The sequence below is a fragment of the Pteropus medius genome, unplaced genomic scaffold (genome assembly GCF_902729225.1).
Source record: "Pteropus medius unplaced genomic scaffold, Ma_sr-lr_union100, whole genome shotgun sequence".
NCBI classification, from domain to species: domain Eukaryota; kingdom Metazoa; phylum Chordata; class Mammalia; order Chiroptera; family Pteropodidae; genus Pteropus; species Pteropus medius.
Genome location: NW_024351735.1, coordinates 3,276,727 through 3,341,861, shown reverse-complemented (window position 1 = coordinate 3,341,861; position 65,135 = coordinate 3,276,727). Strand labels below are relative to the sequence as shown.

Here is a 65,135-nt window from a genome sequence, read left to right as displayed (position 1 = left end):
CAGGCAGTTCCTTGGCCAGGATTTAGGAAGGCTCCAAGCCAGCCTTCTCTCCCTCATGGTCTACATATGGACTTTTTGTCCTGACATTCTGGGAGTGCAAGCTGATTTTAATACAGCAACAACTCTCCTTCACTCGGTTAATGATGCTTCTAGTCCATTTTAATACAGCAACAACTCTCCTTCACTCGGTTAATGATGCTTCTAGTCCACCCTTCTCTCTTACTCTCTAGATGCTCTGGGTGCAAGTTAGACAGCTCCAGAATGCCTCCTCATTGCAGGGGACACATACAATGCTCTGGATGGTCCCAGGGAAGCCCTTCTTGACTTGAGATGAAGAAAGAAGCATCTCAACCATACTCCTTTGGCACATATGAGAAAGGATCCAGAGAGCACCTCTCTCCAAACATATTTTCTTTACTTTTTTTTTTCTCAATTTCAACTATTTTATATATTCGACTTGGCTGAAGTAGTCAAGAGCTGTATAAACAAGTCTTTAGTTGTTTATAAAATTTACTTTTCAACTAAATCCTACTTTGTAAGCTCTCTGGAGTGGTCTGTCTTACAATCCACCTTTGTATTGTATCTATTGTCATCATGCCTTAGCCAAAACTGGAAAAGACACTCATATTCATATTTTTTATATGTGAAGAGTTTTTATAACAGTGCTTTAAAAAATGTTAGCTATTATTACTATCCCGGATGTAAAACAAGACATGTGGGTAGTTTAAAATAAGTAATTGGAACCAAAACAAAAGAATCACTCATGTTGTTCTCTAAGAAACAGCCTTGGATAATCAATTAAATGTTTTCAGAGAAGAGCTTTTCCTCTATTTGAAATAAATGAACTACAGTTAAACTTAAGCAGAGCAATGAACTTGTGACCTCTAATTTTCAGTCAGTGATGTTTTGAAACTGAGCCACCCTGAGCAAAGTTTTACATAGCAGCAATTGTGGCCGGTATGTTCATGAGAGAGCTCTAAGCAAAGACATCCCAGTAGAAATGAGGACACTAGCTTCCGAATATGATTCTTCATTAAAAGGAACCAGGACTCCTTAGAGAAATGGCTGATTCCAAAGCAGGATAGGGTAAATATATGGTGAGCTTAAAATATTTTGCTGCACAAGAAAGTGGGGAAATGTTTAAGATATGACAGATACATGTTAAAAGGGCACAGGAACTGGCTTGAAGGGACTCCCTTGAGCAAATCTGGGTCAACTTGAGCATAAAAAAATTGATAGCAACAGATTACAACCCCTTGAATAAAATAAGAAGCCATGAGTCATGAGTCCACACTGTATACACAAACAAATAAATGTAAATTAGTACAGTCATTATGGAAAACAGTCATTAGTACAGTCATTATGGAAAACAGAATGGAGTTTTCTCAAAAAAATTTAAAATAGAATTAGCATATAATCCAGCAATCCAACTCCTGGGTATACATCAAAAAAAAAAAAAATGAAATCACTATCTCAAGGAGATATCCGAGTGTCTTTGTTTGGGGGAGGTACACGTTTATGTAGTGGAAATGATGGAGCACTTTGTTTGAAGCTTGCACTCAGTGGTTCAAAAAATAGACTAAGGCAAAAAATAAAGACTGAAGAAGAGGGATGAGAGAGGGTAAGGGAAAGGGTGGAGGTGAAGGAGTGAGAGAAAAGCCAGAAAGGAGATAAAACTAGGGAATCCGAGTGAAGCTGATGTGGAAATTCTTCAAACTGTTTTTTCAACTTTTCTATATGTATTAATAAATTTCAAAAAAATTTATTAATAAAACTATTTCACCATCAAGTTAACCTCTTAACAGTGTTCTAGATTCACCATGTTCCTCTGATTACAGATTTAAATATTATTTAAATTTTTATCCTTATCTTAATATCAGTTGTTTTGTAACCAAGTCTGAAACTTAGTAGTTTATTCTCATCTTATTTCCACTACAATATACTGTCAGTGTTAATACCTACTCAAAATCTCTATTAGGTAAAAATGAAGATTCTGAGGCTCTCCATATCTATGAAGTCAAATAATTGGAACAAGGACCATGAATCTACATTGTTAGCCAGCTCCTTGGGTGATTTTTTTTTTTTTAAGTTTTACTTGTTTACTTTTATTTTAATTATTTTTTTTATCGGGGTGACAATGATTAACAAAATCTAATAAGTTTCAACTGTACAATTCAACAGTAAGTTATATATACATTTCATTATGTGTTCACTGCCCATAGTTAGATTTCTTTCCATCACCACATATTTGACCCTTTTTACCCCTACCTACCTCTCCCCTCCCCACTTCCCTCTGGTAACCACTAGTCCACTGTCCATGTCCATGAGTCTCTGTTTGTTTGTCCTGTTTGTTGCTTTTAGGTTTATATCCCACATATAAGTGATATCATGTGGTCTTCACCTTTTTCTTTCTGGCTTATATCGCTTAGCATGATTATCTCAAGGTCCATCTATGTTGTCGCAAAGGGCAGTATTTCATCTCTTCTTACAGTTGAGTAATATTCCATGTATATATGTACCACAGCTTCTTTACCCAATCATCTATTGTAAGACACTTCATTTTCTCCATGTTCTGGCCACCGTGAACAATGCTGCTATGAACATCGGTGTGCAAATATCTTTTCAAATATATGTTTTCAAGTTTTTTGAGTAAATATTGGGTAGTTCTTATGCATACTAAAACTTAAAAGCTTTGTCACATAGTTTCCATGGTGTTAAGCTTGGTAATTTTGACAATGACCAAAGAAATGCCTTCAAGACAAACAAAATTATATCATGAAATCCTAATTTTAAATCTAATTATTTTTCAATTGCCTGGAGTACTCATTCAAGTATTTTTGTGTTCCCTTGCATACCTGAGAATTTCTATTTACATTACACAAGACAGAAAGCTTGGTTGAATGTAAAATTCTTGGGGTGTAAAATTTTCTGCTCAAAATGCTGTAAATATTGTCAAATAACTTCCAAAATTTAATATGTCAGAGAAATTTGAGGACAGCTTAATACTTGTTCTATTTTTAGAGCACTAGTATTACTTTTGTGCCTGGATATTTCTATAATCTTTTATCATTTTAATTTTTTAAAGTTGCCAAGATATACCATTAATCTTTCCTGTTATACAACTAAGAATGTAGAATATAAATATACTATAACACTAAAATGTTTTTCAGCATAGGATAATTTCCTTCCATTGTATCTTTGACAATTAGTCTTGAGAGTACCATGCCAGATACTTTCAAGCCTCAACTTTACTCCTACTGTTCTATATGTCCCCTAAAATGTATCCTTGCCTCCTTTGCCTGGTAAATCCCTACCTATTATTATTTTTGTTACAGCTTAATAAAATATACAAATTTATAATATTTATGTTGTTTAAAAGCATGATAAGTGTTTATTTTTTTTTGCAAATGATGTTTTTCTCTTCTGTGCTTCTTTAAATTGTGAAATGTATCACACACAAAGACTTAAAAATAATAATAATACAAATGCTTGTGTACCCATCACCCAATTTTAGAAATAGAACTTAAAAGTACGTTAGAAGTCCCTTCTGTGTCTCCATCTGGGAATACATACCTAGCTATCATATTGTATAATTTTGAAAAATTAAAAGGCAAACACAAATTTAGCTTTACAAGGAAAGGCAGAATTGTCTTCATTTGATGAAGCCTCCCAGATGATGGGAACAGTCTCTGAGTCATGATTTGGCTTCACCTTCCCTGACAGGTGATAGGAAATCTTTGGAAGTCTGTGGGCAAAGTCATAAATGAGTCTGGGAAACTTAGCACCTTCAAGCATCTGACAGAACAATGGAGTGGAATACAGGACATCTAGGAGAAATATGGTTAGAGAGAGTGAGTTGCACTGTGTTTTCTCCTTAGCTTACCGTGTTCTATTTCCAGCTCTCAAGCTGTTTAAAACAATATTTCTGAGGAGTGAAGTGAGTATCATAAACTAACATGGTAGAAGGACTTGGAGGAGATAGCAGTAAGTTCATCAGCTCTCAAGACAAAGCAAGTACAGATAAAAATTTCACCGGGTTCGTTGGACTTTCTATTCACCTCTTAGAGTACACAATAACATCGAGGATCTTGGTGAGAATAGCACTCAACATGCCTATGTCTTGTGTTTCACTGCTCTGATCTTGACTGATGCCCCTTATTGGAGCACAGCTGTCATTCTGGGATCTTCTTTCTCCATCACCCTGGGGATTCCCTTTGCCTCTATCCTGTGTTAGATACGCTGTTTCCTGAATCTTATGTCTTCCTCTTTCCTGGTCCACTCTTTTTGTGGAGTGAATCCTCAGTAGAAACTTGAGAAAGGATGTATAGAAGATAAGATTTTTAGATCTTGTATGTTTGAATATAGTTTTGTCCTACTTTCATGTTCTCATTGATTACATATAGAATTTGAAATTTCAAATGACTTTTTTCCAGATTTTGAAAGATATTGCTCCAATGTTTTCTTGCTTCCAATATTACTATTGAGAATTCAGAAGCCTTTTCTTTCCTAATACTGGGTATGCTACTATTTTTTCCTGTCTGGAAATGTGTGATATCTCCTTTTTACCCTCAGTGTTCTAATATTTCACAAAAATATGCCTTAGAGCGAATCTATTGGGTTAAGCACTTATTGAGTTCTTTCAATCTGGGAACTTACGTCATTCGGTTCCAAAATTTTTCTTACATCTTTTTCTTTATTTTTATGTTCCATTTTTTTCTTTCCTTCTAGAACATCTATTATTGAATTGTTTGATTTCCTGGATGGTCTTGTGATTTTTTTCATCTTTTCTCTTGTTGTTGTCTCCCACTTTATGAGGAAAGTCCTCAAACTTACCTTCTCAAGTGCTATCAATATAACTTTCTGCAATGATGGAAATGTTCTATATCTGAGCTAATACCATGCTACTAGGCACCCATGTGGCTTTTTTGAGCCTTTGAAATGTAGAGAAAATGAAGACTTGAATTTTTAATTTTATTAATTTTAAGTAATTTAAATTTAAATGCAATGGCTAGTGGTTACCACATTGGCCAGCATAAGTATTAGTTTTCTGCTACCATGTTTTTAATTTCCAAGAGCTCTTTTTTTCCCCCTAAATCTTCCATTTTCATAGCCCTGGTTCTTGTTTAATGAATGCAATATTTCCTCTTATTTCTCTGGGGATATGATTATAGCTGCTGCTTTTAAGTCTTAATTACTGCTTCCTCCAAGATGCTGCTTCTATCTGTACTTGTTTGTTTGAGTCTCTATCTTCTGTATAACAGGCTTTCATTAGATGTCTGGGAAGTCTTGATGGTCTGCTCAAAATTAAAAGTGAAAAATTTAAGAACTGATTAGAAACTCTGAGTGTGTGAGTTTTACTTCAGGGTGATATAGGTAGGTAGGCTGTTGGAGAAACCTTGATGTCAGTATCTTTAAGCATTTTCTTTTTTGGATGGCCAGATTCCCCCAGGGAAGAGTCTTCCAATATCCCAATTAAAGAGTAAAGATGTAGCTGCTCCAAGTTGGAGAAGAGGTTTGGAGGTTGGTGAGTTCTTAATTCCCCTCAATGAGACTAAACATCTAGACGTCTGCAAGAATGAAGGAGGGTCCAATTTCTTCTCAAATAGCTTTCATTAGCTATTCTCTCCCTTTTACCTCTAGTTCTAGACTTTCAGCCCTAATTTAAAAAGCCCAGGAATTGTACCCTTTGAAGATTTTGCTGCATAAATATAGTTGGTTCTCAGCTTTCCCACCGATGGCTTGAAATTTTGTTTTCTCAAGGCTGTTAAATCACTTACCACCAATCCATCAGCTTTCAGCTTCCAAAATTTTGTTACTGCTGTCTCCTCTCCTATTCTCCTAATCCTGTGGGTTTAGATCTTGAAACAAAGCACTTCCTATTTTTATGTTTGTTCAGGAGGGAGGAAAATTGAATGCATATGTTCAATCCACCACTTTAATCTGGACTCTCAAAAGTGTCTACTCATTCTGTGAGGTCCAGTTCTGTGAAGCAGTCTTCTGAAACATTTACTGTAGCAGAATTAATCCTGTTCTTCACTGTATTTAAAATTTTTCAGTGTGGCGAACACCAAATTGAATCTTAAGCCATTTGTTTTCATATGCCTCTTTTCCCAGAGGAAATATCAATCTAAAAATGTTAGGACCAAGTTTTATCAACAGCACTTATCACAATTAACAGTAAACAATCAATGCTTGCTATACTCATGAATGTATAATTAGGTTCCTAAAAGAGTAATGACAAACTTTTTCAAAAACTGAACACTAATGCAGATACTTTGTTCACTGACTAAACTTTTTAATTCTTGTTTTGCTGTCTTCCCAAACTAAAACTGAAAACCTGTTAGCACCTACCTACACAGCACAGAAGCCTATTTATACATCAGAGCAATTTTTTGATTTATTGCCCTCTAGTGGCATTTCAAGAAACAAGCCTATGGGCCATCCTTAGATGATAATCTGCTGCTGTTGCTATTACAATCTCTATGGAATGCATCTCTCTATTTTTTTAATCTTCCCTATTGAATAAGCATGACTTCTGTAATCATAGAAAGCTATAATTTTTTAAACAATTTGACGAGTTTCTAATACAATATTAGTACATTAGGAAGCTGAATGAAAGTACAAATATAAATTATGTATTTATAAAACACAATCTATTTCTAAAGTTTACTTTTTTATTTCTCAACTCGATTTAGTTGAATTATGATAATATTCAAATGAATTATTTATAATTTGAATTTTAAATAAATATTTGAAGTTCTTCTAATGAAAAAAATCCGTTGTATTTTACATACCAAAAACCCAAATTGAGTTTCTTCTGCTCAATTTTGAAATAAATATGAAGTCTTTAATATGCATGTTTAAACATGTTTATGGAAACAAACACATATAAAAGTGTTTCTCAGATGATCTATTTAACGAAAGGGTCAACATTTGTACACATCTCCCCTGCCACGGTCATTATGTAGGTCTGTGCTTCTCAGGAAGGCTATACACCTTCATGCTACAGAGTGGAGGACTCTCTTTGTTTTGTGTTAGAGATGAGATATAGGACATGATTTGTACCAGCAGGTTACACAAATATTCCAAGCAATTGCATAATATCTGACAAGAAGAGAACTTATTGGAACAAGGAATTATTTAACTCACAAGTTTTATATATATATATATATATATAAATATATATATATATATTTTTATATATATATAAAATATATATATATTTTTATATATATATATAAAACTTGTGAGTTAAATAATTCATATGAATATGGATATATATTTACATGTAAACTTTCAAATGTTTTACACAGCAAAGGAGTTCATGCTAAGCAAATATAAGAGAAATAGATATTGCCAGATGGAAGACACAGAAGATAAGGGTGAGAAAGACAATCCCCTTCCCTACTCATCCCCCTGAGAGGAGAACAGCGCTTGTCACATGAATTTAGCTAATCTGAGCCAGAGTCTTTTCAGTTCCTGCTCAGCAGCAACTGGACTTTTCTATGGCCCAGTGACTGTCTATGTTTTCCATTCTTCTTCTAATTATTCTTTTTTTTTTCTTCCAAATAAGCATTTTTATTCCAGTTATTCTGCTACTCCTCCTACTATTTTTTATTGGGTATGGTTGGAGCAAATAACTTGTCTTTTGGTTTTTAAGTGGCTGGACCAAGAAGAGCCACACCTGGCCTGATGGAGAGGACTGAACATTACCCAAAGATCATAAACATTGAGCTGGATGCACTAGCTAAATAGGATCTGGGGGTTGTCTCCACTGGGGAAGGGCTGATTGTTCATTAGGTGCAGGAAGGGTGTACATGAATATGTGTGTTCACCAGGATTGTGGCAGACATTGTTAGTTGTCCAAATATTTGATCTTCCCTTTTTCAACAACAATAGACTTTCAACTGTTATAGTTTACTGTTCACAGAACCATGACAACATTTTCCCCAGCCTCTTCTGCAACTAGTGTGTGGTTATGTGACTAAGTTCCAACGGATGGGATATAAGCATAAGTGATGTGCATGACTTCTGGGTGTGACTGTAAAAAGAAATGCACATTCCCCCTTTCAATTTCTCCCTCCCTGCACTGGATGAACTGTACACAGAATGCCAAGCTGTCTGGAACATGGGGATGAGAATAACATACTAGGAATGGGCCCTTGACAGCTTTGCATTATGTACCAAGCTTTAACTTCCAAGAGAAATAAACTTCTACATCATTTAAGGCACTGATATTTAAGGTCGTTTTCTTACACATTTCAATATTTATTCTAAAAAAACATGCCAGGGGAAGAAGTCGATCTCATAAAGGGCAGATTTGGGTGTTACATTATGGAGAAGTAAAGTTTAATCTCTAATCTAAAGAATCACAGAAATTAGCCTGGAAAAGCCCTGAGATGAAAACTAGCATAGGATGTTGAGGTGCTGAAAGGAGATCGGAGGTATTTCATGCTACACTTGGAGAGATAACCATAACCCAGATCATTTTGAGCCTTGCAGCTATATTTACTAAGGAGAGTGAAGAAGATGAAAGTCAAAAGTGAATCCCATGTTTCTACCTTGATCAACTGTGCAGATTGTAGAACCATTTGCTGAGAAAAGAAACAACAGAGAAGTGATAGGTTTTGGTGGGAAGATGAATCCACTTTTGATATGTTCAGGTTGAGGTGGTTGTGAGTAGGCAATTAGATGTGAATCGGTGCTCAGAATTAAGATCTTGGGTGTAAATATATGTTTTGGAGCCACTGACAAATGGATAGTAAATAAAGCTACAAGAATAGGTAAGAACACCTAGTATGAAAGTCTATAACGAGAAAAGAATATAATAGAAAGGAAGAGGGTCTAAGATCAGCCCTGAAAATTTTCCTACATTAAACAATCGAATGTAAGAAGGGGAACTGACCAGGGAGATTAAGAAGGAATGGCCAGAGAGAAAGGAAGCCAGGCAAGTGTGTTGTCATGGAGACAGACCAAAGTAAGACAGTGTTTTAGTAAATAAAGAACAGCCAACAATGTTGGATGCTGTTGGAAGGTCGTGTAGAATGAGCTCTGACAAGAGCCTACTAGGTTTAACCATATGGAAATAATTGATGACTTCAATGGAGAAGTAAAGGCATTGGACTGTGGGGGGCGTGGAATCCACATTAGAGTAGGCTGTAATAGTGAATGGATGTTGTGGGGAAAAAATACTTCTTTCAACAAGTTTAGCTCCAAAGAGAGACAGAGATTGCATCAGCTGTAGGTTCTGAAATTGAGAGGTATTTTGTTTGGCTTGTCTTTTTAAGTTGGAAAATTTTTAGTTGAGTTTTTAAATACAGAAGAGAATGGTTTGTTTGCAAGGAAAAGATTGAAAATATAGGAGAGTGGATAATATAAAATTCAGCTGGGGTTAATAATAGAATAAACAATTCTAAACTCTCTATTTTAGGTTTGTGCCAGGCCTGAAACATTTCTCCTTTAGGTGTCCAACTAGGCATGATTTTCTTAGGCATAAGGCACTAGCTTCATCAGAATTTCTCCTTTGGTAGTATGAAAAGTAACAGCAGAGTCAAGATATAAAAACACTTGGGTCCCCTGCATGCTGATATCACACAGTCAAAGGGAAATACAGACAGTATGTCTTTGGATGGTTCGACTTAAGATTTTTTGACTTTATGATGGTGTGAAAGCAATCCACATTCAGTAGAAACTGTACTTTGAATTTTGAATTTGTTCTTTTCCAGGGCTAGTGATATGTGATAAGATACTCTCTCATGATGCTGGGCAGTCACACAATCACTAAGGTAAACAATCACTAGGGTAAACAACCAAAACTCTATGGTGTGGTATTAAATGAATTTCAACATGCTATTTTCAGCTTAAACAACAGATTTATTAGGATCTAACCCCATCTTAAGTCAAGGAGCATCTTATGGGACACTGGTATTTCTTGGACATTCCAGGTATGTCCTCTGCTCAGGGCCTTTTTCCGTTGTTGTTTGGTCTGCCTGAAATTCTCTTCCCCCCAGATATTCTCAGGGTTTGCTCCCTCAGGTCCTTCAGGTTTTTGCTCAAATAGCACGTCATCAGAGAGACCTCCCATAACCACTCTATTTAAAACTGCAACACCCCCTACCCACACGAGCACCCCCATCCCCCTTACCTGCTTAATTTTTCTATATATTGTAAACATGTTACTTATATCTTTTGTTTATTGTCTGTATTCCACTTCTTGAATGTTAACTCCACTAGAGCAAAGAGTTTTTGTCATTTTGTTTAATGCTCATTCTTGGCACATAGAAGGTGCTTAATAAATATTTGTTGAATGAATGATTGCTTATTGTACCTTAGTATTCCCATAGATACAGACAACAGCACTAAGATATAAATCTATCATTTTCAGTGTAGATAAATGATCAGTTCTTGATAGTGAAGCTTCTTAACAGTTGAGACACATGTATCAAAACAAAAAGTTCAAGTGAAACGGTTTGTGACTAGTACTTATTAATGTCCACGTAATGTAGATCTTGATAGCATTCACACTGGGTCATTTTTGCCTTCTTTGGGGAAAAAGATAACTTATAGAAAAAAGGGGGTTCAGCATTTCTCATAAATTTCTCTGCAGTTGTATAGCAGGACTCAAAAGTTGTTAATGAAGTGAAATTTAATAAATCCTAGCAAAAAGAAATAATTAGTTCAGGAGTTTTGCCTTAGAAATCTTTATAATTTCTGAGCCTATAAACCTTAGTTTATGAACGCAAAGGTAACTTGATTATACGGGAAAAAATTCTGTCCAATTGGGAAGCAACAGGTGATATGAGAGGTAAAACATCTGTGGTAGATTTTCAATTGTGTCCCGTTCTCTACTAGAGACTTACAGCATATGTCCTCACCCATTATCATGTGATTTGAAGTGATTCTGTATTCATTATTTTTATATTAATACTGAATAACAAACCACCCCAGCGGCTTACAATAAACATTTATTTTTCTTCTTCACAGTTGACAAGTCTGCTGGCTCTACTTCAGGATGTGGCGTTCCTGGGTTTGTTTGCCTGAAAAAGTCTGTCTCATGCTGCTGAGTATAGAATCCCAAGTTGATAGTTTTGTTTTTGCACTTTAAAGTTCTCATTTCATTTTCTTTTGGCTTGCATAGTTTCTAATGATAAGTCTATGAACTTTCTTACTATTGGTTCTCTGTATATAATGTACCTTTATTCCTGAGCTGCTTTAAAATTTTTCCTCTTTATCACCTTTTTCACTAGTGTGATTATGATTTGGCCTGGTGTAGTTTCCTTTTTATTTATCCTACTTGGGCTTCTTTGACCTTCTTGGACCTGTGGTTTATAGGTTTCATTAATTTTGGAAGATTTTTGTCCATTATTTCTTCATATATTTTTTCTTCACCCCCATTCCCTTTCAGAGGCTACAATTTTATATTGTCTCATATGTCACTGAGGCTCTCTCGTATTTTCCAGTCTATTTTCTCTCTGTGTTTTAGATTTGGCATTGTTTCTATTGCTGTCTTCAAATTCATTATTTTTTTCCTGAAGTGCCTGATGTACCAATGATCCCATGCAGAGATTTTAAAATTTTAGATATTATATCTTTCATCTCTAGAAATTCTATTTGATTCTTCTTCTTAAAAAAAAAATGTTTATCTACTGTTATCTTCTCCTTTAAATTCTTGAGCATATAGAGTATATTTATAACAGATGTTCAAGGTCTTTATTTGTTAATGCCATCATTTTTGTACTTTCTGGATATGTTCCTATTGACTGTATGATATATTTTCCTATTCCTTGGCATGTCTGTTATTTTTGATTGGATGCCTGACATGTTGAATTTAATGTTGTTGAGGGCTTGCCATTGTCTTCGAGAGAATTAGATATATTCAACAGTGTCTTCACTCTGGCTGAGGGGAACTCAAATGATTTCTCGTCCTATGTGAGCTCCGAGAATTGTTCCGCGTACTGTTCCCCAATAATTGGTCTTTCCTGGCCTTATGGACTTTCACATGACAAAGCCACTGATTTTTATTCAGCCTAAGATTCAAGGGTACTCCTATGCAGTTTTCTGAAGCGCCTTTTCCACGAATTCCACCTCATAAATTCCAACCAACTTGGTCTCCCCAAGTCCCCTAAACTTCAATCCCTGTCTTCTCAACTCAGTAAGAACCTCTGTCTTCTCAGCGAGACTCTAGGTCTCTGTTTGAGTTCCCCTTTACTGCATCACAAACTGTTAATTGCTCTAGAAGGAAAGCCACGGTGACAAATGGTTCATCTTGTTTTTTTCTTTCCTGTCACATACAACAGTTCAGAACTACGGGTTGTCCAATGTCTGAAAACAGTTGTTTCTTACATTACGTTCAGTTTTTTGCTAAGTCCAGGCCCATTTCTTCGTGTTCAGAAGAGGACGTCTTAATTATTACATAAATGTTGTTTGCTATCGTTAAAATTGACCTGTTTATAGTACTTGTGCTTTTTTGTTTTTTTCCTCATGAAACGTTGATGGGATCATTTATTCTGATGGTATCCTTTAGTGACTAGATTCCAGATTTGGGTGTAACTTCAATAGGAACCCGCGCCGCCTCCACACAGCGTCGGCTGATCCCGTTTCTCCTGCGCGCGCTCCTCCCTCTCCCTCTTCCTCCCGCCCGCGACAACAGATGTGCTCGCGTTCCGCGCGCGCTGGCTCACTGCGCCTGCGCGGCGTGTAGACGCCACACGCTCCCGGAAGTGGGAGGTGTCCGCTCGATTTGTGTGGCAGCCGCCGCGGGAACACGAGCCGGTAATCTTTCCACGGAGAAAGGCGAAGCTTTCGGGCTTGGCGGAGTGAGAGTGAGCGAGCGTCGGCCTCCAGCAGCTGTCTTCTTACGTGATACCGGCATGGAGGATGAGTGGAGCAAACTGCCCGGCAGCGAGGCCGTGACTCCCGCGCGACAGGAATCGCCGCGGTCGGAGTCTGGGGAGGAGCCGCAGCATCCGCATCCCGAGGTAAGGAGTCTGTCTGCGCCCGGCTGTCAGCAGACGCCCGCGCGCCCCTTTCTTCTAGGATGTTCCGGCGGAACCGCAGCCTGCGCGCTTTGGACCCCAGTCCTCACCGCTTCCCTTGTCTCCATCTCCTGGGGTCGTCAATGAGGCCCCTGTGGATGAGAGTAAACAGTCTAGAGGAGAAGTATGTGCACTTGTGGTTTTATAAGTTCTGAGTAGAGATTCCGATCTAAACATTCTGTGCACACTCTTGCTTTTGTCATTCTGCCTAGCCCTTTCGGTAATTGGTAAGCTATTAAAAAAAATCGCACTATATGTTCTGTGTATGTCACTTCTTAAAATCTTTAAGCTCACCTCCTCCAGCCTTAACAAAGGTGATTGTGCCTATAAGAGATTTGTCCCTCATTTTTGCCTGTTTACTACTATCTCATAGATAATATGGCTAATTTTCTTAATGATTTTGACGGTTCACTGGTAGCTCTTAGTTACAGTGGGAAAACTGTAAAAAAGTATTTGAGCTTATTCATTTTAGTTAATGAATATTTTAACTAGCGCTAGGGATTGTAAATAATCTAATACTAAAATCGGTTGTTTTCTGTTAACAACAAACATGTTGAGCACCTCATAGAGTGGGTGCTCGCAAGAGACTTCCTAGCTACCGCTCTTTCCATTTATCTACAGCCAATTCTCCATGTAAAAGCCAGAATGATCTTTTAATAACACGAATCTGACTGGATTGCTACCCTCCTTAAGTCTTCAGTTTGCTGCCTCGCAGGACCTGGGTCCTGCCTCCATAGCTCACTGCATCCCACACAGTTCTCCCTTTTGCTTCCAGTGCTGCTGGCTTCCTTGTGTTCTTTTTAAAAAGTGTTAAGCGTTTTCTGTTTCTTTTGCATGCTGCTTTTGCTCGGCATGCTCTTCCTCTGGGTTTTTGCATAGTTGTCTCATCTCCTTAAGATTCTACTTTCGAAGAGGCCTGTTTATGGTTATCCCTCCTTAATCTGTAATTAAAGTTCACATGGAACAGTGTGGTAAATTGTGACTAAGTTAACAAGGTGTACTATGGATTAATAGTAAGTACTCAGTAGTTTTGAAAATTCTGGAACATACCTAATATTTGTAACCTTGGATGTGGAAAATAATTAACTTATAAATGATCATTGAAACTTAACATATTAGTATTTTGGCAGTACTCGTAGAGTGATTTTTCTTTTAACGTACATTTTGATTTAAGAAAAGAGGAAAGGTATATAATATAGTAACTGTAGTTATCCTGAATAACTGTTATATGTGTAACTTTTGAAAATTGTGTGTTTTGAAACTGCATACATTTCCTTCTTTGCCTTAGGTACATTTTGAAATAGATTTCTAGTCCATTTTCTTTTTATGCTGGGCAACTTTCATTAACTTTTTGAAATGAAAACGTTGTCAGAAATTCACTGACTTATGCATGCATAATGTTGTAAAGATCGATTTAAAAAATTAATTCATTTGTAAATTTTAGAATATTGTCTATGAAAGATCTGTTAAATAGTCCGTGATGTTAGTAAGTAAAGTTACCATTTATTAATAACCATAGTGAATATGGTAGCCTGATATACATAATCTCATTTAATTCTTATAATCTTGTCTAAATACTGTTTACCATTATGTTACCAAATGCCATTTGAGACAATTATTATTATGCTTATTTTATAGATAAGGAAACCGAAGATCAGAGGCTAATAAGTAACTACCTAAGGTCATACTGCTAATAAATGGTCAGCTGGAGTTCTGTTCTGAGGTGGCTCTGACTCCCAACATCGGTGCCCTTTTTATTTAGCTTCATGGCCTGTAAGAAACCTCATGACTCAGAAGAGAGCAGAGTCAGTCATATTGGAAACATATCTCTTTCCTATCCTGCCCTCTCTCCAGTAAGCTGCAGTGGGCACTTTTCATTGAATATGTAGCGCAAAGAGACCTTCCTCAGGAGTTTAATTTTTCAGATGGTTGTACTAATTATGAACTATATGGTTTTTTTTGGTAGAAAAAGCAACGATGTAGATTTGATGGCCAAGAAACAAAAGGATCTAAGTTCATTACCTCCAATTCAAGTGACTTCAGTGACCCAGTTTATAAAGAGATTGCTATTACAAATGGTTGCATTAATAGAATGAGTAAGGAAGAACTCAGAGCTAAACTTTCAGAATTCAAGCTTGAAACCAGGTAAATAAAAATAACTCTTTAAAATTATAATAGCAGTGCATGCTTATCCCAGAAAATCTTGAAAACACTGAAAAAGTTTAAAAAAATCTAATCCTACCATAAAGAAACAACCATCATAAACAATTCAGATAACTGTAATTTACATTTTGTACATGAATTTTTGTGTGTACTCTGATTATTTGTCATTATTTTAGATGATAGAACAGGTTTGTTGGGTCAAAGTGTATGAATAGTTTGACAATTTACCAGCAATGTATAAGAGTATCTATCTTATTATACCAAGTATGTTTTAATATTTTTTTAGTCGCTTATTTGGTTGCTGGATAATATTTTATTAATGAGATTGAATATTTTCCTTTATTATTTTCTTTTGTCCATTTGTGTTATTATTTTTGTAAGGTGGATTTCTTTGAAACCAAGTAATTTAGAAAAGTCATTCACCTATCAGGAATTATTCTTTTTTCTGTTTCCATTTCTAAAACTGCAAAATAATAGTATTTATTATGTTTAACAGTATATTAAATGAGAATTCAATACAGTTTGGTCAACTCAGAATGTGTGTCTTCAGTGAGATGTATACACACTTCAGTTTTAAATAATTTTTGCACAACAAATTATTTTGACTTAGGGTCTGGGGTAAGAATGACCTTTGGAATCCAGAAACACATGAAGATTTTTGACAGATGATAGAAATTCTAGGCATCAGGAAAAAAAAATTGACTACATACAATAGATGAAAACTGTTATTGTTTCTGGATATCCCTGAATCCTTCTTCTATAAGAAGTATTCCTCTTCTTTGCTTTAAAATAGAGCTTCACTACTTTTTAAAAGAGTACACACATACATTTTCTTTCTCCTAGATTGTCTACATCTTAATTTGTGAAGAAAATTTGTACCTCATTTCCCTTTGACTCTTTCTATTATAAAGATAGAACCCGTAGCCTACAGAAGGTTTTCTGAGCAAAATAGTGGTCATTCATAGGTGCGAAGACCAGTTGCTTACTCACTTGCATGAGAACTAGCGATCCAGATGTAAGTTTATACATTTATTCAGCAAGCACCTACTGAATTCTAAGCACTACACTAAGCATTAAAGTTATAAAAGTAAAACAGATATATTCCCTACTTTGGAAAACTCGTGGTCTGTTGGGAAAACACAAATAATCACAATACAGAGTAACCAGTGCTACATTAGAGGTCTGGCCAGGTACACCATGAGAATACAGAAGAGAGTCTGTCTTAGGAATTTAATGGTGACATTTGATGTGCCAAACAGAAAAAGAAGGGAGGGAGGGCACTTCAGGCAAAAAACTGAAGACTCCTAATTTCTGCTTGTATGTTTTCTGCTACATGAATTTTCTTTTTCTTCAGCTATCATACAACTGAAGTTATAGATCATGAAAACATACCACATATTCAGGCAATGACTTGTAATATGTTTTATCTGCAGTGTGCGATGTACCATGGGGAGTGGGAGCATCTGAAGATGATGCTGAAATGATAGGTCATAGCCAAGTTGTGAAGGAGCTCTGCTAAAGTCTGCATTTTACTTTGTAAGCAGAAGGGAGCCACTGAAGGTATTGGCAGCAAAAAAAATTGGCATTAGTGCTTAGTTCTCAAGTAAGGTAAAGAGTGGAAGGAGGGTTGTGATAGAGGAGGCATTTGTCATAGTCTAAGAACCTAATGAGAGCCATACCAGAGAGAATTAAGGAGAACCAGCTTCGAATATTTTTCTGAGTTAGTGTTTGCAAAAATAGCTATGATTTGAATGTGGAGGGGCAAGAAAGATGTTAAAGATGCTATTACAGGCAATCCTTTAGTAAAATGTAGTTTCTCCAAAAAAGAAAGAAAGAAAAGAAGTTAAGACAAAATAATTCATTATTCTCGCATGACTCTGAGGTCACTCACAGTACCTTAATACGAAAGGAGATAAGGGGATTCCTTGCCCCATTTTGATAATTCGGAAAATCTCAGGCAAATAAATATATTAAGACATTTTGTCTTAAAACAACTAACTGGTTAATTATTAGTATTTTCATGGATAGGATTCCTTTTAAGTGGTAGTTTAGAAAGGAAAACAAAAACGTAAAAAAAAATTTTTAATAGTCCCTAACAGATATTATGATCAAAATGCCTTGTCACTGCACATTAATTACAACTTAGATCTTATTTTTACTTCTATTACGTATTTGCAAGCCATTATAGTACTGCACCAAGTAAGTCCTGAAGGATGTCTGAGCACGGGTTGTGGCTTTTAATTTTTTTAAAGAAATTCATACTATTTGAAGAAAGTAACCATTACCAGCCATTGTTTCTATTTAGAACAACCAATTCCCCACTCCCCGTTTGTGGAACATGTATTTTAAAAATATCCGTAATACCAAAATCTAAATCATATTCTACCCGTGGTAAATTGAGAAATCTATAATTAAGAGTATTACAGTGTTCTTCTGAATACAGCTTATTCTAAGGTATCTTCTAAATTAGTTTCTCTAATTAAATAGCTAACAGACATTTGACTTTACTAGTCTCATAATATTTTAATCTTCATATGGACTTTTTAGTTGCCTGACCTATAAAAGCCAAAAGAGAGGAAAGAGCACAGTATGTTCAATTTACCTGAATTTTCAGACGCTGAAATTTGTATTTGGCCAGTAGAATAATTCAGTATTAATTTCAGTTTGTATCATGTATGTCATCTTAGTATATAAAGCAAGGTGGTGTATGCTGACAGGCTTGTGGTTTGAAGTACCAGTATGTATTGGAGAAAATGCTCATATACTACAAAGATGAAAAGTTGCTTGTGAAGGAAAATATTTATGAGGCATTAAACATATTTTAATTCTTTGCTAAATTAGCTTTGAGTCTTACTTTCTTTACATTTATTTTAGCTAACATTTGCTAAAAATGCTTTGCCTGTCAATGTTCAACCCGTGCAACCAGGTAAGAGTACAGATTCTTGACTGTGAAATTTACCTAAGAGTTAATTTTATTCTTATTTTCCTTAGAGGAGTAAAGGATGTTCTAAAGAAGAGGCTGAAAAACTATTATAAGAAGCAGAAGCTGATGTTGAAAGAGGGCAATTGTGCTGATAGTTACTATGACTACATTTGTATTATTGACTTTGAAGCCACTTGTGAAGAGGGTAACCCACCTGAGTTCGTACATGAAATAATTGAATTTCCTGTTGTTTTACTGAATACTAATACTTTGGAAATAGTAAGTGAATTGTCATAGTTTAATTTTATTTTTAGCAGCAACTATTCTGGGGTTGGCTAGTAAGGCAAAGGATCTCATTTACTGTTTCAGCTAGAATTAGAATTCTAAGGTAGGCTTTTTGTTCTTGCCGTGTGCTTTATATCAGCTTGATTAATAGGAAAGCTATAATAAAATTATTTCAGCGTCTGCTTTTCTTCTTTTCCAGTAGCTAAAATAATAGTGTTTTTTCTCTGTTTGCTTAGAACACATATCTGGCTGGCCATCAGAATATCCTAGGTTATAAACAAAAAATAGTGATGCCTGGCCCTTGTCCCAGAGATTCTGATTTAGTTGTTCTGTGCTCGGGCCCCTGACGTCCGCATTTTTAAAGAGCTTCTCATTTGATTAGTAGTCAGGGTTGAGAACCACTGCTGTAGACAAATGTATGCTCTGATCTCTGAAAATGATCATTTACAGAAATTACCATCCAACTTAGAACTGGCCATCTTTCTGGTGAAAAGTTATGGGGGAAACAACTCTCATAACCGTGGCTTCTAAGCCATATAATATGTATGCTTTGGATACTAGTTTTCATTGCATTATTAATTCAGAAAGTCAGCAAGAATTCTTTAAAATAGTACTGTTTGCCTTGTAAAATCTGAGCAAGGATGTATCATAACGTCTCATCTAGCCAAAAGTTACTTCTGTAGAATTCCCAATTGCTACCAGCACACTGGGAATAAGCATAAAAAGGCTTTATGCATTAAAATGCATAAGTTTTTCTCAGTATTGTTCAGAGCCTCTTTTAGTTATAATCCTAATCAGCCTATTTATATAATTTCCTTGTCCAAAGCAAATTAAAGGCCAGTAAATAAAGAGGTAAAATGATAGCTCCGAAGGCAAATAATTTTGCATAACTCATTGGATTCCACTTCTTCTCTCTTACTCAAGGACGTTACTCTAGCAATTCTCTCACATTTAGACATTAATGATTTATTGCTTTTATATTGTTCCCATAATATACAAACATTTATTTTTCATACCTTTGCTTGATCCCGTTTTCTTGCTAGGCACCCTATTTCTTTGCTCCTCTATGACAAATTTCTTTGAAAAAGTTATATATACTTGTTTCTGTTTCCTCTCATTCTCTCTTAGACCTGCATCACTGTAGGTTTATTATATATTCAGTCCCATCACTCCACTAAAATCAGTCATCTTTGACCTTTACCTAAATCTGGAAAGAATCGACCATTCTTTCCTTGAAACACTTTCTTCGAGTGACACCTCATTCTCTTGATTTTTCTCCAGCCTCACCAGTTTCCCCTTCACAATTTCCTTTGCTCGTTCCTCCTTTTCGTCCCAACTTCTTAATATCTGATGCCCCAGGTTCAATCCCAAGTCTCATCTCCATTTAGCTCCTCTCCCTTAATGATCTTATCTGTCATCTATTTCCATAACTTTTAGAAACTGTGTGCTGATGACTTTCAAATACATATCTCCAACCTGGACTTCTGTTCCAAATTCATACTGCTTACTTAACATCTCTTCTTGGACATCTAAACAGACACTTCAACACATCCCAAGTTGAATTTACTGTGAATTACCTGTTCTAAGCCTTCCATAGCTTGAGTGATAGCAACTCTTTCTAATTGCTCAGTTCATCCTTGACACTTCTGTTTCACACATCCAAACCAACAGTGACTCTTGTTTACTCTGCCTTCAAAATATATGCAGAACCCAGCCACTTCACTTCACTGCTGTGAGCATTTTTTGTCTGGATTTACTGCATTTACAATCGAGCTGGTTTCTTTGTTTATGTCCTTGTTCCCTACAGCCAATTCTCAACATAGTGGTCAGAGTGATCTTTATAAAATATAAGTCCAATCATTTCACTCCTGCTCAAAAGCCTTCAATGGCTCCTCATTTAACTTAGAGTAAAAGTCATATTCCTTATATGATCTGACCTCTTGTTACCTCGGATTGTGCCATATTGACCTGCTTGCTGTTTGTCATAAATGCCAGACATACTCCACCTCATCACTTCCCAGGGCTTCCTCTAAAGGTCTTATTGCTAATTCCCTCCCTCCCTCCTATCCTCCCTCCCTCCCTCTCTCCTTCCTCCCATCCTCCCTTTCTTCCTTCCAGTCCTTCTTTAACTCTTACCTTCTAAATAAAGCCTAACTGGTTACCTGTTTAATAATGTAGCTTAAACACCCCGATCTCTTTTGCCTATTCTATTTGCTAATAACCTTCATCGCTCTTTAACTTACTACGTAATTTAATTAATTACTAAATATTTGGTCAGTGGAAGCATAGTTCTCTTTAGCACCATCTGTTAAAAGTATTAAATAGTGAATAAAATTTTATCAGTATTAGTATCTCCTGCTCGTAATGGTAAGGGAAGTTGCAGCATATTTTTGAAAGGTTTTCATTTAAAATGATAGAACAAAATATTGGTACTAAGAAGAATAGAGACTTCATTTATGAAATTCAATTAAATAGAATTTTTTTTTTTTTACAATATTTAGTAAGTAAAAAGCATCTAACTTTTAAAGTTCAAATGTTCTTTGCTGTTCTTTTGCTTTTTTACACTTGTTAGTAACTAATTCATCTGCTTAATATACTAGTGTATAAAAAATTATTCTTAAGAAATATAAAGAATTATTTTGTATTTATTTTTATTTCTTAATTTTTAAATCTTTTACCTCGAATAATATTCTTTGTCTTTTCTCCATTTCTACCTAATATTAACAGTTGCTGCCTGTAAATCTTTAGGCTGTGAAATTGTCCCTAATTGTTAATAAATGACTTAGTGTGATCTGGTTTCAGTAGGCAGTATTGGGCTAGAGGAAAAAGCACTTAGAGATCTGATCCTGATGATAACAGTACTGGCCTGAGTTCACAGAGTTATTGTGAGCATAAAATAAGGCAAACCTGAAAGCTTAAAGAGGTTAAAAATTGCTAAAAAAAAAATGTGTGTATATGTATGTGTTTGTGTATGTATATACATAGTATTATTGCTCTTTAAACTATATATCATATAGTCAAGTTTTGACTATTCAGAATTCAGTTTGGTGGAATCTTAATGTAATAAGAACTATTGAGGAGTAAATGAGAGCAGTAATCAAGCTAATTTATTATAACCGAAGACTGGCATTTCTTCAAAAGAATTATTATTTGGAAAGCATTTAGAATCAAAGTAAAGGTTGCATTAATAGGCTTTATGGTTTCAAAATATTATAAACAAAATTATCAACATTTTGCTGCTCAGGAAAATGTTTATTTGAACTTTGGTTCGAAGGCTTGCTTTTAGATACTTGCTTTATCTTAAATTTTTTTAAACTCTGAAATATAATTTTTAATTAAAAAATTAGAGTCCTTTGGGAGTAGGGAATTATATTTAAATTGTTAAAAATCTAGAAAGGTCTATGCCATGAGCATCTATAAAATTACAACTTCATGTGGCTGAATTTGTCATGTATCGTGTGTCATAGATCTCAAGTCACAGAAAATACTTTAACTTATTGTCCTTCTCTTGTAGGAAGATACGTTTCAGCAGTATGTGAGACCAGAGGTGAACACACAACTTTCTGATTTCTGCATCAATCTAACTGGAATTACTCAGGTTATAATTCTATGTTCCTTTTTCGTGAGTTCGAAAGAAGTTTTAAAATTAGGGATTTATTTCATAGTTTTAAAAAATTATTGTGGTAAATGATTTAAATTAATGTGATACTTCCCTTGCTTGATAAAGATCTTTCGTACTGTAATGTTTAAGGAATAGAAAAGCAAATTTTACATCTGGTAAAATTTTTCTCAGTTTTTCCTTCCAGGGAGTCATAATGATGAATCTAAAGGTTCGTTTGTTTGGCACACTAGTAAAATTAACTGTTACCATACTGAACTTGGAGCTAAAGTTTTAAAAATGTATCTGTTTACAACCTTACTTTATATATAATATAGCTTGAACTTTTTAGGTCTCTGATTTTGGGATGTATTCCGATGTGGCAGACCCTTTGTTCCTTTATTTAGTTCCTTTGTTTATTCATTTATTCATTCATTTACTCAACAAATATTTGAGTGCCTACTATAGGATTTGCCAAGGTATTGGGATACAAAGATGGTCAAGTCAGTCTCTTAGCTCAGTTAACAAATCTATACTCAGGAGGACACAGAATAAACCAGTGGTCGCAATGTGATTAGGAAGACTGACAAGTCAGTTAGTGTTTCATCAGGGTACTTTAGATGTCTATAAAAAGGGCTTCCTATGACAGAGGGAATGGCAGGTTGTCCTGGGAAAACATTCCTCAAGTTGGTGAACTTGGGCCAAGTCACGGTAGGTATATAGGTAGAAAAGAATGACTGGGCATTTCAGGTGTGAATGGCAGAACTTAAGTAGTTCGGGGTGGTTCAAATACATATGAGCTAGTAAGAAAATGGTTGCAAATAAAGCTAAAGTGGTAGGCCAAGGCAAGCCAGATCATGAAGAGTCTTGTATATCTTTTTATTCTGAAATCCTTGGGAATATTTGGAGGATTTTAAGTATGAAAGTGGTGTGATGGATTAGATTTTTATTTTAGGAAGATGAGTCTAGCAGTGGTATGTAGTATGTGGTAGAGAGATGTGAACTTTGAGGTAAGGAGAAGGCTGTGGTTTTCAGCGAGAAGAGATTTCCCTTTTCTCTACTCTGCAGATTCTTGAGCCACTGGGTTGAGGCCTAAACAAAGAGAACCACTGGGGTTGATCTTAAATCTTAATTTTAGGAAGACTATGTTTTTCACTTGAAAATACTTGGCTATAATCAGTTTTTAATTGTTTTAAAAAATGAAATGTTTGGTGAATCTCAGCCAAGGAAATCATGAAGACATTAAATCATCATAAATAAGACTTTCTCTTATTGTTCCTTATCCTCTAATGTTTGGATCTGGGTATTTTGTAGGAGAAATACAAGTTACTGCTCTGATTTTTATATATTTTACTTTTACATCCTCAGGATCAGGTAGACAGAGCTGATACCTTCCCTCAGGTACTGAAAAAAGTAATTGACTGGATGAAATTGAAGGAATTAGGAACAAAGTATAAATATTGCATATTAACAGATGGGTAAGTACTTAGGAAAATTGTTACCTTTTTAATCTACTTTTTAATATTAAGTTTGTCCATCTTCATTTAACTTTTAGAATAACTGTAAGAAATTTACTAAAAGAGGCAGTATTTTTCCTTTCTTATTCTTGTTCCTAGTTAAATTTGAATCCTAGGGATCAAAGAGAGGAGGCAAAGCAATGATAACTGTCTAATCCAGGACTGGAAAACTAGAGAAAGATAAATATTGATATGTAAAACTAAAATGCCTCTACTAAAACTCTGTTTTTATCAGGACACTTCCTTGTTCAGAAAAGGTCAAACTCTTCAGTCTGGCTTTTAAGGTTCTCTCATCTAATCTCACCTTACCTGTATAGCCTGATTCACCTGCCATTATTCTTTTTAACTTTGGTCAGGCTGGCCCATGGATCACATGATTTATCCTTTCTCTTTGTGCTTATTCATGTGTTTCTTTCCACTGGAAGGCTCTCTTCCTTGGCCACTTCTTTATGATTATTCAAAGCCCACCTCATGTTTTACTCCAGACACTACAATTCACACTGATCTTTCTTTTCCTTGAAGTCTTATAGCCTCTGTGATATATACCATTCCTGTTGGCATCTGGCTAAATATTCTGATATCTAAACTTTATCTACGTAAGACTTATGTTTGCAAAGAGTTAAAAATTTTTCAGAGCAAGGATTTTTGCTGCTTGGTAGTCTTCTATAATGCTTACTGTAGTGCTGAGTTCAAAATGTATGCTCGAAAAGCATTTGTGAAATGAAAAAAGTAAGTAGGAAAATGAGAAAGATGAAAACAAGGATTGTAGGCATTGTACAAGGCAGCTCCGCTCCCATAACACTATTAAGGTTGAAGAAGAAAGTTCTAATCAACTTCTGTTTCAAACTATGAACAGATTGTACACTAAGGCTATGATATCACCTACGTAGAGGGTTTAGAGACCCTCACATACAACAGGAAAAGAGCATTGAATTTAATTACATCATAATTGTGTTTAAAAATAGAAGTTTGGGAAGATGTTGATGGACCTCTTTAAAAATCTCTTCTTGATTTCAAACACAAATGAGCAGTGTTGTTCCTTTCCTAACACAGTATGTGCGATTCTGCAAAAACCCCACATTCTGGGATAGACCATTCAAAATTTGTGTAATTTTGTAACCAGAGCACTACTAACAAAAACAATAATCGATACCTTCAGAAATAATTAGAACAGCCCAGGCAAGCAACTCAGGGTAGATGGCTGTTGCCTCAGATGATATTACAAATGCACAGAAGCAGTAAGATCCTGGGGACAGGCACTTGTTTTTACTTTTCTTAAAATACACTTGAAAGTACTCCTCTTGTCAGTACAGCAGCTGAGTTGAGAGTTTTTTCTTCTGTGGTGAAGGTTATAAGTTCAACCGCCATTATTCTGGCTCCTTTTGCCTAGGAAACCCCATGTATGAACCAACACGATTTCCGCATTATACAGTCAATATTCTCAACTACATAGGTCCATTAGTGTTGTAGAAACAAATAGTATTCTTACTACTTGATACCAACTCCTTTTGTCTCTTTCAAGTATTTTTTTAATTTGTTTTTGTTTTATTTCAAAATACACACTCAAATTTTAGAATTATGAAAAAATACAAGATAGAGATCTGCCCAGATAATCAGAATCATAAAAACGATCAATATGAGCCTATAAGAATTAGTTTGTAAAAAATATTTTACATACCTGACTTCTTTTTTGTTCGTTTTTTAAAGTTTATTTTTGAATTAGTATTTTGGAGGAAGAGAGGTTAAGTGTTTAAGCTTGATGTTATGTGTAAGTATGAAAAAGAAAGATGACGTGTAAATAAAAAAATTAGAATGGCTTAAAATACTCTTTTGTAAGAATATTATAGCATTTATTTTATCCATTTTATCCATTTTTCTTCCTGTTTTTGTTTTATAAGTTCATGGGATATGAGTAAGTTCCTGAACATTCAGTGTCAGCTAAGCAGGCTCAAATATCCTCCTTTTGCTAAAAAATGGATCAATATTCGAAAGTCGTATGGAAACTTTTACAAGGTAAAATTTCTATATTTTAATGATTATACTTTTATATTCTTGATGATAAATTATTATATTTTGCATGTATAGGTTGTGATTTATAAGGTGCTTTTCACAGAAAAAGATCATATAATTAGTTGTTACTTTTCAGTTTCCAAATTAGTTGTGTTCACATGAGTTTAGAATGATAAGCTGTTTTTCTCATTCATCTGTTTCTTATGTAGATAAACATAATCTTCAATAACAGATTTAAAACTGTAGGGGAATACTTTTGTGGAACTATTATTGGTCCCCTACTTCATTTTAATTTTATCAAAGTTAATACGTTTGTATAGTGTAAATTTTGAAAATAACATTGCAAAGTTTATAACAAATGGCAGTCTTCCACCATGACCCTCGCCCGTACTGGTTCCTGTTCTCCTGAGGTACTTCTAACTTTATAAAGCTATTTCCTCTAATATTAACCTTAATAGTTCTAAATTATGTTTATGCTTGGATTTTAGTTTGAGATATCTATTAAATTCTTGGAACAGAAGATGAAGATTTAGCTCAATTACAAAGCCACCATTCCTGCATGTCCTTCCCCTCCCTGTGTTTTTCTAGTATAGTTACGTTACTTTTATAATCAAATTATATCCATTTTTACATTCCTATGGCAATGGAAAGTATTCACAACTTTTCCCCAGATTTAACGATTGACTTCTTTAGTTGTTTTCTTATTCTCTTCCTTTCCATTCAAACTGTAAAATCACTTCTCTGTATCTGTACTCAAAACATTTAGGTAATCTGACAGTTTTTCTTGTTTCCTTTGTGGACTACCTTCTTGGAGCCTTTAATTTTGTTCTAACCTGAACTAGTTTTTCAGGTTTCTTCTACAATCATCTAGGAGATTTCCTTTGCTTCTCTATCATGTCTTAGATCTTGTGCCATTTTCTTTCTCCCTTTACAACTTCATTTTGGTGAAACACATTCTAAAGAAGATTCATGAGAAAAGCTGTTTTTCTTTAAAAATGTTTGCGTTGTGTGTGTGTATGGTTTTAATAGTTCTTAAAACTGAGAACTACACATACAAAAAAGTAGAGTTTGACAGATTGTTTTAAAGTGAAATCCCTTATAAGTTCCACTCACTCAACCCCCTCCCTTCTTCTCAGAGCTCCCATAATCCATACTTTTCATGAGAATCACTTTCTTGTTTTTTTCTCAAAGCTTTAATATTTATGTTTATATTTATACCATATAGTTAGGTTTTGCCTGGTTTTGAACATGATATAATTAGCATTGTACCAGCTGTTTTATTTTGCTTTTTTTCTCAGCATTATATTTGAGATTTATCCATGTCGTGTATGTAGCTATAGTTCATTTATTTAATTGCTGTGTAGAATTCCATAGTGTGAATGTACCAGTTTGCTTATCTGGTCTACTCTGGCAGGCTATTTGGGTGCTTTTCAGTTTGAGGCTTATGTGAATAGTAGTGCTATAAATATTCTTGTGCATGTCTTCTGGTGCCTTTGTGTACTCATTTCTCCAGGGCGTAAACCTAGGAGTGGAATTGCTGGCTTACAGAATATGTTGTGCAACACTGGCATTAGCAGATAATACAAAAAGAGTTTTCCAAAGGGGTCGTATCAGTTTGCACTCTCTCCAGAAGAATGTATGAATTGACAGTTGCTCCATGTTTTTGCCAACATCTGGTATTACCAAACATTTAAAATGTCTAAATCTGTTGAATGTGTGATAGTATCTTACTGAAGTTCTAGTTTTCATTTCCCTAATTACTCATGAGGTTGAGCTCCTTTTCCTAATTATTAGCTATTTGGATTTCTTTTGCGAAGTCCTTGTTTAAATCTTCTACCCGTTTTTTAAAAATCAGGCAGTCTTTCCTGTTGTAGTTGGTTTTTATCTTTATTTTAAATACTGGTCCTTTGATTATTTTGGTAAATATTTTTTCCTTTTTTATGGATTTACCTTTTTACTCATTTTGTGATTTCTTAAACATGTTATGAGAAATGCTTTAAAAAAAAAAACATGAAAAAAGTTACAAGCATATACAGAGGTAGAGACAGTACAATGAACCATCGTTGCCCGCTTTCCACAGCTAAACTCATGGCCAGCCTTGTTTCAGCGTGTTCTTTTAAAGCACATTTCAAACATTTCATTTGATCTGTAAACATCTCATTATATAACTACAAAAGATAAGGACTCTAAGAAAACATAACTACCATACCATTATCACACTAAAAAAATTAATAATAGTTCCTTAACGTCATCAAATCATAAATATCATAAATATTTTGTTTTACTTTTTGTGTGTTATATTGGGATCAGAATAAGGATCACACATTTGCAATTGGTTGACATGTCTCAAGTTTTTAATCTGTAAGTTCCTTTTCCATCTTTTTTCCTCTAGCAATTGATTATTTTTTTAAAAAAAAACTGGGCAATTTGTTATGTAGTTTTCCATAGTCCAGATTTTGCTTGTTATAGCCTGTACTATAGTTTCAAATGTACCTCTGTTCTCTGTATTTCATGTAAATTTGTAGGGGCTTGATCATCTTCAAGGTTCTGTGATTTTTGCTACAACTCTCAGGTGGTAATGAATTCTTACATTAGGGTGTCATTTTCAGACCTTTAACTTAAGAGAATAATTTATTCTAAGGATAATAATTAATAAAATCATAAAATAATTTTCAAGTCTGCATAAAAATATTTACAGCTCATAGTACATTAGAGTGATCAAAGTTGCAGATGCAGTAACTCAATAAAGTTGCCAGTGCTCTTTTGAGTAGAGAACATTTTTCTATAAATCTGTTTATGTTGACCATTTTCTTAGGCTGTTCTTTTCTGTGTGGTTTTCCCCTCTTTATAATAGATATCAACTATCATGCCAGTTAGTATAGGTTGAGGAAACTTAGGTTTTTCCTTTTAAAACATTTTTTTCCTCCTTTTTTGGGTTGTTTTTTATTTTTTGTCTTATCCAAGTAGGCTTAAAAGTCTTATTAGAAATTTCTGCTGTATATGATGCTAGCAAGGTAAGGTCTTTGGTATTTGGTATGTATAAAGTATTTTCTCCTTTTTAAAACTAAAAATGACTTTTTAACTTACCTTTCTTGGGAATGGAGGGTAGTGATGGGTAATTAAAATGGAAATTAATCATTTTTTCCTTTTCATAAATTTTAAAAACTTATAAGGCAAACATAATACATTTTTGTTAAATAACTAGCTTAAACTTAAAATGGACTTTAATTTTTTATGAGTAGGCTGAAACACTATGAATAAAAATACAGCCTAAAACACAATTTTAAACAAGATTTTAGAAAATAAAGTTTTTCTTTCTGTGTGACCAGTCAGACTTAATGTAGGTTTAGCATACACAAAATTATACAAATGTGCTAATTTCTTGTATAGTTATGCATATATATATATGCATTAAAATGCTTTTGATGTAAAATAATGAAATATACCTCTTCAAGTGAAACCTGTGTTTGTTTTTGTTCTTTTTGTTTTTTCCTATACAAATACTCAATTTGGGGAGGAATTTGAGATAAGTTAACGTGGACTTCATTTTCCACTGAAATTAGACAGCTTCTGCCCTTGCTCTTCATATTGGTAAACAAGGAAAGGCTTGGTTACACGCATAAAAAGTTGAAAACAGTAGTGAAATGTTCATTACTTTCCTGTGAATAGCGTACCCTCTTCTTTTGCGAAATTCACCTTTCTAGAGGCAGATCAGTAAATCTCCTCCAGTTTGTGATTGGACTTTTCTCAAAGTCAAATTCTCACACTGAGCAAAAGGTTCAGAGAAAGGGTCCTACCTAGTCATATTCTGGTTTGTTGAAAAGGAGGAAAAATAGTCTAATTTTCCAGTTTTTCCAGATGGCTTTCAGTAAGTTTTGAGACTTGCTAATAGCTTTCTTTCCTCATTATCAAGCCCAAGAAAGTAAACGAATGTGTAAGATTTCCTTTTGCAATATGATTTTCCCAAAGACTCATTTTCCTTTGATGATCCAGCAGTCTTGTCACTTGAAGTGAGATGTTTTCTCCAGGGTCTTACAAGCAGTGTTCACTTGGTTTATGAGATGAAAATGTCTACTGAGAGGCTAGTGTTTGCACCTTTTTCAAACCACTCAGTAAAATCTGGCCTACTGTTTGCCTGCCATTCACCTTTCATGTCAGACACCTTGCCGAGACCTTTTTCTTGCTAAGTCAGAGGAAGCATGAGGTTTATGTGTTCTTTACTCAGGTTTTCATACAGTTTAAAAATTTTAAACATTGATTGAAATAACTGGCCCCTGTTTAATAAGAGTTAACCATTTTTCTAGCTCTATTTCATTTTATCATTTTATCTCTGCGATTTATCATGGCAAAATATATATAACATGAAATTTATCCTTTTAACTTTTTAAGGTTGCAGTTCAGTGTCATCAAGTACATTGACATTATCATGCAGCTGTCACCCCCATTGGTATCCAGAATCTCTAGAACAACTTCATCTTCCAAAACTGAAACTCCATACCTATTAAACAATAACTCCCTGTTTCTCCTTACTCCATCCTCCGGCCACCACCATTCTACTTTCTGTCTCTGTACCTTGTACTACTCTGGGTACCTCATGTAAGTGGAGTTATACAGTATTTGTCCTTTTGCGAGTGGCTTATTTTACTTCACATAATATCTGCAAGGTTCACACAGGTAGCATATGTCAGAATTTCCTTCATAAGGCTAAGTAATACTCCATTTTATGTATATACCACATTTTGTTTATCCATTCATCTGTTGATGGACACTTGGGTTGCTTCTTCCTTTTGGCTATTGTGAATAATGCTTCAGTGAACATGGGTTTTCTATTTCGAATAGAAGTGGTGAATGTGGGCATCCTTGTCCTGTTCCTGATCTTAGAGGAAAAGTTTTTAGTCTTTTCATTGTTGAATATGATGTTCACTGTCGGTTTTTCCTATATAGCCTTTATTATTTTGAGTTGGTTCCTCTATTCCTAGTTTGTTGAGTGTTTTTTCAAGGGTGTTCAGTTTTGTCCAGTGCTTTCTCTGCCTCAATTGAGATGATCGTGTGTTTTTTCCCTTCCTGATAGTAATGTTGTATGTTACTTTGATTGTTTTTTTATATATTGAACTACTTTTGCTTTCCAGGAATAAAACCCACTTTGTCATGGTGTATAAATCATTTAATATGCTGCTAAATTCGGCTTGCTGGTATTGTTGAGGATTTTCGCATCAGTATTCATAAAAGATATTGGTCTGTAGTTTTCTTGTAGTGTCTTTGTCTGGCTTTGGTATCAGGGTAATGAGGACATTGAATGAGTTAGGAAGTGTGCCCTCCTCTTCAATTTTTGCAAAAGTTAGAAAAGGATTGATGTCAGTTCTTTAACTGTTTTACAGAATTCGCTAGTGAAGACAACTGGTCCTGGGCTTTTCTTTGTTGAGATGTTTTGATTACTGATTCAGCATCCTTACTTAGAATAGATTTGCTTAGATTTTATGTTTTCTTCATGATTCAGTCTCAGTTGCGTGCTTCTAGAGATAGTCTATTTCACCCAAGTTATTCAGTGTGTTGGGAAAGTTATTTTTAGGGCAAATTTTTTAGATGCTATTTAGTGGAAAGTCCGAAATACATTGAGGTATTACAGCTTAGGATAATGATTGATGTTTATCATGGCACTTTTATAACATTTGTTCTGTGATTTCTCCCAGTGATCCAATGAGTTAACAATACAACTCTCATTGTACAGATGAAGAAGCTGAGGCTTTTAAGATGTGTAGGTGACATAGCTATACAAACTATAGAATGTAAAACTTAATAAATCTTCTTCCCAATAAGGACAGAACAGTAGTTCTCAAAAGTAGAGGAGCACATTGAAATCTGGGGAGTACATGAGGTTTTTATGTTTATCAAAATGGAGCAGATATTTAAATCAGTTGAAAAATACCACATGACATATCTTTCATTCTTGATTTTCATTATCTTAGTCATGTAGAAAGGCTAAATTTTTTTTTTTTTTTTTTTGGAGTATCTAAGGAGTCAGCCAAATAAAATGATACATTACAGAAAAATGCCATGCAAAAAAGAATTAGTTTGGATTAAAATGGTAGCACTTCAATTTAAATGCCCGGAACAGCACATTTCATAAATGATTTGTTAAATTACAGAAGTGCAAACTTTTTAGATGTTTTGAGGATTCCATCTGTTGATATATATTTTTATCTAAGATCTAAAGCTCTGAAGGTTTGAGTTATTTATTTGTTTCAGTTGACCAGGAGTATTTGCCCTTTGCCTAACTTTATTCAACTGTTACTGTTAATTTTCAGTTTCTTATTTTTCTACTTCACAGTGATTTCTAGAATACTAAAGAATTATTTACTGTTTATCTTACAGGTTCCTAGAAGCCAAACCAAACTGACAATAATGCTTGAAAAATTAGGAATGGGTTATGATGGGCGGCCTCACAGTGGACTTGATGACTCTAAGAACATTGCCCGAATAGCAGTTCGAATGCTTCAGGATGGATGTGAACTCCGGATTAATGAAAAAATGCATGCAGGACAGCTAATGAGTGTGTCCTCCTCTTTACCAATAGAGGGCGCTCCACCTCCACAAATGCCGCATTCTAGAAAATAACAGCATTTTTGCCCTTTTGCCCAGGGATCATTCACTCTAACTGGAGTTGCTACAGAGAGGGAGCAGATGAATACTTATTAAATTAGTCTTGCAGTGCAAAATTTAAGCACCATAAACATTTAAAATCTTATTACAGGTATAGATACATATGTATGAACAGATTCTGTGGGAAGGGCATATTGAATTATTTGTCACCAGCACTTTTGATATGAGCAGTATTTGTTACACAGTAACAGTTCCTGCCTAGAACTGAATTTTATAATTTAAGGTGTCCAAGATGTATTCCTTTTGGTTTTAAATGCAAAGATTTATTGGCTCTCCTTTTGAATGTCATCTTATTGATGTTACAATATATGATCTATTTCTACATAATTTGATTAGATCAAGTCATTTCTTAAAATGCAGAAAGATTGGAAGGTAGATCTTATCTAGCCTTTGGGTTTTAAGAATATTATAGTCCTTTTGATTTTTGAAGTTTATATGTGAAATTCAACTGTATGTGGTAAATTTCATAAAGTACTTGGTACACATATCTGCCTGTGTTTTTTTTCAATTTATAATTGGAAAACATGATAGAGTATAGGATCTGATTAAAAAATTTAGTTGCTAGTGAGATTAAATCAGAAGAAATTGCCATTTAAAAGAACATAAGGGCTGTAGCTCAAACTTTATAATACATAGATAAATTAGTGGAGTTTTTGACTTGGCTTTTTGGTTCCCCTCCTCCTTGTGACATATCTGCCCTAATTCTTTGAGAGACCATGCTTTGAAGTAGACTTAAAAATAAGGGTCACCACTTAATTACGCATTTGTATTTAACATTATTAGTAAGGTTAATAAAGTCAAATAATACTTTCTACCATATCTTATGTTTTTATTATTAAAAACTGATTTTATATAGTGAGTGGCCTCTACGTGGGTTGAGAAAGTAAAACTTTTTATCTAGAAGCTAAAAATACATATTTTTAGAGTTGAATTTCCCCTTAATGGCTTTCATGGGACAATTTCATTGACATTCTTTTATATTTTAATAATAATTGTGGTGCTACTTTATTTTGATGATTTATATATTATAATAAAATGAATATATAAAGATTTTCCAACCCTGATACATAGGAGAAAAGTAGGTATTTTTCTTGGTATGAGAATACACAATGCTATAGGTTTCTTATTTGAAAAATGAATTTATGCTCTTGGGCAGTAGTTGTGGAATCAGCATAATAAGTGGATAACAGAAGGCACTAGGGTGCGATGCCCTTAGACAAACATATTGATTATATTTAGAAAAAGAAGGAAATAGATATTTTAGGTTTATACAGTAAATTCTTGAGTTGAAATGGATTTATACTGAGATTTTTGTGAATCCCAAATAGTACCATATAATATAAAGTATTACTGAAAGTTTTAAAAGCGTTTCCTTCAGATCCTTAGTCACTGTGCCAGGGCATAGGAGTAGGGAATAGCAAATCACTATTGAAATGTGAATGCCAGGAGGTCCACTAGGCATACTCCTTAGGTGATGTTTTCCATGTAGCCATGTTACCATAAAATTCAAATTTATGCCTTAGCAAAACTAATGATTTCTCACCAGCTTCCAGAGTTTCTCATCAGTAACTAAAATTGCAAATGGGAAATCCGAGAATGGCAAATTGCCCTTCTCTTTTCTCTATCTATCTATCTATCTGTCTATCTATCTATCTATCTATCTATTTATTGTTTTTAAGTCAAGGTGCTAATTTCTTTGCCTGTTTTTCTTTTTGCCAAGTATCCAAGCACCAACAAGCCCATTTTGTATTTCTTATTAAGACCTTCAACATTTTAAGCTCTCGAGAACCTTTGACACAACCAAATACTTTATCTGCTGATACTTTACTGCCCTAACTCATTTTTTTAGACTTTAGAATTAACAAATATAATTGTATATATTTAAAGTGTAAACATGATTTGATGTCCATTGTAAAATGATTACCAAGGTCAAGATAATTAACACACATATCACCTCATAGTTAACTTTTTTTTGTTGCTGAGAATGCTTAAGGTCTACTCAGTAACTTTAAAGTATGTAATACTGCGTAAATAACCATAGTCACCATGTTGCACATTAGATCCTCAGAAGTGATTCTTTTTATAACTGAAAATTTGTACCCTTTTGCCTACATCACCCCGTTTACTCCACTCCCAGCCCTTGGCACCACCATTCTGTTGTCTGTTTCTATGAAATCGTTTTTTTTTTTTTTTCCTATTTCACATATAAGCGACTATACAGTGTTTGTCTCTATCTGGCTTATTTCATTTAGCCCTCCAGTTTCATTGACATTGCAAATGGTAGGATTTTCTCTCTCTCTCCACCGCCCCCCACCTTGTCTTTTATGGCTAATATTCCATTGTGTATGTAGATATATATCTTTGTTTGTTTCAAGATATATTTTGAGTTCCCTTTTGATTCTTCCTTTCATCCACTGGTTGCTCAGAAGTGTGGTGTTTAATTTATACATATTTGCGAACTTTTCAGTTTTCCTCCTGTTATTGATTTCTAGTTTAAGACCATTGTGGTCAGTCTTATGATTTCAGTCTTAAATTTGTAGAGAGTTATTTTGTGACCTAACATGATCTGTCCTGGAGGTTGTTCTGTGTGCGCTTGAGAAGAATATGTATTCTGCTCTTCGCATATGTATTTTAGGTTTATTTGGTTTAAAGTGCCATTCAAGTCTATTATTTATTGATTTTCTGTCTGGATGATGTTTCCTTTGTTGAAAGTGGGGTATTGAAGTCCTCTACTATTATTGCAATGCTGTCTATTTTTTGCCTTCAGATGTGTTAATAATTGTTTAATATAGTTAAGTGCTCTGATATTGGGTACATATATATTTATACTTCCTATATCCAGTTGATGAATTCAACTCTTTATCATTTTATAATGACTGTCTTTGTCTCTTGTTACAGCTTTTGAGTTAAAGTCTATTTTATTTGATATAATTATAGCTACTCTCTTTTATTCTCCATCTGCATAGAATATCTTTTTCCATCCCTTTGCATGGATTATCTTTTTCTATCCCTTTATTTTCAGCCTGTGAGTGTCCTTAAAGCTTAAGTGAGTCTTCTGTAGGCAGCAGAGTTAGGTCTCGTTTTGATATCTATTCAGCCACTCTGTGTCTTTTGATTGGAAAATTAAAACCATTTATATTTAAAGTAATTTTTGATAGTTAAGGACTTATCTCTACTTTGTTAATTGCTTTCTGATTGTATTGTTCCTTTCTTCCTCTTTCTGTCTTTGTGAGTTGATTTTTTGTAGTGGTATTCTTTGATTCTTTTTTATCATTTGTGTATTATAGGTTTTTGCTTTTTGATTACTATGATGTTTTCATAATACATCTTATATTTCTGTTTTAAAGAAGCTTATAACAGAGACGTGGTTCCATAGTGTAGCGGTTAGCACATCTGCTTTACACGCGAAGGTCCTGGGTTTGCGCCTCAGTGGAGCTATGGTCCATGGTCTACGGCCATGCCACCCTGAACAAGCCCAATGTGTGATCTTGGAAACTAAGCAGGGTCGGGCCTGGTTAGTACTTGGATGGGAGACCACCTGGGAAGACCAGGTGCTGTAGTCATAAATAAAAATTAATAATAATAATAAAAAGAAGCTTATAACAATTTAACTTCAGTTGAATAAAGAATTCTACATATTGCCCGCCTCCCACATTTTATGTTGTAGATGTCCCAATTGACATCATTTTATATAGTGTATACATTAACAAAATATGGTAGCTGTAGTTATATTTAACACTTTTGTCTTTTAGCCTTTATGCTAGAGTTCAGAGTGATATACACACCACCATTGTGATATTAGAATATTTTGAATTCGAGTATATATTTACCTTTACCAGTGAATTTTATATTTTAATATGTTTTCATGTTACTAATTAGCATCTTTTTATTTCTGCTTGAAGAACTCCCTTTAGCATTCCTTCTAAGGCAGTTCTAGTGGTGATAAATTCCCTCAGTTTTTGTTTGTCTGGGAAAGTCTATATCTCTCTTTCATTTCTGAAATCCAGCTTTGCTGAGTAAAGTATTCTTGGTTCAGTTTTTTCTTTTAGCACTTTTTATATATCATCCCACTCTATCTTGGCCAGAAAGATGTCTGCTGAGAAATTTGCTCATAGCCATACCACGATTCCCTTGTATGTAATGAATCTTTTTTTTTTCTTGATGCTTTCAAAATTCTTTTTTTCTTTTTTGATATCTTGATTATAATGTGTCTTACTGAAGATCTCTTCGGGTTGAATCTTTGAGCTTCATGCACCCCAGATCTGGGAAGTTTTCAGACATTAAATAAGTCTCTGTCCCCTACTCTCTCTCTTTTTGAGACTCTTAGGATGCAAATACAGTCATCCCTCAGTATTCATGGGGGATTGGCTCCAGGTATCCAAAATCCACAGATGCTTAAGTCCTTTATATAAGTTGTCATTGATTTGTGTATAACTTTTGCTTGTCCTTCCATATACTTTAAATCATCTCTAGATGACTTATAATAGCTAATAAAATGTAAATTCTATGCAAATAGTTGTTACACTATATTGTTTAGGGAATAATGACAAAAGTCTGTATATGTTCAGTACATATATATATATATACATATATATATATATATATATATATGTAATTTCTCTTTGTTGAATGTCTGGTTTTCATGCATTTTTTTAAAATTCTTTTTCAGGTAACTCACAGACCTTCATTTCTGGGGAGACAGTCCCTTGAAAATTACTGTGTTCCTTTTGCAGTGTCATTTTTCTTGCTTTTTCACTTTTCTGATGGCTCTGCATTGATCTCTGTGCATTTGAGGGAGCTCTTACCTCTTCTAGACTTCAGCCTGGCTTCGGTGGGAAAGACTTTTGCCCGAAGGGAGCTGTGAGGGCACCGGCTGGGTGGGATGCAGCGTCTTTGGTTCCTGGGAGAGCACAGTGGACTAGTTTCAGTGCAGCTCCATTAGGTCAACGTTGGTGCAGACTAAGGGGATCTTCTGTGGCCAAGACTGCAGAGGTCCCGTGGGTGGCAGTGGTGGCTTGGACTGTTGGGATCCTCAGAGGCAAAGGCTGCTGGGGTCCTCCTTTTTTCCTCTTTTGCTCATGGAAGACAGTTCTAGCTGAGGGGATCCTTCCTGGTCCTTGGTCCAACATGTTTGGCACTCAGAGCAGTAGTGGAGCAGGGTTCTGGGATCAGGTGCAAGTGGAACTACAACAGTGCCTGGGTGCTTGAGCGCAGGTGCACTTGCAGCTTCAGTGGCACTGATGTCTAAGGTATGGGCGTTTGCACATCTCTTGTGGAACCAGGGTCTGGGTCTCTGGAGCTCATCGCAGTGACTTGGGTGGGATGGGGCAGAGGGAGATGGCACAGCAGCAGCACAGGCCCTGGGATAACAGTGGAATGATGGCTCGGGCCCAGGGGCCAGAGTGCAGTAGCAGCACAGCCTGGGGATGGTGGGTGAGAGTCTCAACTCTGGCCCCAGGAGGCAGTCTCAGAATAGCAGCAACACTTCCCTGGTAGAGGCCCATTAAAGCCACATGTTACGATCCAGGGAGGAGTTTGCAGAGCAGCAACAGCTCTGATCCTACATATGGCAAAGAGCTGTGGCATCCTGATCAGAAAGTGGACATAGCAGCAACTGGGCACAGCAGCAACTCAAACATAGCTTGAGACCTAGGGGCAGGAATTAATGCATTGCCAGCACCAGCCCCGAGGAGGAGATGCAGCAGCAGGGGCTCTGGGCAGTTCTGTCAGCAGGGTTCGGTGTTGGCGAAGGCTGTGGGGTCCTCAATAGTAACAGCTGCAAACATCTACAGCAGTGAGGCTTGCTGGGGCTCTCCCCTCCTTTTCCCCATAGGGTGAAATTTCTCTGAGGGTATCTCCCTTCTGGTAACATGCTGCTGTGGCTTGTGAGACAAAGTGGTGCAGCTAAAATGTTGCCTACGCTTTTCTATGTACCATCCTTGGTTTTTGAGCTCTGCAGGGTTTTTGCTACTCCATTGTAGTCCAGAACTTTCCCTGTTTTAAGAAAGCATAACTCGCCCTATTGTCAGTTTGTAGTTGTTTATTTATTGTTTTTGTTGTTTTATGGGGGAGACGAGCATTGAAACTTCCTAGCCTCCATCTTTCTGACCTTACCCTCTTCCTTTTCATTTTCGTTTTTCATTTTTAATTGCTCTTTTGAATCTCCACCCTCCCTTCCAATTTGGTATACTTCGTATCAAATTGGCGATTTTTGTTGTAATCCTTTGTCTTTAAGGTATTCAGTATTGCTAATTCTTGCAAGGAAAATGCTTAAGAGACAAATGCCATTTAGTATTCCTGAAAATCAACAATATTAGTAATATTTTGTTTATATCAGTTTTTATTTTTTTAATATTTAATATATACCATATAGTATAATATTTATTAATAATTATTATTTACAAACAACCTTTGTTTTTTCCTTAACCATTAGTACTATTAATTTCTTTGCTTTCTACTTTTACTTGTTATGATATATTGTCATACTGGGTTTCTGTTGTATTATTTCAAATCTACATCTTTAGAACCAACTAAGGTATATACTGGGGCACTGTATTTTGTTCATGTTTTGTTTGGTAATCTATTGGATGAAATACTTCAAAACATTCGCTGTGAAAAAATCTTTTTCTGAAGTGTCTTTTTTTGCCTGGATTGGAATGAAAAACAATGAGTCACTAATATATTATCTATTAAAAGAGATGTGATAGCTTAGATGACTAGTTTAAATAGTCATTTTTTTTTAAAGGTGGAACCAGTTGCTTTGTTCTATTTAGTACATCATTATGAATATTATCCCTAAAATGATCGTGCAAAACAGAATAATTTGGAGGAGAGGAAAAGAGCTGGTAGTAAAATTGAGGAGAAGTGGTCAAGTTAACTGCATATTTGGCATAGGCTATAGGTGGAGTCACCACAAAAACTACCTGCCTCTTGTTTGAACTTGCCTGTATGTGTTGTAAAACCTTGATAGGATATATCGTATTTTGAAGGAAGACTTTTCAGCATCTAACTTAATGTGGAGAAATATAAACTCCTTGAGAACAGGGACTGTGACTTCTCCAGCTTCGATTCCAACAGCGGGTGATTCCAAAAATGTCCTGCACTTAGTTGAGCCCAGTGTTAATAAATGGATGATAGCATTAAATATCCTTTTTAAAACTATACTTAAAATTTTCTTCTCTCTTCTGCACCATGAACCTGTATTCCAATTTTTCTGCCCCCACAAAGCTTCCAAAATCCATAAACTTGTTAATCTAGACCAAGGGTCAATGAACTACCACCCATGGGCCAGATTTGGCCCTCTGCCTGTTTTTGTGTGGCCTAAGAACTAAGTATGGTTTGTACATTTTTAAGTAGTTAAACAAAATCAAAAGAATAATGTACCATTATATTTATTGTTTTCGTTTTCTAAAAGTCCAAATTATAACACTTCAGTTAAGACCTATGGTAGTATAGTAATGCCTTTCTCTGTAAAAGGAAAAAATCCTCTTTGGATTTCTTTTGGTTAGCACAAACAGGTACCTATGTAGATCTGTAAAAGCAAAGTCGTATAATGCAAACTTTTGGAAAGCAGGGATACTCCGCTTTATGCCATTTTGGTTTATGACAAGTCATAGGAATGCTATACTTTTGGATAGCAGGGGAAACCTGTACTTCGTAACATGAAAATTATATAAAATTAAATTTCAGTTTTTATAAATAAAGTTTTATTGGAACACAGCTACCATGTTCATTTGTTTTGCATGTTAATCTCTGGCTGCTTTTGTGCTACAATGGCAGAGTTGAGTGGTTGCAACAGAGACCATCTGGCCTGCTAGGTCAAAAACACCCATTTTACCCTTTGCAGAAAAGGTTTGCCTATCCCTGCTTCCTTGATCAATATAAAGCATCTTTCAATAAATGAGAAATCAGCTGTGGTAACTTGATAACCTAGAGCCGAACACTAAGGTACAATAACAGTTGCAGCTAACAGTGAACACCGAACACACTTTAATCCATTGTTTAACACCAATCTGGCAGGATTATCATAGCTATTTTATGAAAAAATTGAGATACCAAGAGGTTAGTTGGCCAAAATTTAATTAAGTAGTGGTTTTTCAAATTAGGCAATCTGCCCTGTGCCTTTGTACTTTTGCCCTTTGCTATGCCATCTCCCCTTATAGACTTCTGCTCATTTGATATTCTATGAATGGATAAGTTGTCCTACATAGTCTAAACATCTTCTTGGTACAATGTAAACTAGACATTTTCAGTGTCTGTACTAAATGTTACGTATCAGGAAGTAATTTGATGTTCATTCTTTGAATGGAACAAACATACAAATACTGTTCACTTCAAAGTTAACAAGATTGCAAGGCTTTGTTGAGGATAGGAGTGAGTAGGGAAAGAAAAGGTTTATGTTTAAAATTTTCCCAGTTTTCTAAAAGTGAGGACCACATTGAATCTAGTGAGACATAAAGGTCAAAGGGCCCAAGCTTGGCTAAGGAGGTGCTGAGAGGTAGAGGTAAATTTTTATGGATCCTGCAGCAAGACATGAGAAAGAGGCTGATGAGTCTGAGGCATTAGCTACATCTACTTTTGTACTTCTAAATGAGTATTCTCAAGGGAATTGTCTTTAGATTTCTTTAGGGTGAATACTGATAAATCATTGTGGATATAGTATGATCAATAACAAGTTTAGAATATCAATCTTCTTTCCCCTATTGAGCAAGAGGACAAAATAAGAGAAAGCGTATGATTTTCTGTTCAGTTGATGACGGTAGATGAATCAGAGATTGAACCTTCTCCTTCACATGTGCATTCTTGCTTGCTGACCCTGCTCCTTCGAACATAAACCTGCTTTCACTTTGGATTTATCGTTATCAATGGGATTGTGATTATCATAGTCACATAGGCTTGAAACTTGGGAATTATTTGTGGTTCTTCCTCCCCTTTTAGCACAATGTCCTTTGATTTTTTTTTTTTTTGTTTTGTCCAGCCACAGTTTCCTTATCTCAGGTTGCTTCCTTCCTAGCTACCCAGACTATTGTTAAAATTTAACTGACTCATTTCTCTTGCTCTCTCTTTGTATATACTACTGTCCTTATAAAAGCTTCCTAAACTTTTGCATAGTGAACTCAGAAACCTTCACATTTCTCATAGGATCAATCACAGCTCTCCATTGGTAAGTAAGACCCTCACCCTCCACAGTCTGGTTTCTAGCTACCTTCCAAGTTTTATAGCAGCCATCTGCTCTGGGCTAATCATTATTCCTGTCACTGTCATACCTGCATCACACCTACACCATCCCACTTCTGTCCCCAGCAAATTAGCCCATCTTGTTTCCCTGATTCTGGTTTTTAAAAGATCTGCTTTGATTCCAGCCTCCTCCTTCCCAGACTACTCTAACCTTTGACAATAACTCCATTTGTTCATTGCATTTTTGTTAGTCATTGGACTCTTGATTTGTGCTACACAGATTTGTATTTATCTCAGTGTTTTTAATTTTTCTCCAACAAGGTTGTAAATACTTCAAGTGCAGGTACATGTATACCTAAAATCTAACACATAAGGGATACTGAGTTACAAATGATTAGTGGTGGTAAAATACATTCCATGAGATCAATACCTTTTCCAAAATTGCAAAAGGTAAAGAGCTTAATTAAGTCTTGACTACTCTGATAAAGAAGGAGTTGCTGCTTGGGCAGAGTTATAGGTATGAGCTGTTCCCATCGCTGATACTGTGCACCATAAATAAATTTTTAGAGACTTAGACTTGATAGCAGAAAAGCTTAATTCTGTCTATGCTTGGTTTTCCCTCTAGGTGCCAGGAAAAGCAAACGAATGTTAAGCTCTCCTTCCTAGTTGTTCAGTCTGTGCACTGCTGATAAAAAATTTGCTCCAAGTATTTTTGGCCTTGAAAAGGATCATTGCTTACCTTTCCTCTGTCTAGAACAGTGATTTTCAAACTTTTTTGTATAAGTACTCCCTTGTGTAGTTTTTAAAGAATAGTTTTAAAAGGAAACTCTATTCCTTTGCATATTTAAAGCTGTTTCTAAGTTTAAATATTGGCAAAGGATATAATTTCCAGCATAAAACATTGACATTTTAAAACAAAACGTTTTAAATGAATCATTTTAAAACATGGTAATTTTCAATTGTGAAAATGCAAGGTCGTATTATTGCAATAATAATGAAAAAAGAGTATATTTTAGTCTGAATTGTCACACAAAGGACAAAAAGTAAAGGTAGTGAAACTTATTGTACACACTGACCATTCACTAAACTGAGAAAGTCCCCACTGATCACGTTAGTCACTTTCTAACCACCACTGGCGCCACCACATGCCTTCCCCAGAGAAACTTAGAATGTTGGGAATAGGGGGCTGGGCTGGAGGATGGGGGCCAATTTCATTAGATCAGAATGTTATACTCTTGAAGTTTGTTGTCATAGGATTTTACTACATATTTTTATGCCTAAAAATTATATTGGTCACACTATTATAAATTTTTGCAAAAATGTAAGTATATACATTCAAATTTTTAAATTTATTGTCAATGTAAGGCTGTGCTAAATTTTTTCCATACTGAGTCATTAAAATTATTTTACGTAATAGATCAAAATATAAATATATTTAAACTTTCTATATTTATTAAATAAAATGTAAAATTTTTGAAAGTCCTCTTTTAATGAGATTAATATTTTCTGATTAGTTTATGTATCCTTGGATAAAGATAGCATTCATTGCTAGAATGAAAGAAGATTCGGCATTAATTCTATTTCTTTCATTTTTGTCTATGTAAATGCTGAAAAACAGCTCCTAAATAAAGAGATGGGAATGAAAGTAGCTTTAGCAAAGCAATTTTACTCAATTCTTTAAATTCAATGTCAAAAATCACATGTTTTAATTATCCTTCAGCTGACAGTATGTTTAGTTTATTCATTTTTTTTTTTTTTGTAGAAAACAGAGAAGGTAGATAGCTGCCTAACTTTTAGAAGAGTTTGTAACTTAGTATTGTTCATTACCAAATTATAGGATGTAAACCCAAAAGGCTTTGCCAAGACTATCAAATGATTATTAATTGTACCTGTTACTCTTCCACTTAGAAAACTTTTATTTAATCCAGTATACTTTATCTAGTTGGAAAATCCAACCTGTTACTTTTGAAACACCTTTTCAGATGTATTTTTGATACAATTAATGCTTTAAGTATATTTTCATCATAATATATCTCATTAAATAAATACTTAATCAAAATCTTGGAGCTGCAGATTTAATTATTCTATTTATGGTTATGTGTCCACTATATAAAGAAATCAAGTCAAATATCTATCATCTCTTCATTAAATCAAATAATCACATCAGACTTTCTTTTTGTCAGAAAAAGTCTGACTTGAAAATTCAAATGTTGTGTTAATGAATTTTGAAGAACGTTATAAAAATCATTACAAACATCACAGAACTCCTCTTATAAGAGATTACTATAAGCAGTCAAAGTTTAAGATCCCATACGTTTAACATAATTTTTTAAAAATCAATATACTTTTTCTCATTATTTAACTTGTAACATCACAATAATCTGTACACTGAGATTCTAAGTCATTTATAAAGCAAATAGATTGATAAGGCAGGATATTCTTTCAATAAAGGTGTGGGCATATATTGAATGAGAGTGTTCGGCTTATGGTAGAATTAGGAATCAAATAAAAAATAACATTAATATTATTTGATAGGATCAGACTTTTCTTGTAGAATGTTATTAAAACCTAACTGGTGTGGCAGCTAACATCTAATTTATTTTCTGTTAATAGGTGATAGGAAATATTAATCATTTTATGACATTATATAAATTAAGATTTGACTGTATCTGGAAATATATTTCATGATAATATGAAAAGTTTTGTACGTAGGTTTTATTCAGTGCACCATGAAAATTCTGGTAGTCCTTAAAAATAGTCCAAGTTACATTTAAAGTAATCAATGTCATTAAACTATTCCTGTTTTGACTGTTCGAAAGTACTTTTCTTTCTAGTGGGTGAGTGTTCTAAAGATGAGTATTTTAAATAGGGGAAAAAATTGCTTATGAGAAGAGCTGTTTGTAGCATTCAATATTTCTTACAGGTACTTGCTGATTTGTTAGTGGGGCTTTCATCAAGAGTGAGATATTGCTTCCCTGGCAGGAATCTGGAGATGGAAGTGGCCAATTTGTTAAGTAAAAATAACTTCCACTGCACCTCACTTTACCACATATCCAAATTTTGAACATTCTAACAATCCCCCAAATACTTCATCTCTAAACTTCCCTTAACAGAAATATAGAACAGGGAAGGTTGGAAGCTACAAGGACTAACACCTGTGTGCCCTGTGGACTTGTGTGCCTTCGGCTTGTAGAATGGGAGAAATATTGGGGATGTGGTGCTTTTCAGATTGCTTAGTTTGAGGGAAGAGTATGCATGAAGGATGAGAATATGGAGAAAGAGTCCTTTAAAATGACCATTGAAAGGTTTTGAAGTTCCCTTCAAAGGGGTAGACATACCCCATATGAAGATGTCTGGTTCAGAGTGTTGAAAATTCTGTCCTTATTCCTGTATGTTTCTAAAATGTTTTCATCAGTGATTTGTGCTTTTTTTTTTTTTTTTGAGTTCACGTTTGACAAAAGCTCTCATTCAGGACTTCCTTAGTGGGTGCTGTGAAAGCTGGGTTAATCTTTTGTAGGAGGAGTATAAAACAAACTAACTTGCCCCTGCCTCATTAATGTCATAAAGCTTATCTGTCAACCAGCCAACACCAAGCCTCTTGAGTTCCCTTTATCTGATAATGTCAAGAACACCTGGGTTAGCATTCTTCCCACCTCCTTCTAGTGCTTATTCAGTCCTGAGCCATGTTGAAACTGCATACATACGAGGTATAGTGTTAGGAAACAGTTTTCAGTGCAGACAGCTGAAACCCAGTCCCTCGTTGTGCTGAGTGTCCCAGCGATTGCACTGCTCTTCTGCGGGCTTGCTCCAAGTGTATGAAATGCGCCGGGGGGAACAATCACCACAACTTTTTGTTTGCTCTGTGTATATAGAGAGAAAAATGTGGGGACTTCAAACAGTAATTTGATGATTCAGGAAATTCAGGAAAGACAGGTAAAACATAACAAATAAGCCTTAAGTCATAAAACACATTAAATCCTTCACTCCTTATACAGGCAACTTCCTTCTGTTCTACCATGAGTGTTTGGGAGGAGAGAAGGAAGGGGAACTTATAAAAATTAGATGTAATAAAGTTCCAACTTAACAATTTAAAGCATTATTTTTTAAAATTAATTAATTATTTTAATTGAAGAAATTACTTAAAGTTCTCCCCGCCCCCGACTACCTCCTCCTCTCCCCTCCCCTCTACCTTCTGGTAACCACTAGTCCATTTAAAGCATTCTTATAAGTGATTTTTATTCAACTGTATGGGGTGCAATAGAATCTTACACCATTTTTGATACCACAGTTCTTTATTCTTGAGAAAGGTTATTGATCCATTCAAAGATTACACTCTATTACATTTTCTATGGCTTTGCTGAGTTAAGTCATTTATTCCAATGCTCTATTTGACTGTCAGGTTTGGGGAAAAAATTTATGACTTCTCTTCAAGGTAGAATGGAATAAAGTATGCATTAGGAAATCTCAAGGCTGAGAGGAATCTGTACAAAGAAGCGGAAGAACTTGAAGACTGTATTCTTGGAATGCCTCATCCAGTGTACATTTCACTAAGCCTGGGTCCTTGGTCCTTACCTTGCTTTATTTTCTCCCTGTGACACATAAGATTTTATCACCTCCTTGCAAATGGTTTCTAAAATCTATTGCCCTGAACTCTCTCTTGAGTTCCAGAAGTTCTTCTCTACATGCTTACTGGATATTTCATGAGTGTCACCAGTATCTTAAAATTAATATGTTAAGAAACGAACATGTGGTTATCCCCTCCTCCAGCCTTTACTTCTGCCAACCTGCTTATCTCTCGCATTCAGAATCTTTGGCAAAGCTGCCAGTCCCTGTTCTTTATGCTTATGGGGATGCTTCATTTGTCCACTGCAGGTATGCTGTGGCTTTCTGCCCTTGGAAGAAGGCTCTATGTATTACCCTTTGCATCTAGAATGAAAAGTTTGCTAATGAAGCTGGAGGAAAATGTTATGCTTTCAGGTGATGATACCCAAGCCTGCTTGAATCAGCCCTTTTCTCTATTGCTCCCAAATGTAAGATCATATATCTGCCTGGTGCATCTGACATCTCTGCAAGGCTCTGGACTAGTTTGCTGTAGTTTTTGGAAAGAAAAGGCTTGGCTTCTGCCTTCTTGCACTCTGCATTTCATGTCTTCTGTTGGAGTGGGTGGGGTTTGACTCTCTTCGTGTCGAAGTGCACCTCTTTAGGTTCCCAGCCTTTGAATCATGTTTAAGTGTGAAAGGCCTGCATAACTATGAGTTATCAAAAATTTTTCTTCTACTTCCCCACTTATAATTGATGCAAACCATTTCTGATATCCCCAGAATTATTGTGTCTTCTGAAAAACCCCTCCTTTAAGATAAGCAATGAATGTTTTCTTGTGTGGGCTATCAGATATATAGATGGAATATTTGGGACATGTATGTATGCAGTACTCCTAACTTCCTAATATCAGGGTCAGCTTGTGTGACTCTTGTGACTCAGTTATGAATATTCTGAGAGCTGTGGCTGGCTGCATCATCCTTTCTTGATACAGTACTTGTACATCCTCAGATTCTACCATGTAGGGGCCACGCCTAAGACAGATAGCACAGTGGACATAGGGCTTTTTTGGAGTTCAGGAATGTCTATGGAAAATGAAGACATCAGTGGAGAAATCTTTTCCTTAGGTATGGTAAGTAGATGAGATACGCTCACATTCTATTGGAAACTTTCAAAAAGATACTTCTAAAAAATCATTCTGTACTTAATAACAGATAAGAGAAGATTCTAGGTACTTTTTTTTTTTTTTAGTTCAGATTGGTGACATACTATCATAATCATATTGTTTAAATTCAACCAACAAATACTTACTATTTCATTCTAAGGGAGAAAATAAGGCATACACAAAGCAAGATAGCTAACTATGTAAATTAATTAACCAAGTCGCTTACTATGTAAATTAAGTTTAACAAGGGGACAAGAGCCTCAGTGCAGCTTGGTGTTTAAGAGCATAAGGGTTTGGGGTCAGATCTGGATTTCAATCTTGGTTCTGGCACTTGCTGGTGGTGTGGCCAATGTGGTTACTCAACCTTTCTGAATCCCAGTTTTCCCTACAAAGCTTTCTTTTTAAGCTCGTTGTAGGAGTTAAATAAGGCACTAGCTGAATTGTGCCTAGTGCATTATGGCTGATTTAGCTAGAATACTATAGAGTAAAACATAAACATCTTCAAAATTCATCATGGTGTTAAAGAGTGTCATTAACCAGCAGGGCATACTAGATGCAAGACTGCTGGTCCAGGGCTCCTTAAATTTTCTGTGATTAAGAGATGAGATCCCAGAACCTGGAATGATATGGAGATTTTGGGCCAAAGCAAAATGGCTTTGACTTTGGGAAAAGGAGAGATGTGAGAGAATGAAGGGAAGCCAGGGGCCAGATTAGCAGACACATCACTCCATCAATTCAGGAGAAGGACAGTTCGCACCAACCCCATACAAGCAGATTCAGTTACCAAAGTGCCAACTACCCTTCATCAAGTGGAGGTGATGGAGAAATAAAATGATTACAATCCTTGATGTGGTCAAGGTACACAGAGGATATTATATGAGCAGAAGCAAGTATCAATGGACTAGGGAGTCAGAGATGGCTCCCTCTCAGTGGAAAAACAACTTAAGTCTTAAAGAATAAGCCGCTAGACGTTAGAAGAGGTAATAGTTTACCAAGCAGCAGAAACAGCATGGGTAAGAAAAAACATGGGAACATAAAACACAACTTGATTTTCTAAGATGGTATTTTTTCAACGGAGTAATATTTTTCCTCAATATGAAGACCTAGTTCTTGACTCTCACACTGACCTGCAACACCTACCTACGTCATCTGCTTGGCTAACACTGAGCCTGATTTCACCTGGTAAGAACTGTTCTTGAATCTCGTCTAAAAGTCTGACCATGAAGCCTAATAGTGATATTAGATCCAAATCTGAGCTGGCTTCTCAGATTTCCACTCAACTGGTTCTACAGCAAGTGCTCGATAGGGTAGGAAGTTCCCCATCTGGCTCACGTATATTTGCAACTGAAATGAATTGCTCACTCCAGCCCTATAGTAATAGCCTCACAAATAGTAGTTTAAAAGGCATTCTCTCGTTAGACCATAGTAGAAAGATTAATGGACACCGAAGACTTGTATTTCAGGGACTCCCAAATCTCATTTATCATCAGAATCGCTTGAGGAATTTTTAATGCAGAGTCCAGTTCCTACTCTTAGATTCTAAGGTAGAGCCTGAGTGTGTGTTTAAAAATAAAAATCTCCCACAAGTGACTCTAATCATCAGCCAGATCTGGGAAACTTGGTCGTGAAGACAGCCACTGGGCTATATCTGTCCTCTGACCATCGCTGATGAATCTGACAAATTAGGTTCTTTTTCCTGTGAATCGATACTAAAAGACACTAGTTATTCTGAGCACAGCTCTTGAGTGGAAGTGATGAGTGCTACCCTCTGGTGACAGCAACATTTCTCCCTGTAGACAGAGGCAGTAAAAACCAGTTAGCGGAGAGAGACAAAAGCAGCACACATGAGAAGCTTCAGAGATGAGACACAGTGGAGGTGTCCTGGCAGCTTTCCAGTTCTCAGTTCCTTCCTGAAGCCTGGCCACACTCCTGTCTTTGCTTCCATGAGATGTTCCTTTATCCTTATAATAAATTCCCCTCTGTGGCTAAAGCTAGCATCAGTTGGTTTCTGTTACCTGCAATTAGAGAGCCCAACTACTACAAGTCTAACTAAAATAGCTTCTCTAAAAGAACAATCAGGGCATATACTTTAAACTCATGATGGTGTGAAATATCAACTTTCTTCTCAAACAAGTCTGGAAATGGGCTCACAGGAGGAAAAAACAAAACACTCTTATTATTGAGTAGTTTATTCAGCTATTAGCTTGGTACAAGGAGTATTCCTTTTTGAAAAAAGAACAGGACATTCTACTGACTGGAAGGAAGAAAGCAATGCAAGCTACACACGAACCAGCAGGGCCCAGGTGGGCCTCCCAAAGAGAAGAGGAACCACAGCTGATTTGGTGGCACCAGCAATTTTGAGGCAGAGCCAACCTGTTACACTGATCCCAGGCTGTAGCTTCTGCCTCACCCTCTGCATCAGCCTGAGGCTGGCCGAGGTCTCCGAACTGGGCCGAGATTTTTGACTAGTTGGGTTGGAACAATCAATACTGCTCAAGAAACAAATAGAGAGCACAGCTATTCTCAGATGGGAACACAGGCGAGCTATTCTTTCTCAAAGGGAGCAGTCCCTGCCAAGCCAGGATGCCCTCAGGGTCTTCCTGCACAGAGCACTTAAATGCTCTTCTACTTTTAAACAGGAAACACAGTCAAGCCTCCTAGCCACCACCACACACCTAAAAACCAAACAGAGACGTTCATCCAGACAGGGGACTGGAAATTTAGAGCAGTGTCTTTCGTCTTTCGAGTCGGTTGGTGAACTCAGTGGCTGCTTACTCCGCTAGTTAACCTGAGGCTGCAGAAACCACTTGGGCCAAGCAGCCCTGCTCTGCTGGGCCCTGTGGCCACAGAGCATCCCTTGAATTCAGCCAGCCGGATGCCTGCCATTAGATGAAAAATTAGAAATGGGCCACAGCAGTTCTGAGGCCGAAAAAGCAACTCCACACAGTGAAATTGGGTTCGTAATGTCATTATGCCCCATACTAGTAGCCTTAAAGTTATTTCCCAGAACCCCTAAGCATTCTGCAGAAAAAGGAGAGTGGGGTCTGAGTCTCTCCGCATTCCTGGCTTTCAACAAATCAGTTCCACCTTTATCTGCCTATGCACTGGGCTTCTCATAATTTTCTTTGCCGAATGGACTCGTAACTAATAACACTAATAGCTCATAGTGTGTGAGTGCATGAATGCATGTAGGCACATGCATACCAAGCACTGTGCTAGGCCTTTTAGATGACTGAGTTTGATTCCTTCAAACAATTCCAAGAGGTTGATTCTGTGATTATCTCCATAGTTTACATGAAGAAACAAAAGTCAAGTATCTTGTACAAGGTCACAATGCTAGTACAAGAAATTGAATCCAGCTCTCTCTGACTCTGGGGCCCTGATTGACATTGTCCTCTGGGAAGGACTGAAGGGAAAACTATCTGAGGGAGGAAAATAAAAAGTTTGCCTTTTACTACAGCAATCATTTTCAACCTTGCCTGCACGCCAGGTTCACCTAGGAAGCTTTCACTTTGGATTTATCGTTATCAGTGGAATTGTGATTATCTCACCGTCAGAGATATGATATAATGGATCTGGGAAGCGGTTCGGGCATAGGAATTCAGTTTTTAAAGACTGAGAACCACTGCATTAGGGAAGCAGTGATAGGAATTCAATAATTAAAATTACATGTCAATACTGATTTGAGGGTGTCCAAGATAGGAATTTCTCTCATGGCAATTACTCAGCTAATGGTATAAAAAGTGTCCTGTAAGAAACACAGCAAAAATTCTGTAGCTTTGGTGCAGGGTAGAGAAGACTTTCTTTCCTTCTTCAACCCCATGACTCAACTATGAACTTGAATGAATGCACATGGCCATCACTTACTCGGTGGGGGTTACATGGAGAACAGCTAACATGAGAGGAGGTAGGGAGGGACACGGGAAAACTGTGAACTGGAATTCAGGGCCCACCGTCTATGATTCTGTGTTTTATGTTTCAGTCTGGGTGAGGTGAGTGAGGCCTCGAGCACAAAATTTAATCAGATCTCATCACTGCCCCACCCCCCCGCCCCCGCAAAACCCAAACTCCGTCATCAAGATATGTAATGTTTTAGTGTCATATTTAAAAAAATAAATAATCAGTGCAAAGAACATTCACAAACTGTCAAGAATCTAAATATAGATAGAATCCAACAGGGCTAGGGCTTGCTGAGGGGAGTAGGGTGGGTGGTATAGGTGTGGGGTTGGATCTCTCGTCTTTATTTAAAATAGATTTTTTTACATTAATTTTGATTTTTAAAAATATTGTATTAAAGCATTATTTTTCTTAAATTTTAGGCCCCACCGTGAGTCCTAGTAAACATTCCCTAAAAGAGAATAAGCTTTGGCTCCTTCTGAATCAAGGGAGGGGAATATCACAAAAGCATCAGAAGAACACTAATCTCCCAGAGCCTGATGGGATTTCCTGCATCAAAGTGAAGACTGAAACAACAAAAAGAAATAACCTTGTTCAGAACTGGCAGGTGAGAAGAGAGGGAGCGTGGAACACCATGTATGGAGGGGGTATGCTGACCGCAGGATGGGCAGTCCATGTCACTAAGGGTGCCTGGAGTTCCTGTCTCTGTGAATTCATTAGGCAGGGCTGAGTTCCGGCTGGAGCACGCAACTCCCAGTCATACAGGATTCTGTTACCTTGGTAAATTAACCGGTTTCACCTTCAGATCTCTTCTTTGAAAAATAGGGCTAATAATATAACCCTCATGGGGATGTTTTATAGGTAGAGGTAATGTACATATAAAGCACTTGGCATACTTCTGGTACATTCTAAGTGCTAAAAATATGACTATTGCATTTTCTAAGTCTGTTTTAGCAGCTCTACCTTCTTATCTCAGTCCACTTTTAGAATACTGCACTGCTCACTGGTAACCCACCAGAGGGTAGGCCAAATCAGCCAGCTTTGTTGCTTATGAGTACATGCGAGAAATTGTCACTATAATGGGTCAAGATTGGAGGACTGGAGAAGCCTAGATTCTAGTGGCAGGTTTAGGACCCGTGAGCCATGTGAACTTAGGTGTTTCCCTTCACATCTCTCGGCCTCTATTTCTTCCTTATAAAATGAGGATAATAATAGTATTTTTCTGTTGTTCTCAGCTGCACGGCTCAAAGAGATAATGGTGCAAAAGGGACTCACGGTTGCACACTCAGATGGAAATAAGCTTTGTCAAGGTGCAATTCTTTACATGGGCTCATTTCTTCGGGCTGGTTCACCTGGTTCTGATACCGAATTTCAACCATCCTTGGCAGTAGGTCCTTTATTCAGGACTTTATAATGATAGCAGAAAGGATTGATTGAGAGTAACAAAACTTGGAGTAATGATTGAACTACATATTATTTGCTAAATTCTTTAAGTAGAGAGCATAGATGTTACTTCTGGTATTAACCAAACTATTTTCCCATAGGGAATGGGGGTTACTTTAAGAAGCATGATTGTCTCCCTCTTTATCCTGTCTGCAACTACTTCTCTTGTTGTCCTGAGTTTGTCTATTTTGATCTTCTTAAGTGTCCCATGTAATTACACATTCTTCACAAGTATGTGTTTGAATAATCACTTCCTTTTCTCAAAGCTCCTGCTCTACTTCATGAGAATTTTCAGTCTGATTGTAATCGCTTATAATTCAAATTTTACATGTAGTCATTTTCTAGCCGTCGTTAGAGAGTGAGCATGTAGTGATTAAGATCAGGGGCTCTGAGGCTATGCTGTGCCACCAAATAAGTGGCCTTCCTCTGTTAAATGGGGCACAAGAACCTTGATCTCATAGGGCTGTAGTGACAAATGAAAGAATTAATGTTTATAAAATGCTTAATATAGTGCCTAGCAAATAGTAGCCACTCAATAAATGTTAGCCACTATTGTATTGCCCACTATTTGTGTTAGCTATTACACTGATGTGTGCAATTCTGAAACTAGAGGCTTGTTCTATGGGGCAACTTTTATGAATTCTAACTACTGCTCCCTGTTACATTTCCTGGCAATGTTTTCTCCTCCTCTTCCCTCCCCCTCCCCCTTTCTCTCTTTGCTTTCTTCCTCTCTTCATTGCGGCAATGGGAAGGATTACGTGGACTAATTCCAGGAAGTCATTCTCTCTTGGTTCCTGATATTAAATAGCTCTTCCCTTTCTTCCCAGTCTACCCACTGGTTACAGCCACTGACAATTCTGTGGTTTTGCAGTCCTGTGTCCATTATGGATAGTCTACAATAGTATTTTGTAAGTTATAAAGAATAAAGGTCTAATAAAATAGCTGATATTTGGTATCATTAACATTCAGTTATCTGGGCTGTTTATTGATGCTAAATAGTTTTTGTAAAAATGAAATCAGTAGTACCCATATCTAAAAACAGTTCTAGGTTATATTCGATAAGTAGAGAAACAGAGGTCTCTGTAAAGCTCTGCTATCAGAACAGGGACATTTGGGGCTAGCTGATGACAAGATGGTCAAGTTAGAAATGTGACATCATGATTGATATGGAAAAAAGATTTATCCACAAACATTGGGTACCTGCTATGTGCTGGCTACTGATGGAGGCTCTTAGAGATACAAACAAACAAGAAATGGTCATAGGCTTTGCCCCTAGATTTTGCATCTGAACAGTTACATGTGCTGTATTCAATGATGTGACTTGTTCTTAAGTACAGCATCACAGCAACATATTTCATGCTGTTTCAGGCATTCCTCAGATTTATAAAATTGGAAAATAATAATCTAGGATCCTTATATCTTATTTTCTGATGTTTCTTGTGTAGTGGTGAGTAAAATTCAATGCATGTCTTGCACAAATACATTTTTGAGGATTGTGATTATTTATTGAAACAAAACGTTAAAATAAAAATCTAATAACGAAGTTATGATATAAAATAAGAGTTGATTAACATTCCTGTGCTTATTTATTTATTTATTTAGGCGAGGCAACCCTTGGTTGACCTCACAGATTGCTGCAAGGACCTTGTCAGCTTACTTTTTTATTTTTTATTTTTTACACTTATAGCACCTGGTATTCCTAGGTGGTCTCCCATCCAAGTACTAATCAGGCCCGACCCTGCTTAGCTACCGAGATCAGATGAGATCGGGCTTATTCAGGGTGGCATGACTGTAGACTCCTGTGCTTATTTTAAAATGACTTTACTTATTTTAAAAGGAATATGTGTTAATGTACAAACTTGAGATAGATAAATACATATATATATATATATTTTTTAAAGAAATCACTTACTATACCATCACCCAAAGGTTGTTAGAATCCAATTTCTGTTTTGAATTGGAAATAAGTGTTTATGAGTATATACTATTTAAGAAACAACAAAGTGTATTTCTCATATGCTCTCTTGTGATCTTCACAGCAGCTTTGAAGTTGGCAGTCTATATTCTAAATGGAGGAAGAACAAGAATTTGTACTGGAATCCTTAACTTTAAACTCAGCAGTCTTACTAGACACAGCAGAGGAGACCTTGTATATTTCTTTTATTTGAAGTTCTAGAAGAATGAAAACTAATCTATGGGACTAGGAATCAGATCAGTGGTTTCTTGGGTGTTGGAGAATGACGAGGAAGGGACATGAGGACTTCTGGAGCAGTGGAAATGTTCTATATCTTCATGTGGGTCTTAGTTACACAGACGTAGGCATTTGTCAAGACTCATCGAACTGTACGCTTAAGGTCTGTACATATCCCTACACATAAATTATACCTCAATTTTAAAAATTATTTTTTACTTTAAATGATGGGATAGTAAATATGGAAAATGTGTAGTGCTATAATGTCCTAATAATGCGAAAAGATGTTTACATTATTTAAAATAGAAGCTATTTTTATTATCTGAGCAGACATCCTCCCTTTCCTTGTATATTAATTTCCTGTTGCTACTGTAAAAATACCACACATTTAGTGGCTTAAAACAACATAAATTTATTATCCCACAGATGTGGAGGTCAGAAGTCTAAAATGGGTCTCACTGAGCTAAACTCAAGGTGTTGACATGGCTTCGTTCCTTCTGGAGGCTCTAGGGGAGAATCCACTTTCTTGGCTCAAAAAAGGGAGTTCAAAAAGATAGTTTAACAAGAGGATTTCCAAATGACGCAGAAAACATATGGGTGCTCAGCCACCTTAGTAATCCAGGAAAAGAAAATTTTAAAAAACACAATGTCTATCAACAGTAAAATAAATAAATTGTGATCTAGGCATATAATGACATACTATACAGATATAAAAAAAATGAACTGCAAATATAAATGGTAATGTGGATTGTACATATACTCAAATGTAACATTGTGTAAAATTAGCCAGTCACAAAAACTACATAGTGCATAATTCTAATTATGTGAAGTTGAAAGAAAAAAAATGCAACACTAAGCTATAGTGTTGAGGGATACACTCTTAGGTAGTAAGAATATAGAGAAGCAAAGCAGTTGGAACAATAAGGGAAGGGGTAGTGGAGAGAGGGGATGCATGATGTTTGGGAGGAGGATGAAAGGGCTTTTGGGGTGCAGGCAGTTCCTCCTGTTCATTGACCCAGGTAGTGGTTATATGGTTATTTATCTTGAGATAATCATTTTATGTTTTTGTTTTGCACACTCCTTGATATGTATGGTCTACTTCATAATTAAAAAGTTAAGAAAAACACCCCCGAGGCGGTTCAAGACAAAAAGGGGTATCAAAACTCATTAGGAGGCATCCAAGAACCTAGGATGATATTGGAACAATTAAATTTAACTTGTGATTTGCAGTGGCCAATGCAAAAAAGAGAAACATGCTATATAGTTCATATAGTCTGACAAAAATAAGCATACATATTTGGCTGGAGAAAAAAATATTCCTCTGTCTCTAAATGGTGGGCAGAATATTGTGCTCATTATATAAGATATAAGAACAATTTATTCAGTTGCAGATTTTCTGAAGACCAAAAAATGTTCTTTAAATGGCCATTTCTTATCTGGATTCTTGATAAAAGCTGAGAGCATGACATTAAACCACAGCTCAGTGAAGGTATTTCTGAGGGCTTCAAGGTTCTGGGAGGGTGGATCATTGGAGGGGCATGGACGCTTTGGGCACTGCCCAGCCGCCAGCTACCCCCATACCTGGCCTTGTGCGTCTCTTTCATTTGTCTGTTTTTGAGTCGTATCCTTTAAAATAAAACTGTAATTACAGAGTAATCCCCCCTTATCCACGAGGGATATGTTCCACAACCCAGAGTGGATGCCTGAAACTGTGAATAGTACCCAAACATATGTATATTTTTTCTTATACATACACACATTTTCACTTAAAGGAAGCACTCTATGGTTTCTCTTTGGCATATCTGAATTGACAGCATCACTACTCCTGTGCTTTGGGGTCATTATTAAGTAAAATAAGGGTGACTTGGACACCAGCACTGCAATACCGTGACGGCCCGTCTGATAACCCAGATGGCTACTATGTGACTAACGGATGGGGAAGGTCTACAATGTGGAAACTCTGGACAAAGGGATGAGCTATGTTCCAGACGTGACAGAGCTGAACGTTACGTGATTGCATCACATTCCTCAGAACAGCTTGCAGTTTAAGACTGAGGAGGTGTTTATTTCTGGAATTTTCCATTTAATATTTTCAGATGGTGGTTGAGTAGGGGTAACTGAAACTGTTGAAAACAAAACTATGGGTAAGGGGAGACTATTGTATAACTTTTCACTGGGTTCTGAGAGTTGTTCTAGCAGATTAGTAAACCTGACAGGTGCCTTGGAAACCCCCAATTTTTTGGACATTTTTTAAATCCAAATACGTATAATTGACATATAACATTATAATTGACATATAACATTATAATTGACATATAACAGACATATAACATTATATTAGTGTCAGGTATACAGCATAATGAGTTGATATTTGTACAGAAACCCCAAACTTGTAGTCAACCAGGCAGAAGTGTGGGTGGCCTGGGGCTCCACTTGCGCTGGTATCTGAAGTGGGGGCCATCTAATGAGGGCGAGTCCTTCACTTGCAAGATCTAATGCTTAATCCTGGTGGTTAGTGTCAGAATTGCATTGAATCGTAAGACACCTAGCTGGCATTAGAAAATTGCAGTGGAAACCAAGTAAGAACTGTGGAAGAACTGGCTATAAGGTCTCTCTTCTGAAAAGTAGCCAAGTATCTAGTCCTTGATTGCCTCCAGAAAGCACTTTAAAGCACTTGAAGACAAAACATAATGTTCAAGAGATCCTTTTGAAATGAAAGAAGATATATCCATGATAGATAAGTAAACAATATCATGTGGCATACAAATTTCTGAGGCCCAATATGCTGCCCATTGTGATAATGAGCTCCCATTTCCACCTTTACATAGGACGTTTATCCGATTCGTTATCTATTCTCTTGAAACTCCTCAGAGTGGATCTATTTATCTTACTGTGTAAAAGCAATGCTGTAGAATTGGATGTATCAAAGATAATACACATTTGTAGTGGTAATGGCATTTTGAAATGTATTTAAAATAACCCATGATCGAATTTATCTGTATGGCAGATTCCCATTACAAAACAGTTCTGAGGGCCAAATTATGTTCGTCGAAATATACCATCATGGGCTCAGTTAGTCCTGACTCTGATCCACCTTTTTGTGGAATTCAGCTTTACTTTTCTACAAATACATTTGTTGTCTATATAACACCTCTATTCTTACATTTTTATTTACATTTGTTTTTTATGTATTCAGAATGAGGTCACTTTGGGGCCTAATTCAGACACGGCCCTTGAAAACAGCGAGTTTCAGGGCAGGTCACTGGATGCCTACATGCTTATGTGAGGAGACAGAATGAATAAGAGCTGGGAAACTGAGGTTTCTGGCCATTGGAACTACTGTCCTCAGATACATGAGAGCAGAACATACTATCAGTGTGAGGATTTGGGATAAGATGGCTGAGTCAAACAACCCAGAATTTTGAGCAAAGTTCTATCCTTGTCCCCACTCTGTTTGTATTCAACCAACCCCCTTCTCATCTTTTTTCCCTACTCTATTGAAGTGGGGGGTTACACAGCATCACATTAAGACTTTTCCATATTGTTAAATTATTTATGAGTCGTTAAAAATGGTGTCGAGTTGCTGAGCCATGTAGTTTGCTTAATCATTTTCTTATAGTAGATCATTTAAGTTGCTTCCAAATTTTGCTTTTATAAATACAGCTGTAATAAAATCTTTGCTCATAAAGTTTTGTCTACATTTAGGCTAAAATTGCACAAATTAATTCCTGAATATTTTAAGAGTTTTGACACATTAGCCAAATAACTTTCCAAAAGGCCTTTTTTTTAAAAAAGGGCAGTACCTAAAAGTACATTTTCTTTGTTTGTTTTGTTTTGCCTTCACTGAGTATTATAATTTTTAAAAAACCTTTGCTAACATAATAATTGAAAAATGGTCTTCTTGCTCTGATATATACTTCTTCAATTATTCTTGAAGTTAAACGCTCCTTCCTCGTGTGCTTCTTAGCCACTTATTTCTTCTTTTTCATATGCTTTGCCGAGCTCCGGACTATCCTTCCCCTCATAGCTTTTAATAGCAGAATGAGACTAATGAACCTTGAATCAAGGATTGGCCAACATTTCAGTAGCCACATAGAAGATCCAGCATACAGCTCAGAAATCTAATAATTTGGAGCTCTAGGCTTAGAAATCATATTTGTTAACTAGCTCCTCATTTGCAAAATAAGGAATAGGTATCTGTATTCACTCACTTATTCAACAAATCATTCTTATGGGCCTTCTATATACCAAACACTGTTTTAGACACTGAAAAATATCAGACAAAAATTCTTCCCTTTATAGAGTGTACATTCTAGTGGGGAGAGGAAGAGAATAAACATAACAAGTCTGTTATTGTGTAGATTAGAAGGTGTAAGCGCCAGGGGAAAAGGAAGAACTGGGTAAGGGGGATGAAAGCACTGGGGAAGGGAGGTGATACTTACAGCAATTTTAAACATGCTTGTCAGGGTAGACCTTATTGAGAAGGTGACATTGGAGCAAAGACTTGAAAGAGATGAGACAATGTGCCAAGGATGGTCTGGTTGTAGATTGCTTTAGGCAAAGGCACCAGCCGAGATGACAGTTCTGAAGCAGGATATGCCTGGTGCATTTTAAGAACAGCACGGAGGCCAAGGAGGCTGAAATGGAGTGGCAGACAGGTAGATTAATAGAAGCTGAGGTCAGACACGTCAAAGGGCTGGATCTTGCAGTGCGTTGGGGCTGTGGTAAGGATTCGGGCCTTCCTCAGAGTGAGATGTGAGGCCCTGGAAAGTTTTGAACCAGAAGAGTGATATGATTTGTCTCGTGCTGCATTGAAAACGGACTGCGGGGGGTCAAGGGCAGAAGCAAGGAGACCAGTTAGGAGACTGCTGCAAATATCCAGAGGCCTCACTTGGCAATGTAGGTGCTGAGAAGGTCTGGTAATCTGGTGGAGCCCAGGGGATTTCCTGATGAAGTGAATGTGAAGTGTGAAAAAGGGTGGAGTCAAGGACTATTTCTTTTTAAGAGCGCTTATGTGACTCTGTGCACAATGGACCCTTAATTAATGTTTAACACTTCTAGAGTTAAAATTAGAAGCATATTTGCCCATGGAGAGAGCTCCAGGTATTAAAGCCATGAGAATTAATTCCTGCCTTCAGAACTCAGAAGGGCAGTGGTTTTATCCATTTTAATGAGATGACAAATAAAAATGAAAACAAGATTGTGGCATTTGGTCCATCCTTTTATGATCTTCAAATATTTCTGTTTGTTTACTCAATTGGATTAAAATAAATATTTACTATCTTGGTAACCAATTGTGATTCTTATAGAGGAGTAGGCCTCTATGTGAACTCTATAATGTCTTATCAACTCACCAATACTTGCAACGATTTGGAGTTCACATTGTATTTGGATTGTTAGGCATACTGAAAGTGGATGATAAACTAAAGGGAGAAAGATTAATTTGTGCAGATGTAGGCTGTTTTGTTATTCAAGATGAGTTCAGTTATGAATAATGAATATATAATGCTAGTCATTATTTTTAAATGAAGGGCTTTAGCATATTTTATGCATTCTATTTTCCTATTTAAAATTAAAAAAAAAAAAAGAATAAAAAAAGGAGTCTTGCAGACCCCCTGCACTGCCCTCCCCCCAACACAGACCAAGAAGAGACTAAAATGTGACCACTGTGTGAGTTCATATGAAGCAGTGGTTGAGTATCTCTGTGAAAACTTCTACGAAAGTTTGGATATCCCCTTGCTTCACTGTTCTGGTGTTAGTGATTTCAGCTGGGCTATGCAAATGGGTAAAACAGAAAGGTAAAGTGAGGGGCAAGGGGAGCACTGAAGCTGAAATAAGGTCCCAGGTGGTCCCTTGCTATGTAAACCCGGGCAAGTCATTTAACACTTTCAAGTTTCAGTCTCTTTATTTGTAAAAAGGAAATAATTCTTATTGCCCTTCCTATTTCTTAAAGTTCTCGAAGGCTCAAAAGTGAAAGCAATATAACATAAAATTGCCTTGTAAACACTAAAGCGTTATACGAATATAAGCCTCTAGTATTGATTTAGCTCCAAGGTACATTATTCATATATATAAAATATGTTATACCCAAAGATTACAGACACATTCTTTCATCATCTTAAAATCTTTATTAAGTTTTCTGGACATAAATGGTCCATTACTTCATGATTATAATTTTTCCTCTTCTTGGACCCATTCATTATAAAGGTCATAGTGGGATTTAATCTTCAACCTATATGTTTGTGTGTGTGTGTGTGTGTGTGTGTGTGTGTGTGTGTGTGTCTTGGCGTTGGCGTGATATTAATAGTAGAAGGAGGGAAAAAGAAGAAATGTAGACAAGGCCTTATGAAAGGTGGATGAGGCCTTCTAGATGGCCTACTCCAATTTACTCATTTTAAGTTGAGGAAGCTGAAATCCATGGTGTTATATGACTGAAGCTGGGATCCATGGTGTTGTATGACCGATTGACAGACAAACTTGCATAGCTTGTTAGAGCAGAACCAGGACTGGAAGCCAGGTCGATGGACGCTCACTCCAGTATTCTCTCTACCCCATTTGCTTCTATCCTGTACCATACAATTTTTCTGTACATATTAGCACAGTGTTATACCACCTATATATTCTTTAACATTCTTTCCCAACAGCCTCTCTCCCTATCAAAACTTGAATAATTTTACTTAAAGCTTTACAGCTAAAAAAGTACAGGAAGCAGAGGACCTATATTTTCAGAGCCATAGCTAAGCCAGGAATTTCTCTTTCCCTCATCATTAATGTACCACTTTTGAAATTCAAGTTTTTGCAAATGGGTAAGATTTCATTTTTTTTATGTTGAGTAATATTTCATTGATTATATGTACCAAGAAAAAAAAGAAATTCAAGGTTTTTTTTTCCAGCTATCCTTGAAATCTTACTGTATGTGATTGACCTGACACTGTCTCACACGCTCTCCTGCTTTTCTGGAAGGCCTGGAAAGGTGGGTTTGGTTTTGTGTTTTCATTTTTTCTTTAGGGCTCTCTTATTAAGAGACTGAATGTTGTGAGGGCATTGTCCACAGGGGTCTTGCCACCAACTGAAGCAAACTCCTCACTCGCCCAAGGCTCCATCGCACCCATAGTTTACTTTTCTTCCTAGGAGGTATCACTGTCTGAATTTATCTTCTCTATTTACCTGTGTACTTTTTCATTGTCTTTCTCTCTCTTTATGGAAATGTAAGCTTCCTGAGAGCAGAGAGATGGCCTGTGTTGTTCTTCAGTGTATCTTGAGTGTTTAACACTTGATAGATGTTCAAATATCATTTAAAAAATAAAAGAATTATAGGGTTGAGGAGTTAAAATATGTATACAACTTTGGATCCACATTATCAAATCGCCTCCCCAAAATGTCAAAATTCACCATCTCCTCAGCAGTGTCTGTGAGGCTTCTTTCCCTCATCTTCTCTGAACCTGGGTGTTTTAACAATAAAAAGTCCTTGTTAATATTATAGGCAACACTTTTTAAACAAATTCTCATTATTCTTATTTTAATTAACATTTCTTTGTTGCAATGTATTTTAGAAAGATTTTTATTCAGATTGGTTAAGTTTTTTTTTTTTTTTTGACAATAGTAACATAAAGGGATAAACTTTAGCAGTCAAGAAAATTCAGTTAATTTTTCCTGAGCATGCCTCTCTCAGTTATGAAGATCAAACATGTATGAAAGCGTTTTAAGAAGTATAAACAAGTTATGCAATCATAATGGTTTGTCATCCTGAAGATGTGAGTGCAGGGGACAATGATGGTTTTACTCAAACAGCATATGTAAAGTAGCGTAAAGAGACTTAGTTATGTTTGGTGAGGCATTGGTTGTGTTCAGACTATCAGAACTACCAGTATAGACAGAGAGGAGGAAATTGTTTGGCTTTTTTCCCATCCACTTATTCACCTACAGAGCATTCATAATGAATACCTACAAGAACTCATTGCTCATAAGGACCAATTAGCCCACTTAACCAATGCATTGCATCCTTGCAACTGCACACAGAAAGAGAACACTTGGTGTCTGAAAGGATCTGGCTCCAGTCTCATGTGTATAGGTCAAATGGGTCAAAGTTATTATTATTTTTTTAAACTATGGCTCTATGAGCTACATTTCTAACTTGGGGCTAACTTCATTTTGAATTTCTCTTTTCCTCAGCATTTTGGCAGATCATGTGTGAAGGGCCCAGGGGTGTTATGGGTGGTCAGAGAGTGGGAGAGAACTTTTCAAGGGCACTGCAGTCGGCTTTGTCACTCTGCAGCTCTTCAGAGACTGCAGGGTGACCAGACTCAATCCTCTCTCTACTCAGTTCTTCTGGGTGTTTTGGTCTGTTGATTTTCCAGTGTCCGTAACCCAAAGCAACATATCTTTCTTGGCACGTTTGGAAAGGGAGCTGTTGCTAAGATTATTGGGCTCACTAAAGAAAGTTCTTGTGTTTACACAGTATAATACAGGGCATTATTCTAAGCTGAAGATTGCATGGTTATAGACATCTGCTGGGTCAGTTTTTCCGAATGATTTTAATAAAACTAATGATAACCACCAGTAAACTGACTCAGTCATTTCTCAGAGGAGCTTTGGTGTTTAATAAATACTTCTCTTTTGCTAGGGTTTATATTCTAGCTATTACAGTTGGAAGTAGAATGCACACCCATCATAAAATGCCTAACCTTTAATCTCTCTCTTTAGAATTCAATGTAATTAAAAGCAGAAAGTATTTGTTACATTTCTAGTAATGCCAGCCCTGTGTGGAGAGCTCTGGGGGACACCCAAGAAGTACAAGTCCTGCAAGTGATGTCTTAATTATGTAAAGGAATAAAAAACCTTTTCCAGTTTTCAGTTTCCAATTCATTTTTCTGAGAAATAGGGCAGGATAATTGACTCCTTTCGCTGGTCCCCCATTCTATAGGGAAACGTGGAAAATGTTCCCATGTGATTCATTCTATGGCTATAACTTCCTTTCAAGTGTTCAACTGTAACACATTCATCGTCACACTCGTGGTCTGTTAGCTCCAACATGGCAAGGTCATTCAATTTTGGAAACAGTGGTATCTAGAGAATGAGAGGCATAATTCCCCTAAGAGGCGTGAAATAAGGAATATAGCAATTTTGAGTTTCCCTGTGGTTCTGTGTTTAGCATTTGCTAAATACCTTTCCTTTTCAGGATCGGTGACATCCAGACTTTGCCCTGTGAAATTTCTGCATTAAGGTTTATTCTCACACCACATTGACTTTTCTCTCTAATTTCTTATAGGCTTAAAAAATGGGGACTTCACTGATACACAATTTACATACCATACAATTCACTCACTTGAAGTGTATATTCACAGATATGTGCAGCCATCACCACAGAAGATTTTAGAACAGAAGAATTCGATACTCTTTAGCTATCACCTTGCTACCTGCTCTCTCTCCTCCAGCCCTAGACAACCACTAAACTATTTTCCTCATCTTTTTAAATCTCTGAAGCCCTCATGAATGAGCACTTGATATAAACCTCTGCTGTTTTTTGACCAGTTCTTCATTAGACCCTGATGTGTGCTCTCCCCTTCAGTTGGAGCCCGTGCACTAGGGACCAGCACAGCAGGCCCACGAAAGCGGCACTGCAGAGAGAAGCTGAGCATCCGGGTTATTACACAGTGTTCTCAGGTGCACTGAACATCTTGCCCCACCATTTAGAGAACCTCCTCAGTCTGAAATCTTTTCATGGAGATCAAACTACAGGATTCATCTTTTTGCTTCTTCTGAAGTACAAAAACATTTTCTTGTCTGGCTTTTCACTGTACCTTCACAGTTTTCTTTAATTTACATCCACCTTCTACCTAGTTCACCTTCAGGATTTTTCCTTCTGTATCCACCACATTCATCGGGTAACAAATATATAATCTTTCTTCTGGCTTTTGCTGTCAGTCAGTTTGAATATTGGTTATCTTCTCAGCCATAAACTGTATCACAGCTTTGTCCTTGGTTTTGGAAGAACAGGGAATCAACATCATTTATCTTTGCTGAAGGCTGTGTCTTAACCACCTTATAGTAGCATTAATCTGTCAAGTCATCCCAAAGATGCAAGATGTTGTATATTATCTAAACAGAGACTTCTTGTCTATTGAAGGGTATTGTTCATTCTCTTATTAAAATTTCTCCACATATGTTTCTGAATGCTTCCAAGAAGTATAAGCATGAAAGAAGGTATGCGTAGCAACGTGTAGGTGGGGAGGAAGGAGCCCTCATCACTGATGGGCACGTTAGAAAACGGAGCACGGCAGAGACCAGTGAAACTAGTCAATAACATGTAGAAGAATTTCATGATTTTCTTTTGGTTTTCCAGTTATATTTTTATTTAAAAAATTACAAAGTTTTTAACCATTCTATATTCAGTTTTTATTTTGAAGACACATGATGTCAGACTTTTAAAAAATGTCACTGAATAATATATTCTTCTGATGTAAAAACTATGTGTTATCAGAAAGCCTCTTATTTCTTAAATGAACTCAAACATACTTCAGCTGTTTTCCCTCT

At 36.2% G+C, this 65,135-nt stretch overlaps 1 protein-coding gene and 2 pseudogenes across 2 annotated transcripts; 2 read left to right on the top strand and 1 right to left on the bottom strand.

Annotated features, from left to right (window-relative positions):
- The first annotated feature begins 12,707 nt into the window (after window positions 1-12,707).
- Window positions 12,708-33,009, top strand: ERI1 (exoribonuclease 1). 2 transcript variants are annotated; one of them, XM_039846466.1, is made up of 7 exons: window positions 12,708-12,977; window positions 15,001-15,179; window positions 18,189-18,399; window positions 21,920-22,003; window positions 23,372-23,481; window positions 25,419-25,533; window positions 31,903-33,009. In XM_039846466.1, the coding sequence occupies exons 1-7, from the start codon at window positions 12,870-12,872 to the stop codon at window positions 32,143-32,145; spliced, it is 1,050 nt and encodes a 349-aa protein (XP_039702400.1). In that variant the 5' UTR covers window positions 12,708-12,869; the 3' UTR covers window positions 32,146-33,009. The 2 variants fall into 2 exon arrangements, with proteins under 2 accessions (XP_039702400.1, XP_039702401.1); XM_039846467.1 differs by lacking the exon at window positions 12,708-12,977 and adding an exon at window positions 13,036-13,158.
- Window positions 33,010-35,637: 2,628 nt separating this feature from the next.
- On the top strand, window positions 35,638-35,753 carry LOC120589100 (uncharacterized; annotated as a pseudogene).
- An 18,336-nt stretch (window positions 35,754-54,089) lies between these two features.
- On the bottom strand, window positions 54,090-54,208 carry LOC120589095 (uncharacterized; annotated as a pseudogene).
- Between the last annotated feature and the right edge of the window lie 10,927 nt (window positions 54,209-65,135).

Bases quoted from the DNA above. Each gene is read 5' to 3' on its own strand.
- ERI1 (XM_039846466.1), top strand. From the start codon at position 12,870: ATGGAGGATGAGTGGAGCAAACTGCCCGGCAGCGAGGCCGTGACTCCC. The intron at 12,978-15,000 runs GTAAGGAGTCTG...TTTTTTTGGTAG, and splicing joins CGCAGCATCCGCATCCCGAG to AAAAAGCAACGATGTAGATT. The intron at 22,004-23,371 runs GTTATAATTCTA...TTACATCCTCAG, and splicing joins ATCTAACTGGAATTACTCAG to GATCAGGTAGACAGAGCTGA.